The 72,089-nt window shown below is 37.7% G+C and overlaps 1 long non-coding RNA gene across 1 annotated transcript; it reads left to right on the top strand.

Moving 5' to 3' along the window:
* Positions 1-18,977: 18,977 nt before the first annotated feature.
* Positions 18,978-45,437, top strand: LOC128642095 (uncharacterized). The gene is made up of 4 exons (XR_008399621.1): positions 18,978-19,012; positions 25,695-25,746; positions 39,879-39,937; positions 45,414-45,437. It is a non-coding gene; the product is annotated as an uncharacterized LOC128642095 (long non-coding RNA).
* Positions 45,438-72,089: the final 26,652 nt, after the last annotated feature.

The raw sequence follows: 72,089 nt of genomic DNA, 5'->3' as shown, positions 1-72,089 counted from the left end.
GTGCAGGTGAAGCTTGTGGTGCATCTAGCTAGGCACCAGACAGCCATTCTGAAGCTGTAGCTCTTAGTTGACTATTCTGTTCCTGTGGGTCAGCTCCCTGGTCAGGTAGTAAGTTCCAAGCTTGCAATAGTGCGTACCCTTTGGAGGCCTTTAGCACTGTGTGCATTTGATTGTCCTTAAAGATTGACAGTTTGATAGGATAGCCCTATCTATATCTAATGTTGCTTTTCCTCAGCATAGCGGTGATTTCTGAGGTTTTTCTCTGTTACAAAGTCCGCATGGACAAATCAGGGAAAATCTGTCATTTTTTTAATTTGTCAGTCAGAGCAAGTCTCTGGAAATGGGCTCTCTGGAGTCTTTCTTATAGGTAAAGTAATGCAATCGAACTATTACATCACGTGGCTGACCATCTGGCAAGCCCCTAGGTTTGAGCGAGCGATGCGCTCTATCAATGAGGTCCTCTGAGTCAGTGGTTGTTGGGGCAAGACAGTTGAATAATTCCTTCAGGAATGGCTGTAAAGCGGACGAGGAGACAGACTCGGGCACACCCCGGATCCTTAGGTTGTTGCGCCGAGATCTGTCCTCAGTGTTAGCTATCTTGTCTTCTACCACATCAAAGTAGTCTGAGAGTTGTTGCGTGAAGTTCAAAATATTTGTTTGCTCAGTAGCGAGGTCTTCATGTCCCCTCTCCAGAGTGTCGATGCGTTCATTCGTGGAGATTTTCTTTTTCAATTCAGCAGTTAAAGCCGCTAATTTTGCTGTAAAGGAGGCGTGATGCTTATCCAGCAGCGACTTCAGAGAGTCTAGAATAAATGTAGGGGTGACTGCTGTACCTGGAGACTGATGTATGTCTTGCATGGCAGAGTGTAAGCTCAGAAGCTTCTGATCTGGGTGAGTCAGGCGTGTCCATTTCAGTATGCTGCTCAGCAGTAATGGGGTTAAAATGATCCATCACAGTCTTTTTAGGCAAGAACTGCTGTTTAATTTTTTTTCCTAGCAGAGTGTGACATGTTGCTCCTGGAAGAGGAGATGAGTATTACAGGAATGATCAATAATAATAATAAACCCCAGGGAAATGAAAATGAGGCCCCTAACTTAGATATCTCTTATAGAGGTTGAGAGAGACCCAGGGTCACTGGAGGAACACTGAGTGTTAGACAGGCAATTTAGGCCTAAAAATGCTTATTCTATTTTAAAAAGATGTCAGTCCTTCAGGATGATAAAGACAAAGTAAAATATTGCAAGGGCTGAGCAGTATTGCACTTAGACTTGGTCTTCTTAGGGGCTAGCCAGGTCTATTTACCCTGTTTTATGCTGCCTATGAAGGTCCTGATTAAGCAACAAAGGCTACTAAAGGGGTTATTTTGCAAGGCCTAGTGTAGGGAGGATTGATGCAACCTGCTGTTAACCCAGGTAGTAATGGTAGGTTAAAATGTAGCCCTAGATGTCTCCCCATGTCCCCAAGTTTGTAAGGCAGTTTTCACTCCAATGGCACCAAGTTGGATGCTTAGGCCTGCAGATGCCGGTATGAGTGTGGAGCCCTCCCTCAGACTTACTTTTCTTCTCAGCCTGCCGACCCCTTCAGGACTAGGAGTGGTGACTCTTGTGTGGGAGCTTGAGAAGCGCGGCCTGCTGGACCGCCGTTTGCACAGTGCCCCACTTGGAGTTAGCTGCTGCGTAGTCTGCGGCCTGCTCAAAATGATGCCGGTCACCCAGTTACTGGAGCTTCACTGAGCCCAGCGAGTCTCTCTATGTTCCGGGTTGAAGGGCGCTCCGGTGAGGGAGTTCCGTTTAGGGGGACATCGATGGTGCCTCTTAGAATGATGACTCCGCTGGCCAGTCGTTGCTTCTGCCGGGACCTGAAGCACGTGGGTAGCCTGATGCAGTGCTGGCGTCGAGTGCGGACGGATGCCCAGCTCTAGTGGGCTATCAGTATTAGCCAGGTTACTGCTAGGTGGAAGTCGTTTACGGAATGTTCTGAACCAAACTTTGAGGGTCTAAATGCAGATATAAAGGTCACTTGTTAGGGTCTTGGAGGAGGACCTGCTTCCTCCTGTGTAGGCTCCGCCCCCCATTAGGGTTAAGTATAGATCTTCCCCTTTTATTATATTTATCCCTCTCTATTCCATTAATATCAATGCAAGCGAGTCCCAGAAGCCAATAGTTACTACATTTGGGCTGTACATGTTACATAATATATATAAAATGCTATCTATTTCTAGCTTTACAACCTGAACTCAACCTTCTGTAATGCTCGTGGGATATTCCTCTTTCAGACCGAACTCCGCCAGTAGTCTTGTTATCTCGGCATCGAGCCTGAAAGATAGGGAATATCCCAGAGCAGAGAAAGTAAGATGAGGTAGGCGGCACTCACCACAGGCAGGAAAGTCCCCAGTGACAACGGCAGAGCGTTCCAAGGCAAACCAGTAGAATGGTCAGGCAGGCAGGATTCGGCAACAGTAAAGCAGTCCAAGAGCACACCACTAGAATAGTATAGACATAACAAAGATATCTTGGCATAATAACAAAGTATACAATACATGTATCATAATGAGTGCGACACACAGGTCACACATATCTAACAAAAAGTATATAAAGCAAATTTGTAAGTCTGACTTGACTAATAGATTGACTCTTAATAATACCAATAGGTAAGGTCATCAGCGAGTTCTGAAGAGAGGAAAGAGGCAGGGGGGTAGAAAAGGGGAACGGTGGAGGAAGTGGTGATTAGGGATTCTTTTGAAAGTTAGATTTGGTGATACGGTAGGTCTCAAATGATTTGATTTCAAATAGCTTGTTCTATAGGCATCCAGTTGGGGTTAAAATTGGGATACCCAATCAGCCCATATTATTTCAAATTGATCAGATTGGTTTAAGGCATAAAAGGCACTTTTTTCCATGGAGTAGATGTAGGACATAATATCTAAGACAGATGATCAGCTCTGGTTTAATTTACAAGATTTGGCTATGGACAGTTTAACTGAGAAAAAAAACTAACTTTATTGGACAAAAGTTTAAAAGCCATGTAGATAACATGCAAAAACATGTAAAAATACAAATTCCCATTGCAGGCCTGCAACAAGGTTTAGAACAAAACGCCAAACATGTTTTGGGCCAAGTCTCAGCCCTTGTTCACTGGCATAACCTGTGTTCCCACCTACTAGCTCTATTTAAAGGCTAAGCATTATGACAATTACAGGCACCTGTTCTTTATTAACCCTTTGTCTAGAAGGGATTCAAGTTACATATCTCAATTAGAGAAGACAATAAAGTTTTGATCCAAAAGGTCATATAATAAATATATATATATATATATATATATATATATCCAACAAATTTCCAGTTCAGCCCACCAAGAGACAATAGCCTGGGTGCAAATATAGATAGCATATGAAACAGAGGTAAATGCACTCTCAGGACTTTCACAAACTTCTTTATTGGAACGTTTTCGGGGTTCATAACCCCTTCATCAGCATAAATACATAGACAAAACTCAAACAATTTATAGTGTTTCAAAATATCACTCACCAAACAAGTGTTACTCCAAAGTGCGCCAAAACACGAGCGTGGAACGCATCTTGCGTTCCACAGTGCTATTGCCTGCCGGAAGTGATATTATCTCACTTCCGGTTTCGCGGCTTTGTTATCTATTAAGCATACTAGCTATGTTAAGTATTTCGTTAGTAAATAATAACTCATATACAATTGTGTATAAATTGTTATAGGTAAACTATTGTTAACACAAACTTAAGTTTGTGTTAAGTTAGATCGCCGTAATAGTATCCCAGACCGGCCGATCGTGTGCCATTGTATATATGGGTCTCCATGGCAACTGTAGTCATGGTTGTATTAAACAATAATAAATTGTGTCTCAACACTGTGAATAATTACATAGTGTAGCACACAAGTGTATTTGAAAATATGTGATAATCATTCTTAATCACATCTATGCATAATAAAATAATGCAATTGTTTGTATATATACATAAAAAGATGGGTACAAACTTAAATTTATATACAAAAAGTGGGGATTCTTGCTGAGCTTGTTATCCATTATTAATGTTAAACGACTTTATGTATTCAATAGATACTTATTCTGGCTGTACGCCTACAGTATCTATTCCCAATGGTATATTAATAGAATATGAAAATGGGTTATATATTAAGATCAAATAAGATCAAAATGGGGGCAAAATTGTTGCCAATCACAGAAATAATTTAAATATATACCACATTGCGTCTGTCCTATGTTTAAAGCCACACTCATATATAAAGCCAGCATAAAAAATGAATATAGAGATATTCACCTAATCTTATTGTAAAGAACAGTGAAATCTCAAGGACACAGACTGTCATAGAGTATCAGGCTTATTTAGAGAGATATACGTACTAGCATCTGTCAATCAATAATAAGTACTTATACCCAAAGCTGGAGAGATACCTCAATCTATATATATATCAATATATATAAGGAGTATAAATTTTATAAATGCAACCCTATTTGAAATTCGAAAATGCTGTATAAGAAAAACACTGGGATAAAACTTATAATCATATATTAAAGCATATATAAGCTTCTTATTTAATATAAAAGATAATGAATAAACCCAGAATTTTCAATAGAACAAATCTACATCCATGATCGAATTCAAGCCAGAGGGGTGTTTTGTTTGAATGTCTAGGGACTTGATCAATACCCTGTACTGTCAACAGGGAATCATTAGAGTTGTGTTCCTGCCTAAAATGTTTTGCTATAGGGGTGGTGCTATCTGGACTCCCTATATCTTTCAAATGTTGTAGTACCCTGTTTCGTAGGGCACGTTTTGTGCGCCCTACCTATTGTTATATATATATATATATATATATATATATATATATATATGTATATAACTTTTAGGTAGGTTATGTAGACCAACATGGAGGAGGGCTAATTCAGGGTTTTTAGGGAGTTGTAAGTTTGACTAGAGTCGAGAAACATTTGTACCATAGGTTTTTAATTTTAGGACAGTCCCACCATATATGTTTGGAATCACCCACTTGTCTACAGCCACGCCAGCATAAGGGAGAAGCGCTATGAGACATTTCAGCTAGACAGGAGGACACATAATACCAATAGGTTAACAATTTATAGTAGGTTTCGAAAAGAGTAACGCAGTGGATAGCTTTTTTTAGTAAGTGTAAGAGTGTGTTGCCATATCTTGGAAGTTAGGTTAAAGTGCAGGTTTGTTTCCCATTTTAGTATGTGTGACGCTTTATTGTCAGGTATGGCACCTTCCATTAGGGTGTAATGAAAGGATAGGGGATTGTACGGCTTACTCACGGAGTTCCATCTTTATTCACAAGGTGTAAAGGTGCAGGGGGATATCTAAAAACCCCAACTCTTCAAAAAGTTTTTAAGTCTAGGGAATTCAAAGGGCAAGTATAGGGGATTGCTGTGGTCTACTTGGAGTAGGTCAAGGGGGATAAATTGGTTGTGTGGGTAAGGCATCAGTAAGTCTCGGACTTCTTGTATTCCTAGCCATGCCCACGTATTTTGGTGGTTTTCTGCTAGTCCTGCAAGGAGACCCGAGATAAAGTGGATATGAGATGGGTAAGGGGCTACTAAGTGGTTATGTATAAGTCTATTCCAGGCTTGAAGGCATTCTCGCATAATAAAATTTGAGATATTTAAGGTTGAGATATTTAAGGTCCTGCAGCAGTGTGGGGGGTCCAAATTAAATCTTGTAGCTGTATGTGGAAGAGGAGGGAGGCTTGCTCAATGTCCCTTAATCTGCTTGTGTTTTGTTTAGAGCTCCAGTGCGAGATGTGTGTTAACATGGCTGCATCAGGATATCTGGTTATAGAGGTAAAGGCAAGGCCGCCATGGTGTCTGGGGTATTGTAAGATCTTATGAGAGACTCGAGGACTTTAGCTCTGCCAAATATATTTAGTAAATTCACTCTGAAATTGGAGAAGGAGATACCTGGGGAGTCCGATAGGTACGCATCGGAATAAGTATGTGATCTTTGGAAAAAAAAAATCATCTTAAAGGCTGTAATACGGCCTAACCATGAGATGGATTGAAAATTCTATTTGTGCTTGTGGTTCCGCAGCTCGTTTAATAGGGGTAAGTAATTATCTTTAATTTGTGTTAACAATAGTTTGCAATAGCACTACACAAATGATGTGGGGGATGCCAGTATATGATGGCTATATGTAAAGTACCTTCAGGATGGAGTGCTGGTGCATATATAGCATTTATATAATTGTGTCAAAAAGAGAAATTTGACTAAAAAAGAATGCACTTAAATAGCACTTCCGGCTCCCCTTATAGTCGAGACATCAAATGGTCAGGGGTAACGAACTTAGAATTAATTTAAAACATAACTTTTAATGCTTGTTTACATATTAAAGCAGTGTCTAAAATTAAAAACACAGTTAGGATTCAATGATGCAGTATCAATGTACTGTTTTTGCACTCATGTACCATATCATCCACTATCATCTGGTATAGTTGAGCGCATGAATCGCACATTAAAAACAAAATTGTCCAAAATGCTTTCCCAGTATGGTAAATCATGGGTCACACATCTTCCAGCAGTTCTAATGGCTATTAGATCTACACCATCAAATGCTACCAAGTGTTCTCCATATGAGCTCATGACAGGGAGAAAGATGACATTAGGCCACCCAGGTGAACCACAATTGTCTACCCCCTTGAGAGAATCTATGTCTAGAGATCAATATCTCTCCCAAATTCAACAGATTGTAAATTTTCATCTACACCTCTGTTTGAGAAAGGGGGATTGATCATGATTAAAAAATTTTGCAAAAATTCTCCCTGGGATGCAAATTGGGAAGGACCTTATAGAATTTTGGACAAATTGGGTAATAACCCCTGGGAAAACCAGAAGGCAGCCTGGTTACAAATGGGTCCATGTTGACCAATGTAAAGTGTATAGAGGGACAGTTGTCCCAGATGTAGATATTTCTGCTAAGAACTGATATTCTCTTAATCTTTTTGACAGATTTTATTATGTGGAGCCTGAGAGGAATGATCGCCACAAACCTATTTGTATTTGTGTGGGTGTTATTGCAAAAACTTCCAATCTGTGACTGTAATGAACTTTCAATCATCAACCTCACAAGGAGTCGTAGATGGAGCTCAAGCAGCATCATCAGAGGATGGACAGGCTTATGGAGCTCTCAAGACCTTAACAAAGATTTTTTTTGGAAAATTGACTTTTTATGTGGGTGGAAAGATTGAAATATTTGCTGAAAAACATCAAGACAATTTAATTGGTTTTTGGAGGGTCAATCAGGGTAATAAAGTTGAATGGGAATGTAAGTGGGTGGCTTGGGGAAAATGGACTGTAGGTCTGGTGGGAGAAGGTGTTTCTGTGTCTACAACATTTACAAATCCTATTCACACTATAAATGGCGATAACTATAATATAACCAAGGTTATATTTGAACAAAAAATTAGAGAAGGGGTTAATTGGAGAGTTACAGCTTCCAACTTTGGTGAAGGGATTGAAGTATACTTAAAAATAGATAAAAAAAAAAGGAAACAACTACTTTTGCACTTTTGATCTATTCTACTTTAATCACTACACCAAAGATGAAACATTATGACAATACTCCAATGTGTGAGGGGAAAAGGGTTGTTTCTAGCGATCCATTTCAAACTAGTACAATCAAGCTAACTCCAGTATTGAGGGAGGCCACATTCCAATTTATCACGTTGATGATTAAATAATAGATTGGCTAGTTTCCACACATTACCAAAATTGTTCCAGAATTACTGCCACTATGGAAAAAAGCATTAGTTAAGCGGGCAGAAGGTATTAGGAGAAGTACTAGGAGGGATATTGTGGATACAGTTTTGGGAGGTGTGGGAACAGGGTTACGGCTGGTAAATTCCATTGACATATCCAGCTTATCCAGCAACCTTACAGTCTCAGGGGTTGTTAAATGCAAAAGGGATTCATACGCAACAAATGATAAACACCCAGGTAGAGACACTGACACATACAGTCATTCAGATTCAGGGTCCTGCCATTCAACATACAGAGGAAATACTAATAGGAGTAATTAGTAGGTTAAGGGAAGTATCCTGAGATTTTGTGTGTATTTCCATGCAAACAGAATTATCAACTGACTTTAAATTAATAGCACAGGCTATGGAAAATAACCATACACCTTTGGGAGGGGGGGAGCAGTCTGTTGTTAACAGTTTTGCATCAGAACACAAATAATTATGGTTAAACAGTTGGTTAGGCTGCAGGGAAAATATATGCAGGGCTACTTCACTTGTGCCCACTAGTGGTACCTATCAGAATGTTTATAATTTGTTTTCACTAGGAACACCTGTCACAGAATCTCATGTTTTACATCATGAGTTAGAGTTCCCAAATTTTATATGGAATGGTTCCCATATGGAACAGGTAGACATGTATGGCTGCATAAGGTTTTATGTCTACCCAACCAGGGAAGAATCATTTTTGATTCCTGCTGGCATAATCAGTCATATTGCAATGGTTTTGTGGAGAAAGTTAATCTCCAAGATATAATTTTTCCATTAGGACAAGGAAAGGTGTGTTTTGTTGCATTGAAGCCTAAAGATGAAGTGCATGTATGGTTTGACAGGTGTAATTCAAGGGAACAATTCACACCAGGTATTTATTGTATTACTAGGTACCCTGCGAGGATAAATTCACTACAGTTTAACTTCACTGTCAAACAGTTACTCACATATAACGCTACCTTGGGGGCTCCACTCATAACCCCAATATTAGTAGATGATGCACCTTGGCAACAATGGGTAACCTTATTGCAAAAAGACTCTGTGTTACTAGAACATCTTAAAAATTTTGGGGAACGTGTTCATGTAAATTTCTACCATCAGGAACAAGAACTACAAAGGATTGAACATACTTTTAGTAGTGCTACCTGGTGGCAGAAATTAGCAAATTCCTTTTCGAAAAAGTCATCATGGGGTTCTGCATTGGGAAATCTGTTCATATATCCATTTATAATCATATTATTTATTTCTATATTATGTATAATTATTCAAATTTGTATGTGTTGTTATTTAAAATCATTAATTGCACGTGTATATCACTTTTATTATGGTATGCGAATGGAAGCGTCCTTAGTACACTAATATAGCCATCACACATAGGTGGGGTTAGGAATCTTCCATCAGATTCACTCATATAAAACAACCATTGGAATGGAAGGGTATGGTAACCTCCATTGCCAAAAGGGGGGAATGTAATAATGGCATGATCTGAATTCAGATATGGTCTGGAAGGGGTATATATATCATGGCATAATACTGTAAGAACTCAGCTGTGTAATCAAGAAAAGGTTAACTCCTCATTCAGATACTGGGTCACTTTGGAATGTAGGAAGATCACATTACCAGGCCCCATCTGATAAGGATGACCAGCTGGTTTAAGTAAAGAGCTGTATAAAGACCCTATTGTAAGGCCAAATGCTCTTCCCTACCCCCAAACACATGGCATGATTGTAACCAAATACCTGGACATTACAAAAGGGGCCTTGCTTATGAGTGACATCATCATTGTGGGAGGGATGAAAAACTTACAATAAAAAAAACAGGAATACTGGGCCTCACTCTCTTTTCTTTGTCTTTGGGATGGTGACCAGGTAACATCAAGTAAGTACTTCTTGCTGACACATATACTTACAGCACACCATACTTTCACATAGACTGGGCAAATTTATTAATGTAATATTGATGTATAGCTCAAGGCTGTGTATCTATAAGTGATCTGCATATGTGTAATTATATTTAATCTGCATATTGTAATAATGTTTAATTAGCCTCATTGTAATAAAAGTTTTTGTACTGCTGAAGTAAGACTGTGCGAGTGATATTCTTTCAGGTAGTTTAATTAAGCTAGTGATTGTGTGTTAATATTTATTAGCCTTTCACTAACGTGTATAGCAAACAGACACTAAGATTTATAGAGTCTTAGTTACCATTTTAATTCAGTTATTTCAACGTTTGACATAAGAGAGTTTGTGCAGCAGATCTTTTGTATCTTTGATATAAGATGGTAAATTGCATACATATTTCTGAAGATATAAATCAAAGTATTCAGATAATTTATCGGTTATGCTGTTGATTCCCGTGGGGGGGGGGGGGACCTTATTATCTTTGTGTAATTTAGGAAGGTGATAATAATATGGTCAGGAGTAAGATACCTCTTCTCTTTTTTAGTTAAAATACCCTCAGACAAACCATATTCTATTATTTTGACCAATGTTTTTGAAAAATCTAGGGTGGGGTCATGTGGTAATTTTCTATAGTATTCAGTATCCCATAGTATGAGTTGTGTTTCTTTGATGTAATCTGAATAATTTTGAAGCACAATGCCACCACCCTTGTCAGCCTGGCGGATGACCAAATTGTAGTCGTCCATCAGATTTCGCATGGCTTTCGCCTCATTGGGCCAAATTCTCTTTTTGCCTGGAATGTGGCTAGATATTGATTCCCAGTCTTCCAATACGAGTCGTTGAAACTAATCTATGTAAGATACATCTTCCCTTAGGGGATTAAATTTAGATGTTGGAGCAAGGGAAGTGTGTATGAAATCTTCAAAAAGGTCATCTGCCAGTTGGGTAGGTTCACAATACATAACATTGTGGGATTCTCTTTCTTTCTGTGAATCAAGTAGTATAGGTGAACCTTCGATATTTCTATTCCTAAGGGCCTTTAATGCAAAGTATCTTTGAAGTGAAAGTTTACGTGTATATATATTTAAATCCACAAACAAATTGAACATATTTGGCATATTGGGCGGGCAATATGATAAACCCCAACCTAAAATTCTTATTTCATCATTTGAAAGAATGTGCGAGGATAGATTGAAAATACCACTTTTTAATTTTTGTAATTTTTCTTTTTTTGTGGGTTTTCCCTCTACCTCGCCTTCTCCATTTGGGTAGGGTCTCTTTTTTTGATTGGATGTTTGTGGTGTTGGTCTCCTCCATAAAGGGTGCAAAAAAGGAAAAGAAGAAGCGCTTAGAGGATATAAGAACCCTGCTCAACTAGTGAATTCCCCTCCTGGAAAACGTGGTGTGCAAAGAACTTGTGAAAGTCATTGAGCGCTAAAAGCATGGGTTAAATGTTAACTATATTGTATTATAGAATAATTCTAATGAGAGATGTTTCTACAACATCAGAAAATTGTTATGCAAAGAAAACCTGGGATATATATCAAGTAGCACTGGTTTGGTATTCTTGATAAAGCCTAAGGGCAAAACGCGTTGACCTTGACACTGTTGTCACCTACACTGAGTTACTATTTGCATGATATTTGCTTTTATTATGACAAAGAATTTGTAAAGGACTTTGTTTGCTGCATGTTGTTTGGTACAAACAAGAACTCAAAGACCCTGTATATACATCACTAGCTGAGGCTGTGGATTCTTTCCACTGTATATACCACCTTTAACAAAGGACTGGAAGAAGAATACAGTCACATTTGGTGACCGCTAAAGACCGTCTACATCATTCCCCCCCAGGACTTCCTCGCTGTTAAGGAATAGGGGTTCACGAAAAAAGGAAAAGTTAAAGAGGCTCTTTCCCAATACCAGCCTACATCTAACACAAACGATAAAGAAAGAACATAGTCACAACCTGTGACCACCAAGACCATCCGTTTTTTATCCCCAGGACCCCCTTCTTTGATAAGGAGTAGGGATTAATACCAAGGAAACGGAACTATTCATTTGCAATTTTGCATTTAAAATATACCTTTTACTTGTGTTATTCGGCTTGTCTGTTTTAAGACATTGAAATCATACTCGTGACGTCAGAACACTCACGTAAAAGCCGTGACCTATCCACAGTCGGTAATGCCTCACCACCCACAAGAAGTGAGCTTACCCGCTAAACAGCACGCTGAGTTTGTTTGTCCTACAACTCTCTCAAAATTGTTCCAGGCTTTTTCTTTAAAAGAGTGCTAATAACGCATTCATATTTTAATTTCGTCAGCTACCAAAAGGCCTTTTGTCCATCTCAAGCGCAAGTACTTTATTTTAGTTATGTGTAACAAAGTTACTTTACAGTCATTTTTATTGTAAGGGAGACGTCCCTTTTTGTATACATTTGGTAACTGTATTTTATTAAATTGTTATTCTTAATTAGAGTTGTTCCATATTGTTACTATTTTTACACTTTTATATACTGACAATATTATATCAATTTACTTGCTATATATCCCAGGTTAACTTTGCATATTAACTTTCTGATGTTGTAGTAACATCTCTTATTAGAATTATTAGATAATACATTGATAGTTAATTTTAAAATACCAAACTAGTGCTACTTGATATATATCCCAGGTTTTCTTTGCATATCAATTTTCTGATGTTGTAGCAACATCTCTCATTAGAATTATTCTATAATACACTATAGTTAACATTTAACCCGTGCTTTTAGAGCTCAATTACTTTCACCACTCCTCCATAACGGGGCCAGGTGAGGGGTCTCTAAAAAAAACTTCATTAGAGGTTGATGGCGAATCTACTGGAACCGATCCCTCTCTATTCAAACCGTTGTGCTCACCATTGTTACCTGAATTAAATACCTTAAATCTATTCTGAACCGGAATATAATTAGGATTATCATAATTCAGATGCTGTTGGGCTCTCCTAGAATCTCTATCATATGATTGTCTATCATTATATGATTGTCGGTTCCAAGGATTAGTGTTTTGGGCCCCTTCAGGGCTATGTACTCGACACACCGATGCGGTCACCACCAGATGTATAGTTGGGCTCAGGTGTTGTTACTCTCCCAAGGATAGTGTCAGGTTAGGAAATGTCCAGAAGAAGACCCAAATGCTAGGGCAAACTTAAACAATACCCTTGCACTCTGAGTTTAATCCAGGACGTGACCCCACGACAACCTCCAAAAAACAATGTACTCACGATATGGAGCAGGTTAGCCTGTGCAAAAGTAATTCAAGATATCAGCCAGATAGACTTCTGAATAAGGAACTGGTTTCAGGAAATGTCTTCCACAGAATCAGGAGAGCAGGGATAGTCCACTTATACTCAGATAGAAGAAGGGTAAAACAGGAAACAGCTAATAATGCAGGAGTAGGTAATTTGTTATCAGGCAGTTTGAGGGTTAACACTGTGTAGACAGTCTTTGCAGAGTATGCAAAAGGTAATCAGGCAGTTTGAGGGTTAACACTGTGAAGACAGTATTTGCAGAGTATGCAACAGGTAATCAGGCAGTTTGAAGGTTAACACAGATTAATCAGCACTTGTTGAGATTGGCAACAGGATATCAAGCAGTTTGAAGGTTTACACTGAATAATTGTATTTGCAGAGTTTGGAAAAAGGTAAACATGCAGATTGAAGGTTTCACGGAAATAACAGTATTTGAATAGTTTGGCAGTCCACAGAGTAGTCAGAATTTGCAGCAGGTAAACAGGCAGTTTGAAAGTTTCACAAAACAAACAGTACTTGCATTGTTTGGAGACAGGTAATCAGGAGGTTGAAGGTTAATCCAGCATAGTAAGTCCTTGAAGAGATTGGCAACAGAAAAGCAGCAGTTAGAGAGATTCCAAAGTGAATTCCTAACAGAAGCCACAAAGTTAAACAAACAAACGGGCACTGGAGAAACAGGAAGACCGGAATAAAAAGCCTGGTAGTGACATCATCAGGAAGGGGTGGCTCAGACACCTGTCAATCAAGCACACAGAGAGGACTGCAGAGCTTCCCAGCAGCCGAGCGTGACAGATAGCATCCAAAGAGATACAGGGGAGGCTATACCAAAACCTCCCAAGGTAGTGTAGTTGAATATGCACACAGCAATAAGAGCTATTGTATAAAACTTTTCAAATTTGTTTAATAAAACCATATAAAATCACAATTAAAAACAGCTCATGCTAAGATTGTGCACAAGCAAAAATATACAACACATGTCACGGTATCCACCATTTCATCAGGCATAAGTACATGGTATTAGTTAGACCCTTATATAGGGCTAAGCTACCTCAACAAAATATGCATCTACCCTCCCCCTACAATTAGTCTGAACACTAATCAGAGCACCCTTAGTATAAAGAAGTCACACCTGTGTGTTTTTTGGATCTACTAGTTACTTATAGCAGCATTATATTATTGCATTCCCAAATTTGAATAGAGATAAACTAGTTGTTCTAAAAACATGTTATTCAGAGAACATAATGGCAAACACACCAGCCCTCCATTGTAACCACCGATACTGTTATTATTAGTTATAAAAACAATGTAATCTAAATGATTTGCGTACCAGCATTAGTGTGTTTGACCAAACGTTTAATATAGTTGATCACAATTTGAAACCTTAAAATTGGCGTGTTTGTATGAGTCCCCATAAAGCACGTTGTATCAAAACAAATGGTTAATAGGTCACTGGTCTATAGACCTGGTTGGACCGCTAATGTGGAAGCCGCTACCAATCTCCATGGGAGCTCAGGACGCCACCCTCCTACGTCACCTGTTTGTATCAAATGGTTATTAGGTTCAGGATTATTGTATATTCTAATAGAAGGGAAGCGCTGGACCCAGCTTGTGACGTGTAGACAGGGAAACCAATCAAAAACAAGGACAGAGACAACTTCCATATGTATCGCCAAGTATGCGGATATAATAAGCTACTAATGTGAACACGAACAATGTAACCATGGTAATAGCTTAGCATGGAATGGCTAAATGTAATAAAATCAAACTTTTATAAATAAAATGAATGCCTCCATAAAGAAATTTACTATAGACTACAACTATGTATAGTAAAAAATATATATGAATAAGAGTGATACGTGTTAATGATGACTAAAGATAAAACCACACTAACTACGATTTTAGGGTCTGCAAATATAAATATGACTATATAGGTAAACTAATGGGATGTGATAAAAAATGGTGAATATATGTCGATGAATATGGTCAAGTGTGGGTGTTACCTCATAAAAAACATTATAGTGATGTAGATAATAAACTAATTAGCAAATGTATTAACATACTTAATGGTTACCCTCTAAGATTACAGCTGCACCAAATGTGCAGAGGACCCAAAAATAGTGCTGTAACTAGATCATAAATTTGATCTAAAGTAGGATTTATGTGATGTATAATAAAAATATATAAAAATCCATATAATTATAAACATGTGTGGGTGTCCCTTATGGGGTAACATCCTATATAAAAGGACATTAATATTAACTATACAATAATAATATTGTATGACATTTATATAATAAAGGTGCAAAGGTCTTGTGACTAAAGGAGTGAAATTATGTAAATAAGACTTAAGTATAAGAGAATTATTATATAATATACATTGCCTGAAGAGAATGAACTATTGTGAATAACAGACGTGATATATTCAATAACAAAAATGCTAATGGAACCTAAGATGTTATATATGTATTAAGGTACAAATAACCTATGGTTGTTCAAATATATATGTGCTCCTGTAACAAGTCTATACAAAGTGCCTAACTGTTAATGACACAGGCTGATGTGTTCGCCAATATGATCTCCAAAATATAAATAAAAAAGATAATAATATGGTGATCTCATGGATGCACCCTAAAACAAAGGGTATTTAATTACTTAAATAAAAAATGTAGAGATAATGTAAGTAACCTAGTCTACCAAATAAAGAAATGGTGACTACAATACCAAATGACTCTGGTTTACAAATCTGTCAGCTGTTCTAAAATAGTTGACAACAGAAAACCCACATAATAAAACAAAAACTCAATGCAAACCTATTATAATAAACTAATGCTCAAAAACCTAATTAAACAAATCCTGCTGAATCTATAACTTCATTGAGACCTGACGGGAACAATGTATTGAACTTATTAATTCAAAAAGTCTCTCTGTCTAAGTCTGGTAAACCTATTTGACAATCGACTAAAGGGGATATTTTCTAGAGGAGTGATAGATTACAAACTCCAGGTGTATGTTCTTGACATATGTGTCTAGGTACACTGTGTTTTAGAGATTTTAACTTAACATTTCTAAGATGCTCACTCCATCTTACCCTGACCTTCCTACAGGTCCTTCCAATGTATTGGAGTCCACATTCACACGTGAGAACTTAGACCACATATGAAGTTTTGCAGGATAGTCTACTCATTATAGGATACTGTACCGCAGTGGTGTTTGATGTTATACTAGTTTTGCCATGCGTAATGTACCTACACATGAAGCAACATTTTTTACCACATTTGAAGGTCCCTTTGTGCAGCAGATCTTTTGTATCTTTGATATAAGATGGTAAATTGCATACGTATTTCTGAAGATATAAATCAACATATTCAGATAATTTATCGGTTATGCTGTTGATTCCTGCAATGATAGGTCTCCCGGGGGCAAAGTATCTTTGAAGTGAAAGTTTACGTGTATATCTATTTAAACCCACAAACAAATTGAACATATTGTGTGTATTGGGCGGGCAATATGATAAACCCCCGACCTAAAATTCTTATTTCATCATTTGAAAGAATGAGCGAGGATAGATTGAAAATATCACTTTTTAATTTTTGTAATTTTTCTTTTTTTGTGGGTTTCCCCTCTACCTTGCCTTCCCCATTTGGGGAGGGTCTCTTTTTTTGATTGGTTGTTTGTGGGGTTGGTCTCCTCCATAAAGGGGCCAGGTGAGGGGTCTCTAAAAAAACCTGATTAGAGGTTGATGGCGAATCTACTGGAACCAATCTCTCTCTATTCAAACCGTTGTGCTCACCATTATTACCTGAGTTAAATACCTGAAATCTATTCTGAACCGGAATATAATTAGGATTATCATAATTCTGATGCTGTTGGGGTCTCCTAGAATCTCTATCATTATATGATTGTCTATCATTATATGATTCTCGGTTCCAAGGGTTAGTGTTTTGGGCCCCTTCAGGCCTATAGGGTGTTGTGTTTGTGGTGTATCCACTGTGAGGCCCACTATTCTAATGATTCTTGTTGCCCTGATAACTTTGTTTGTGAGTAGGATTCTACACATTGTAATGGTTATTACTATAGTTTTATTCTTATTTGTATTATTATTATTATTGTGGTTGTGAATGGCAGTCCACTCATTACCTGTTTGCTGTTTAAACCTATTAAAGGTATAAACTTCCCCTTTACTGTAATCTTCCTCGTCTTGTTTAATTTTTTTATTTTTATGAGCTATGATCTCAGACTGGAATTCATCCACTACTTAAATAGTTTGTGTGTTAAGTTTAACAAACTCAGGGTGTTCTTTAAATACTTCCAGCTCCTTTTGGATTGTATCAATTTCCAATCCAATCTCATCCACCAATTTGTGTCTGTGAGATATTAGGAGATCAATTAGATTAAAAGAACACTCACCCAAAACGGAGTACCATTTTTCAAGTAGTTCTAAATTGTTTTTAAAAGAACAGCTTTTAAATATACGTAGGCCAGGGGGATGTTTTGTATCTTTATATTTCTTTAGACAATCAAGATCCCACCAGTGTCTATTCTCAGTTTTTAGCAGATCTTCAAATTTAGAGAAAAGGCTACCTATACTTGCATTGGAAGCTGGATCAACAATGATACTACCATTATTGTCATTCTGATTATGGCTAAGACTTCTCAATGCTCTTTCAGAGAAGGAAAGCATAGTAACCAGGCACAAATAAGAACACGTGCAATAATAAATGAAGCTGCTCTCCTATAAATCACAGATGGTGTATAAAGACAAAACAAAAAGGGGTCTACAATCCCTATAGGAGGTGCTATAAATAGTAACAAAGTATCCTATATGGATACACAGACTCTCATAAGTAAAAAAAAATATATATATATATATATATATATACCAAAGGAAGATGTATAAACTAAAGTCAGTAAGACTATATGTCTCTCATATATATGAAAGAATATCTCATACAAAACCAATAAGCTGATGTATCGTAATAATAAGCCAGTGCCAAAGAGTCCTTTTGGTGTAATATGGTTCTTTAGTAATGATGGAAACTTCTATCCGTTCAAATGGGGCAGCACTCTGACTTCACCAATCACCATAAATAATAGGCAGTTCTGGATATAACAAAGACAAGGAAAGAGGCGCCGTATGTGTGAATCAATCACCAATTGGGTATATAAACATCAAAAGACACAGGGTACTCACATGGTGTAGAGGCACTAACTTGTGCCAATATAGGCAGACCAGCTAGCTGAACCAGGGCTATGTACTGGACACGCAGATGCGGTCACCACCAGATGGATAGCTGGGCTCAGGTGTTGTTACTCTCCCAAGGATAGTGTCCAAAAAGATACAGGGGAGGCTATACCAAAACCTCCCAAGGTAGGGTAGTTGAATATGCACACAGCGATAAGAGCTATTGTATAAAACTTTTCAAATTTGTTTAATAAAACTATATAAAATCACAATTAAAAACAGCTCATGCTAAGATTGTGCACAAGCAAAAATATAACGCGTTTTACGGTATCCACCATTTCATCAAGCATAAGTACATGGTATTAGTTAGACCCTTATATAGGGCTACGCTACCTCAACAAAATATGCATCTACCCTCCCCCTACAATTAGTGTGAACACCAATCAGAGCACCCTTTGTCACATTAGTATAAAGTAGTCACACCTGTGTGTTTTTTGGATCTAACTAGTTACTTATAACGGTGTAAGATTTTAATGAATATACAAATGGTGTTCTTATTGTTACAGAGAAGGTTAGTGTGTCCTTATGACTATTTTAACATCAGGCATGATGTAATGCTTAGGTGGTCAGTTACGCATACTAAGGGTTGAGATCATATATGGGTAGAAAGGATTGCTGTGAGTTGCAAAAGCTTACTATAGTTTAGACTACCTTATTTGGAACATGGCAAAAAGTGTATTATCAGCAGTTTTAAAGAGTATAAGAATCAGGGAGAAATAATGGTAGACAGAGTGCCTATCTGAAGGGAAACATCAAGTTACTCCATGACCAGGTCTCTCATAGGAAACAAACGGGGTAATATTATTTTATGTAGTATTTCTCTGTTAAATTGTTTTTCTGTGTTTAACCTTGTAAACAATAACATGTAATTTTGTTATTTATCTGTTCTTTAATAAATGTATGATTGTTTCTGTTGAAGGGGGTATTGTTGTCTGTGCCTGGAGGGTTTAAAAGATATACAGGAAAGTGCATATGAAATTTGTTTGCCCAGGGGCGATTATTAATATATGTATATATTAATTTTTTTGTCGTGAACAGTTTTTAACACAAGATTACTGCAGTTTATTATCTCATGCTTATATTTTTTATTCTTATGATCCACTTCAATATTTTCAGGCAAAGTTAATTTATACATTTCAAATAGTCTATTAGCAAATCCTTGCACTGATTTATTCTTTTCCTGCATGCAATTTCCATATGATGAATGAACATCCATTTCATCAATACCCAATGTTTTTAGTAACTCATGCACTAATTGTTTAATTCTTGTGCTAAGAATTACATCTGAAGCCATGCTTACAACAGTATGAATAAAGCGAAAACAATTCTAGAGTGCTGGTAAATAAACAGATTTGGATTGCTTTTTTATAAAGATTTGATTATATGACGTTAAATATGGGGAAAATGAGAAATCTTTACAATCAGATGGGTTTACCAGTGGAGCCTAGGGTGTATAATCCTGGATGGAGACACACCATGAATGCCAGTTAATCAACATAGAAGCTACGTAGAGTTGTAGGGGAAAACAAAAGGTACAAGGAATATAGGATGCTGTTCCTAAGGAATTAGGTAGTAGATAGGGAAGCATGGAGGGCATACACTCATATGTAGCGTTCTATGCACAATCAGAACTAATGTTGCAGCTAATGAGGAGATAAGATGGGAGAATGACTGACGGAGATAAAGATGGGAGATAATATACCTTATGAGTTATCCTATTTGTGAGCCAATGGTGAGGGTTCTTAAAAGGTGTTATTATTAGATCCATTAGTACCTATAAAGGGGACATGAGACAACTGCGCACCTCCAGACATACACAGGGCCCCGCCATCCCGGCCGCAGACAGCGCGACCCAGTGCATGCCAATGGGAAATAAAGATTAGAAATACTGATATGTGTCTCAGAGGATCAGAGTACAAGATAACATTGGTCAATTTGTTGCTACTAGGTGAGGAAAATTGAGAATATTCGTCCTGCAAATATACATTAGGAGAGAATTAAACAGCGATAGTTAGTTGTGTTAGCAAGGTAATCTAAATTCGCGGCTGCAACACTGGTACAACATTTAACCCACAATAAACATGGTAGACAAACATTGACCTCAAAACATGGAAAATGTGGCTAGTAGTCATATAACACAAACAGTATAAGCATGTATTCATATGCAATCCCCGCAACTAGTGATATGTAGGCCCCCAAGCATTTACCTAAATAAAAACTGTCTATAGGAAGCTGGACTGACAATGTTAGATAAATTATAATTAGTTAGGGCAGTAACAAGAACAGTAAGATAAAGATCATGGCCAAAAAAAAATATGTCTGGTAAGAACAGTGAAATTTAGCAAAACCCTGCAGTCCTGAGTGCTAAAAATTTGAACAATGTTCCTCAGAGGAGTCCATGCTGGCTTACAAGAGTCAATTTAACAGATGATGAGGGTATAAGAGGTATGTTCAACACCGTTATCCGTGTAATTATTAATAACTAGCCTACCCCTATTTTAATACATACAAACCTAGGACATTGCCCATAACTCTTGGATAGACTATCTGCTAAGCTGTGCAAGGCGATATCGAAGGTGTGAGCTATCTCTAGCAGATGCCATACTCTTTGCAGCGCCTGCTGCGTGCTTTGTGAGCCTTGAGTAGCTGCCGTTGGGATACTGTATAAAGGCCCTAGCTTCGTCCAGGCCAAACTGTTCAGCAGCATCATGCGCACCCCTCGAGGGGTACTAGGAGATTGGATAGGAGCAAAGAGATTAGTCTCAACCGGCTTGTCAAGGTTCCTCAAATCAAGCGGCACCAACTCTCTCCTCTGTATAGCCGCGACCATGGGAGGTAAGTCGCTCTGCGGCATTAGTGAAAGGCTGCAGTCCATAGTAGGCTCCAAATTAGACACCACCGCCCTCGCAGCTTCAGTGTTGCTCATCTGGATTAAGTCACTGTCGCTCCTCCAAGCCGCATCCACTGCTCTCTCAAGTCTGACAAAGTGATCATCCAGGATCTCGGTAATTAGCGTAAGCAAGTATGCTCCCCCAGACTCCATCTGGTACTGTAACAGGTAAATCTCTGTTGGGTGAATTATAACAGTGCTTGGCAAGAGAACACTGTCGCTTAACGACAAGCCCACAAAGGGTACTTGCCGGGGGGTCAAAAAAAATGTAGACAGTCTTCAGTATAGAATGGAAGCCCGACTAGATGGTAAAAGTTTTGCAGCCACGAGGATGTGAAAAATGGCCTCCGCTTCTGTGTGCTCAAGGTAGAGCTCCAGCCCTGGGTCCAGGGAATAACACCAAAGGTTATGCTTGTTTTTAAACTATCATCCATGTGTACTACAATTATGTCAAATAATTTACTTAACATAGCAATTTCCATGCTAGACAAAAGCTTTTTAAATTTAGTATGAAATCACCACTCCTCCTTTATCAAATGCTTCTTCTAAAACCAAATGCAATCTTTACAATTTCCACATTCATGTCAAATATATTTTCAATACACTGATATTTTACATGTGGCGATTCATGCATTAACCTCTCCCAGTGTTATTTGCAATTCATTAATATCTTGACACAAAATTATTCTCAGAGACACACTTGTCCTGACGTTAACACTCTGATTGCACGACCTGCAGTCAGTTACTATTTGTAAAGACACATTCACCACATTTTTTTTCAACAATAAAATCTCTGGTTTCATTGACTTGACAAAAGCATATGTTACACTTGCTAGGACTAAAACTAAATTCCACAGCTAATTGCCTATCGGCTAGATTTAGAGTTTTGTCGGTAACGACCCGCGTAGCTAACGCTGGCTTTTTTTCTCCCGCACCTTTTAAATACCGCTGGTATTTAGAGTTCACAGAAGGGCTGCGTTAGGCTCCAAAAAGGGAGCGTATAGCATATTTACCGCCACTGCAACTCTCAATACCAGCAATCAGCCAATCAAATTGAGCTCACATTCTATTGGCTGTTCCGATCAGCCAATAGAATGCGAGCTCAATCTGATTGGCTGATCGGATCAGCCAATCGGATTGAACTTGAATCTGATTGGCTGATTCCATCAGCCAATCAGAATTTTCCTACCTTAATTCCGATTGGTTGATAGAATCCTATAAGCCAATCGGAATTCGAGGGACGCTATCTTGGATGACGTCCCTTAAAGGAACCGTCATTCGTCGGGAAGTCGTCGGTGAAGATGGATGTTCCGCGTCGGCGGGATGAACTACATGGATCCGGAAGAAAGAAGATTGAAGATGCCGCTTGATAGAAGACTTCATTCGGATCATGGACCTCTTCAGCTCCCGCTTGGATGAAGACTTCAGCCGGATCATGGACATCTTCAGCCCCCTGCTTGGGCTTGGATCAAGACATTGGAGGCTCTTCTGGATCGATCGGTGAACCCGGCGTGGTGAAGACAAGGTAGGGAGATCTTCAGGGGCTTAGTGTTAAGTTTATTTAAGGGGGGTTTGGGTTAGATTAGGGGTATGTGGGTGGTGGGTTGTAATGTTGGGGGGGTTATTGTATGTTTTTTTTTACAGGCAAAAGAGCTGAATTCTTTGGGGCATGCCCCGCAAAGGGCCCTTTTCAGGGCTGGTAAGGTAAAAGAGCTTTTCTATTTTAATTTTAGAATAGGGTAGGGCATTTTTTTATTTTGCGGGTCTTTGTTATTTTATTAGGGGGCTTAGAGTAGGTGTAATTAGTTTAAAATTGATGTAATATTTTTCTAATGTTTGTAAATATTTTATTTTTTGTAACTTAGTTCTTTTTTATTTTTTGTACTTGAGTTAGTTTATTTCATTGTGTTTATTTGTAGGTATTTCATGTAATTAATTTATTGATAGTGTAGTGTTAGATTTAATTGTAGGTATTTTATTTAATTAATTTATTGATAGTGTAGTGTTAGGTTTAATTGTAACTTAGGTTAGGATTTATTTTACAGGTAATTTTGTAATTATTTTAACTAGGTAACTATTAGTTATTAACTATTTAATAGCTATTGTACCTGGTTAAAATAATTACAAAGTTGCCTGTAAAATAAATATTAATCCTAAAATAGCTACAATATAATTATAATTTATATTGTAGCTATATTAGGATTTATTTTACAGGTAAGTATTTAGCTTTAAATAGGAATAATTTATTTAATAAGAGTTAATTTATTTTGTTAGATTTAAATTATATTTAACTTAGGGGGGTGTTAGTGTTAGCTTTAGGGGTTAATACATTTATTAGAGTAGCTGTGAGGTCCGGTCGGCAGATTAGGGGTTAATTATTGTAGGTAGGTGGAGGCGACGTTGGGGGCGGCAGATTAGGGGTTAATAAATATAATACAGGGGTCGGCGGTGTTAGGGGCAGCAGATTAGGGGTACATAGGTATAATGTAGGTTGCGGCGGTGTACGGAGCGGCAGATTAGGGGTTAAAAAAAAATATGCAGGTGATAGCGTGGGCAGCAGATTAGGGGTTAATAAATATAATATAGGGGTCGGCGGTATTAGGGGCAGCAGATTAGGGGTACATAGGGATAACGTAGGTGGCGGCGGTGTGCGGTCGGCAGATTAGGGGTTAAAAAATGTAATAGAGTGGCGGCGATGTGGGGGGACCTCGGTTTAGGGGTACATAGGTAGTTTATGGGTGTTAGTGTACTTTAGAGTACAGTAGTTAAGAGCTTTATGAACCGGCGTTAGCCCCAAAAGCTCTTAACTCCTGGTTTTTTTCTGCGGCTGGAGTTTTGTCGTTAGATTTCTAACGCTCACTTCAGCCACGACTCTAAATACCGGCGTTAGAAAGATCCCATTGAAAAGATAGGATACGCAATTGGCGTAGGGAGATCTGCGGTATGGAAAAGTCGCGGCTGCAAAGTGAGCGTTAGACCCTTTAATGACTGACTCCAAATACCAGCGGCCGGTAAAAACCAGGGGGTCCTAACGTTGGTTTTGACGGCTACCGCCAAACTCTAAATCTAGCCGTTAGTGTTTTATTTTGGTATGGTTGTGGTGGCTGATAATATACTAATAACATGATTACTGGTTAAAATTTACTCTAAAGTTAAATATTAGCTATTCTTCTCTACTCGCTCAGTGGTGCACACAGTACCGAGTACACAGTATCAAGTCCGCACACAGAAAAAAATAATTGCACACAAAGAAAAAAAATTAGAGGGAACATTGGTTACGACGTATAATTCATTTGGCTTATGAGACTGCTGGACAGCAGCCTCCTGAGAGAATACGGCTCATTCCACAAGAGCTGTTTCCTCTTCTTGGGCTTTCAAAAATGAAGCTTCTGTGGAACAAATTTGCAAGGCTGCAACTTGGTCTTCTCTACATACTTTTTTCAAAATTTTACAAATTTGATACTTTTGCCTCGGCTGAGGCTTCTTTTGGAAGAAAGGTTCTTCAAGCGGTGGTGCCTTTTGTTTAGGACTGCCTGTCTTGTCCCTCCCTATTTATCCGGGTCCTCTAGCTTGGGTATTGGTTTCCAACAGTAATTACTCAAACTGTGGACTCATCATATCTTAGGAAAGAAAAACAAAATTTATGCTTACCTGATAAATGTATTTATTTCCGGATATGGTGAGTCCAAGGTCCCACCCTTTATTTTAAGACAGTTGTTCTTTTGACTATAACCTCAGGCACCTCTACATCTTGTGTTACTCTTTTTTTCTCCATTTCCCTTCGGTCAAATGACTGGGGGTTGTGGGTAAGGGAGTGATACTTAACAATTTAACTGTGGTGCTCTTTGCCTCCTCTTGCTGGCCAGGAGTAATATTCCCAACATTAATTACTCAAGCCGTGGACTCACCAAATTCAGAAATAAATAAATAAGGTAAGCATAAATTTTGTTTTTTTTAAATTGAGTGTTCCTAATTAAGCCCTATTTTATATTTAGGAAGTAGCCACAGCCACTTTAAAGGGACATGAAACCCAAAAGGTTTCTTTCATGCTTTAGACAGAACATACAATTTTAAACAGTTTTTCCATTTACTTTTGTTATCCAAATGGCTTCATTCTTTTGGAATCCTTTGTTAAAAAGCATACATAAGCAGGCTCAGGAGCAGGGGGGTAGCTGCTAGTTGGAGGCTGCAAATACCTTTTTGTCATTGGTATGCCTGTGTTCAGCTAGCTCCTAGTAGTGCATTCCTGCTCCTTCAATAAAGGACACCAAGAGAATAAAGCAAAATTGATAATGAAAGTAAATTGGAAAGTTGTTTAAAAGTGTATCCTCTACCTGAATCACAAAATAAAATTATTGTTTAATGTCCTTTATAGATAAAGTGAATTTATCACTGAGGTGTCCGTCTTTCATTAAGATTTATCTACTTAGGAGGAGTGATCTGAATTATTCCAGTGTTTAAATGTAGTATCTTGGATATAATTTACTAAATAAACTTATCTTTATTCTAAAAAGTCATGATAATTTGTTCCTGCTATACCATAGCTTCTCTAATACATAACTGATTACTATTTTTATTCCCATACAGAAAACCTACTGTTAGATCTTGGTTTCACAGATCTACTGTTCTAGCTGGAAAGGTAAGTAAGGCTGTTGTCTATTACACAAGGAAGGAATTTTTATTAAATGTATATAAAAAAGTAATAAAATAGATGATGTATTAAAGTCAGATTAAAACTACTATTCACTAATAGGGGCCAATTTATCAAATAGTGGGCAGACATAATTCGTTGTAGCGTATCATGTCCGCCCGTCCTCGCTAAATGCCGACAGCATATGCTGTTGGCATTTAACATTGCATAAGCATTTCTTGTGAAATGCTCCTGTCTGCACTTTCACGGCCAATCGGCCGCTAGCAGGGGGTGTCAATAATCCCGATCGAATCTGATTTTATGACTGCTGCTTCTTAACTTATGTTTCCGGCGAGCCGGAAACATCACGGGTAGAAAGCAGCATCCGCTGCTTAATAAATCTACCCCATAGAGTTATCTACAATACAATATTCACTGCCACATGTTTTTAAGGTCAGAGCACTTTATTGAACAACATTCTAAAGGGTAGAAGCCTTTAAGTGATCTGCTATAGAACATGTAGGCAGCCCCTAGAGGTGGTGATAAGTTTAGGTTATTATGCAGTCAAGAAACTTTTTGGATTTTCTGGTTAGAATTTCAGGTCCCAGTGGGATTTAACGGAGTTTGACATCATCAATTTTCGGGAATGAAGTATCTATAAAAGAATTAGATTTACTACATATTGTCTATCAACTTATTGCTTAAAGTATTACTGTTTCTAACGTTTCACTAAAGAGCACATTGTAGTGCTGAGACTTCAAATATCTAGAGAGATTAACAAAGTATTATTACATGAATTATATAAATTATCAGAATGATACAAAATACAAACTTGATAAATCTCTTTTTTCTATTCATCATAAATTATTATCATAATATCTTGTAAGGCAAACTGTAAATTGAAAAAGCAAAGTTGTTATGTACCCAATAGAACACAATGGTCATTTTACCCCTACATAATTATTTATTTACAGGGAGTGCAGAATTATTAGGCAAGTTGTATTTTTGAGGATTAATTTTATTATTGAACAACAACCATGTTCTCAATGAACCCAAAAAACTCATTAATATCAAAGCTGAATAGTTTTGGAAGTAGTTTTTAGTTTGTTTTTAGTTATAGCTATTTTAGGGGGATATCTGTGTGTGCAGGTGACTATTACTGTGCATAATTATTAGGCAACTTAACAAAAAACAAATATATACCCATTTCAATTATTTATTTTTACCAGTGAAACCAATATAACATCTCAACATTTACAAATATACATTTCTGACATTCAAAAACAAAACAAAAACAAATCAGTAACCAATATAGCCACCTTTCTTTGCAAGGACACTCAAAAGCCTGCCATCCATGGATTCTGTCAGTGTTTTGATCTGTTCACCATCAACATTGCGTGCAGCAGCAACCACAGCCTCCCAGACACTGTTCAGAGAGGTGTACTGTTTTCCCTCCTTGTAAATCTCACATTTGATGATGGACCACAGGTTCTCAATGGGGTTCAGATCAGGTGAACAAGGAGGCCATGTCATTAGATTTTCTTCTTTTATACCCTTTCTTGCCAGCCACGCTGTGGAGTACTTGGACGCGTGTGATGGAGCATTGTCCTGCATGAAAATCATGTTTTTCTTGAAGGATGCAGACTTCTTCCTGTACCACTGCTTGAAGAAGGTGTCTTCCAGAAACTGGCAGTAGGACTGATAGTTGAGCTTGACTCCATCCTCAACCCGAAAAGGCCCCACAAGCTCATCTTTGATGATACCAGCCCAAGCCAGTACTCCACCTCCACCTTGCTGGCGTCTGAGTCGGACTGGAGCTCTCTGCCCTTTACCAATCCAGCCACGGGCCCATCCATCTGGCCCATCAAGACTCACTCTCATTTCATCAGTCCATAAAACCTTAGAAAAATCAGTCTTGAGATATTTCTTGGCCCAGTCTTGACGTTTCAGCTTGTGTGTCTTGTTCAGTGGTGGTCGTCTTTCAGCCTTTCTTACCTTGGCCATGTCTCTGAGTATTGCACACCTTGTGCTTTTGGGCACTCCAGTGATGTTGCAGCTCTGAAATATGGCCAAACTGGTGGCAAGTGGCATCTTGGCAGCTGCACGCTTGACTTTTCTCAGTTCATGGGCAGTTATTTTGCGCCTTGGTTTTTCCACACGCTTCTTGCAACCCTGTTGACTATTTTGAATGAAACGCTTGATTGTTCGATGATCACGCTTCAGAAGCTTTGCAATTTTAAGAGTGCTGCAACCCTCTGCAAGATATCTCACTATTTTTGGCTTTTCTGAGCCTGTCAAGTCCTTCTTTTGACCCATTTTGCCAAAGGAAAGGAAGTTGCCTAATAATTATGCACACCTGATATAGGGTGTTGATGTCATTAGACCACACCCCTTCTCATTACAGAGATGCACATCACCTAATATGCTTAATTGGTAGTAGGCTTTCGAGCCTATACAGCTTGGAGTAAGACAACATGCATAAAGAGGATGATGTGGTCAAAATACTCATTTGCCTAATAATTCTGCACACAGTGTATAAAATATTTTACCAGGAAAGATACATTGAGATTTATCTCGTTTTCAAGTATGTCCTGGGTACACAAAACATTGCATTGATACAATAGGTACAATAAAATACAAAACAATAATAATACATGATATATGCACAAAAATTTAACATAGAACAGGTAGGAAATATATAATCAACAATGACAGGTGCATTCTGTTTTGAGATATGTAGAGAGGGATCTCTTAAAGGATATTAGGCATGGGGAAGGTTTGAAAGTGTGTGGGAGGTTGTTCCATAATTGTGGTGCTCTGTAGGAAAAGGAAGATCGAGCTGCTTTCTTTTTGTATTGAGGCATGCTAAATAATGTGCTGGTACTGGATCGGAGGTTATAGGAGGTGGGAATAACCGGTGAGAGCATACTACTCAGGTAGGGTGGGAGCTTCCCAGAAAAGCTTTTAAACACTAGGCAGGAAAGATGGAGGGTGCGTCTGGATTCCAGCGACAGCCAGTTTAGTTCTTTTAGCATGTCACAATGGTGGGTCCTGTAGTTACATTGTAGCACAAAGTGGCAGAACGAGTTATACAATGTATTAAGTTTATTAAGGTGAGTTTGCAGTGCTGGTGCATATACTACATCCCCATAATCCACGATTGGCATCAGCATTTGCTGTACAATCTTTTCCTTTACAGTTGGGCTGAGTCAGGATTTGTTTCTGTACAGGGCACCTATTTTTGGATAAAGTTTAGATGCCAGTTTTTCTATATGGAGGCCAAAAGATAGATTGGGGGTCTAACAACATACCCAAGTATTTAAAAGAGTGGACTGCGGTCAGTGTGCAATTTGATTTTGTTTTGATGCATAGATGGGAATTTTGTAGTTTGTGTAGTTTAGGTCTTGTTTCAAAGATCATTGTGACAGTTTTGTCAGTGTTTAGGAAGAGTTTGTTTTTTGAGATCCACTTTTCTGCCTCTGTGAACTGGTCTTGGAGTACTGCTTCAAGCTGCGGTAGATCGGAATTGTTGGCATAGATTACCGTGTCATCTACATACATGTGTACAGTTGAGGATTTGCAGATATTAGGCAGATCATTTATAAACAATGTGAATAGCAGGGGGCCGAGAATGGAACCTTGGGGAACACCACACGTGACTGGGAGAGGGAGGGAGTCGCTGTCAGAAATGGAGACATATTGTGATCGATCCGATACATATGATTGAAACCAGGTTAGCGGACGATCACCAATACCTGAGTTTTTTTGTTTGAGCAGTAGTATGTCGTGGTCTACTGTGTTAAAGGCCTTTGCAAAATCAAGGAAAATAGCTCCAGTTAGGTCTCCTTGTTCCATTCCAGTTTGGATATCTTTGCAAACTTTTAGGAGGGCAGTTGTAGTGGAGTGATTTTTACGAAAACCTGATTGATCAGGGGTCAGATAGTTAGATTGTTGGTAGTATTCACATAATTGCGTATGGACGCATTTTTCTAAGATTTTTGACAATACTGGGAGCAATGAATTGGGCGATAGTTAGAAACCAAGGTTATCTCCCCACTTTTATGGATAGGCACTACTCTTGCAGTCTTCCAGAGTTTGGGTATGTATCCAGACACCAAGGATTCATTAATTAGGGTTGTGACAGGTTTAGCAATTGCTGGCGCACTAAGCTTCAACAGCATTGCTGGGATTTGATCAGGTCCAGACTGGTTTTTCATTTTTAGGTTATTAAGGTGTTTCTTAATGACATTGATGGGTACAGGTCTAAAATTGAACTTCTCTATATTGGGTCTTTGCTGATTTAGTGGGGCCTGATCCACATTTGTAGCTTCAGGATGCGTGCCATTTATTAGTTTGTCAATCAGGGTGGTGGAGCATCCGACAAAATATTTGTTAAAGGCATTTGCTACATCTAAGGGGAGTTGCAGGGTTTGGTTGTCCACATTGACAGTGGAGGGTTGGGAGTGGATTGGTGGAGTTTGTAAATTATTTATGACTTTCCAAAACTTTCTAGGGTTTGATATGTTATTGTTCAGATTTTCACAGAAATATTGGGCCTTGGACAATTTTGTTTGTTTAGTGCATATATTTTGCGATTGTCTATATACACAGTGATCGTTCATAGAGCCAGTATGCTTGAACTTTGACCACAATGAATCTCGAAACTGGTACATTTGAATGAGGTCAGCTGTGATCCAATTCAAGTGTGCTCCTTTTACTCTCACCTTACGCAGCGGGCATGTAAATTCCAAACTTGTAGGAGTTCGGACTGAAAGAATTCAACTGCAGAGTCAAGGTCTGGGATTAGGTTTAATCTGTGCCAGGGGAGGTTCTTGATGTCATTTAGAAATGATTGAAGATTAAAAAGACATTTTTGAAGGATCTGGTGATTTTAACCTTGGGAGAGGTTTTAGTTGCCTTTATTTTGCGCACACAGTACACTAAGCAGCGGTCACTGAAATTGTTAGGGAGAACACCTGCCTCCTGGATTCGGTCGGGAGAGGTGGAGAGAATCCAATCGAGCAGGGTGTGATTATGGCTTTTGTTGTTTATGCGAGTTGGGGAGGAGATTAATTGCGTTAGCTGCAAAGACTTAAACACAGAGCAACAACCATTATTTTTTGGATTCAGCCAATCAATATTAAAATCTCCAAAAACCAAAACTTCACTTTTTGGGTTTTGAGCTATGGTTTCACTAAGGAGATGGGCTATGTCTGAAAGGGAATGAACAGGAGAGCTAGGTGGGCAGTAGATTCCAACAACAATGATTGATTTACTGCACAGGATCTCAATTGTGCCAGAAAGGAAATCAAAGTTGGCAGGAGAGCTAGATTTTTGTAAGGGGGTGTACTTTGTGGAGTTGTCAACATAGATTACAATGCCGCCTCCTTTCTTTGCTCTGTCATTTCTATGGCTTGAATACCCATGTATTGCAATGGCAGAGTCGGGTATTTTTGAGGTTAGCCACGATTCAGAGATCACAATGATTTTGGGCTTGTATTGTATACACCAAGCTTGTAGTGCATTGATTTTTGGTAGTAAGCTGCGGATATTACAGTGCACAAAGGAGAGGCCTTTTTTAGCTGGAAGGCTAGGAATGGAATTTGTTGGGGGACCAGGGTTAGATTCTACATCATTTGCAAGGGCAAGTAACAGAAGGAATAGGAATTTGGGCATATTTTTTGTTTTGCCAATTAGTGAATGGGATATTTTATAGTTTTGAGAGGTGGGGGTAGGAGGGTTATTTTTTATAACTCTCCACCAGCACTCAGCAGATAAGTTGCAGCAACAGAGCAGGCCATGGTGTATGATAATTTGTTTTTCAGTTTGAGGTGTGTGCTTATGTTAAACGTGTGTGTATGTGCATTTGTTTTATTCGTTCTGTAACGAATGAGGAAGTAGCTGCCGTAAGCCACATTCGTCTCTTTTTAGAGCCGTAAATATTCTTGTGAAAGTGTCTACTTCTGTATTTGTTACGGAAAAAAAAAAAAAAAATTTACATACCTAGCGAACATAAGGAAAATTATAACTAATTTATGGGTCAAATATAATCCTTTAGAGAAACATATCTAATGAATTTCTACAGAAAATGATCATTAGTCTATGGAGTGTTTTAGAAAAATAATTTGATATGTTGTTGTTTTTTATAAGGGATTGTGATCAATCCCATAATCCTTGTGAACATCAATTATTCTTATTTGCTAGAAGTAATTGCCTACAGACTAGTTTGCATACTATGTCATTGTGTCCCATCCTAGCTGCAGAATCTGTTGGCGCTTTACAAATAACCGATACAAATAATAATCCTAGTGATGGCTAAGCGTGGCATGCCAACTGTTTTGGAACTACATTTCCCATGATGCTTAGGCACTCTGCAGTCTAGTTGAGCATCACGGGAAATGTATTTTCGAAACATCAGGGGTGCCAAGGTTAGCCATGACTGTCCTATCCTAATATAAAAGATAATAATATTAAAGGCACATAAAACAAGTTGGGATAGAGACAAAATATAATAATACATACTTTAATGACTTTTCCTGCAAATGTATACTGCAGTGCCTCACCATTACCCTTTCTTTTTAGTTTCTGAATGGTGAAAAGCACACACACATTTCCTTCTATGGCTGTATCTATTGTTGTTTTGGTAGAATGCAAAAATGCCTAGGGATTATCTCCTGGAGCATGCCTAGAAGCTATGAACTCAGTTGATATACAATGTCTAAAAACTGATAAGAGGGGTGAAGTTGGCTGAATGGTGAAAAGCTCTAACTCCCCCCCCCCCCCCCAACACACACACACACACATTTCCTTCTATGGCTGTATCTATATCTATTGTTGTTTTGGTAGAATGCAAAAATGCCTAGGGATTATCTGCTGGAGCATGCCTAAAAGCTGTAAACTCAGTTGATATACAACACTTGTGTCTAAACACTGATAAGAGGGGTGGCGTTGGCTGCTCCAGACAGCTTAGCTATGTAATTCATTTTGCTTATTTTTGAAAATTATTTTAAAATACTTGCCAGCAAATTTTAAACAATTTTTTATGCAAACTATTTTTAATTAATTAGCCCTTTCAGGATATGCACAGATCTCAACATGTTTTATGCCCCTTTAACTGCTGATTTTTCAAGTAAATGGGTAGCAAAGGGTAAAACTGGGTGAAGAATTTTATAGAGTTCTTTGGAGTAATAAAGATTGTAGTAGCCGTATTACTCCAGAAGTTAAACATCAAAATAACAAGAGTACTGCAGTATGCTGTGATAGCTCATAGAGTACAAATATAAAGAGACACAACATCTTTATTATGGCTGCACCAATTAACAGGTAACTAATGAGGAGAGATACACACACATATACTGTATATATATATAGTTACAGTAAAATTCTTACATATATCTCACATTTTACTGTAAAAGGTTATGTTAGACTCTTGCTTTGTTCACACTTACACAATAAATCTCTATTTACTACTGCACTCTATAGAACATCTGTACTAGCTATGCAATTCCCTCATCCCACTTATTATCAGGTTCTCGGTCAGACACATCAGTGGCTCTAAATGTCTCATAGGAAATCAGATCTTCTAATTCAGGGTTTGCAGCCCTATGGCCCTAGTACCGTCTGTAGCACTTGTAGTGATTTCTATCAGATCTTCTAATTCAGTGTTAGCAGCCTTATGGCCCTAGTACCGTCTGTAGCACTTGTAGTGATTTCTATCAGATCTTCTAATTCAGTGTTAGCAGCATTATGGCCCTAGTACCATCTGTAGCACTTGTAGTGATTTCTATCAGATCTTCTAATTCAGTGTTAGCAGCCTTATGGCCCTAGTACCGTATGTAGCACTTGTAGTGATTTCTATCAGATCTTCTAATTCAGGGTTAGTAGCCTTATAGACCTAGTACCGTATGTAGCACTTGTAGTGATTTCTATCAGATCTTCTAATTCAGGGTTAGTAGCCTTATGGCCCTAGTACCGTATGTAGCACTTGTAGTGATTTCTATCAGATCTTCTAATTCAGGGTTAGTAGCCTTATAGACCTAGTACCATCTGTAGCACTTGTAGTGATTTCTATCAGATCTTCTAATTCAGGGTTAGCAGCCTTATAGCCCTAGTACCGTCTGTAGCACTTGTAGTGATTTCTATCAGATCTTCTAATTCAGTGTTAGCAGCCTTATAGACCTAGTACCGTATGTAGCACTTGTAGTGATTTCTATCAGATCTTCTAATTCAGTGTTAGCAGCATTATTGACCTAGTACCGTCTGTAGCACTTGTAGTGATTTCTATCAGATCTTCTAATTCAGGGTTAGTAGCCATATAGACCTAGTACCGTATGTAGCACTTGTAGTGATTTCTATCAGATCTTCTAATTCAGTGTTAGCAGCATTATTGACCTAGTACCGTCTGTAGCACTTGTAGTGATTTCTATCAGATCTTCTTATTTAGGGTTAGCAGCCTTATAGTCCTAGTACCGTATGTAGCACTTGTAGTGATTTCTATCAGATTTTCTTATTCAGGGTTAGCAGCCTTATGGCCCTAGTGCCATCTGTAGCACTTGTAGTGATTTCTATCAGATCTTCTAATTCAGAGTTAGCAGCATTATGGCACTTGAAGTGATTTCTATCAGATCTTCTAATTCAGTGTTAGCAGCATTATTGCCCTAGTACCGTCTGTAGCACTTGTAGTGATTTCTATCAGATCTTATTCAGCGTTAGCAGCCATATGGCCCTTGTACCGTCTGTAGCATTTGTAGTGATTTCTATCAGATCTTCTAATTCAGGGTTAGCAGCCTTATGGCCCTAGTACCGTCTTTAGCATTTGTAGTGATTTCTATCAGGTCTCATTCAGGGTTAGCAGCCTTATGGCCCTAGTACCGTATGTACAACTTGTAGTGATTTCTATCAGATCTTCTTATTCAGGGTTAGCAGCCTTATGGCCCTAGTACCGTCTGTAGCATTTATAGTGATTTCTATCAGATCTTCTAATTCAGGGTAAGCAGCATTATGGCCCTAGTACCGTCTGTAGCACTTGTAGTTATTTATATCAGATCTTCTAATTCAGGGTTAGCAGCCTTATGGCCCTAGTACCGTCTGTAGCGCTTGTAGTGATTTCTATCAGATCTCCTTATTCAGGGTTTGCAGCCTTATGGCCCGAGTGCCTTCTGTAGCGCTTGTAGTGATTTCTGTCAGATCCTCTATTTCATGATTAGCAGCCGTATGGCCCTAGTACAGTCTGTAGCACTTGTAGTTATTTCTATCAGATCTTCTAATTCAGGGTTAGCAGCCTTATGGCCCTAGTACCATCTGTAGCACTTGTAGTGATTTCTATCAGATCTTCTAATTCAGGGTTAGCAGCCTTATGGCCCTAGTGCCATCTGTAGCACTTGTAGTGATTTCTATCAGATCTTCTAATTCAGGGTTAGCAGCCTTATAGCCCTAGTACCGCCTGTAGCACTTGAAGTTATTTCTATCAGATCTTCTAATTCAGGGTTAGCAGCCTTATGGCCCTAGTACCATCTGTAGCACTTGTAGTGATTTCTATCAGATCTTCTAATTCAGGGTTTGCAGCCTTATGGCCCTAGTACCATCTGTAGCACTTGTAGTGATTTCTATCAGATCTTCTTATTCAGGGTTAGCAGCCTTATAGCCCTAGCACCATCTGTAGCACTTGTAGTTATTTCTATCAGATCTTCTAATTCAGGGTTAGCAGCCTTATGGCCCTAGTACCGTCTGTAGCACTTGTAGTGATTTCTATCAGATCTTATTCAGGGTTAGCAGCCTTATGGCCCTAGTACCGTCTGTAGCACTTGTAGTGATTTCTATCAGATCCTCTATTTTAGGATTAGCAGCCTTATGGCACTAGTACCGTCTGTAGCACTTGTAGTGATTTCTATCAGATCTTCTAATTCAGGGTTAGCAGCATTATGGCACTTGTAGTGATTTCTATCAGATCTTCTAATTCAGGGTTAGCAGCATTATGGCACTTGTAGTGATTTCTATCAGATCTCCTTATTCAGGGTTAGCAGCATTATGGCACTAGTACCGTCTGTAGCACTTGTAGTGATTTCTATCAGATCTTCTAATTCAGGGTTAGCAGCATTATGGCACTTGAAGTGATTTCTATCAGATCTTCTAATTCAGTGTTAGCAGCATTATTGCCCTAGTACCGTCTGTAGCATTTATAGTGATTTCTATCAGATCTTGTAATTCAGGGTAAGCAGCATTATGGCCCTAGTACCGTCTGTAGCACGTGTAGTGATTTCTATCAGATCTTCTAATTCAGGGTTAGCAGCCTTATGGCCCTAGCACCATCTGTAGCACTTGTAGTGATTTCTATCAGATCTTCTAATTCAGGGTTAGCAGCCTATTGGCACTAGTACCGTCTGTAGCACTTGTAGTGCTGCACTGAGGGATGACAGTGTTTGGTACTGTACAGTAGAAATAAAAAAAATCAGACTGTATCCTTAATATCCTAGGTGATTCTTATGTTGGTAGCTGACAGGGGGCTGAGACATGAGGTCTGATGTCTGTATGTAGTTGACAGAGGGTCTTATCTGAGGTCTGATGTGGGTATTTGGCTGACAGAGGGGCTTCAGGACCAGATCTGAGGTCTGATGTGGGTAGTTGGCTGACAGAGGGGCTTCAGGACCAGATCTGAGGTCTCATGTGGGTATTTGGCTGACAGAGGGGCTTCAGGACCAGATCTGAGGTCTGATGTGGGTAATTGGCTGACGGAGGGGCTTCAGGACCAGATCTGAAGTCCCATGTGAGTATTTAGGTGACAGAGGGGCTTCAGGACCAGATCTGAAGTCTCATGTGAGTATTTGGCTGACAGAGGGGCTTCAGGAGCAGTGTGGGATTTGAGGCCTCATGCGGGTATTTGTCTGTGAAATGGGCTTCTAGACCAAGTCTCCTATAAATTGATGTGAATTATTGCCTGAAAGTGGATATTTAGTGCCAGGAGTCTGATCTGATTTTACTTCTTTAAACACAGCTTTTGGTGCATCCTGGGATAATAATAACAACAATATGTAACAACTTTATAAGCCCTGGTGACATTAAAAAGGTAAGTAGGTGACAGATGAACTCAGGGATATGAGATGTGAGATCAGGTATTTGCCTGGAAGAGGGGCTTTCGGGTCAGGGGTCTTACAATATAAAGTGATGTGGATCATTATCTAAAATATAAAACTGTCACTGCTGGTTATTTATAGTGTTACTTCAGCACAGTAATTATAAGATAATTCCAACAGCTGCCCTTTTACACAAAACTTGCAAATGAAAATGACTTTTGCAAAGTTGTAGAAGAAAGTACCATCCCGATATAGGGGTAGATTTATTATATGCCGGGCGGACATAATTCGCTGTAGCCAATCATGATCCGCCCGACATCGCTAAATGCCGACAGCATATGCTGTTGTCATTTAACAATGCACAAGGATTTCTTGTGAAATGCTTATGCAATACCCGCCATCTGCACATTTGCGGCGCCGCTAGCAGGGGGTGTCAATCATCCCGATTGTATCGGATTGGGATGATTGCAGTCTGCCACCTAAAAGGTGGCGGATAAGTTAAGGCACAGCCGCCTTACAACCACTGCTTCTGAACTTAATTTTCCGGCAAGCCGGAAACTTCGGGTGGAGACAGCAGCATCCGCTGCTTATTAAACCTGGCCCATAATCTTTTGTAAATTATCTTTCAGGGCAGTGACTGCAGAAACCAGAAATTATATGAAAATTGACAATTCTTTCAATTACAATGTGTTACCTACGAGGAAGAAGCAGTATAGTAACAAAAAGACTAATTTAGTATTCGCTTTTTTTCCCCAGCCAACATACCATCAATCTAAAAATCAACCAATCAGCTTCCTGAGAGTCACATAAGGGCATTAACCCCCCAACACCAATGAGATTGCAGAGGGTATCAGCAGCTATAGAAAATGGTTCCTTTCACAATTAATATAGGTTCTTTGCTAGACAATACACGCAGCAAATAAATACCTGTGTAACTATATAATTACACACACAGCTTATGTGATATGTGACTGGAATTATAATATAAAATCAGTATAATCTATGTGATTAATGAGGCGCACACATTAATAATAGCCAAACCCACAAAGGATTCAGGTAGACACCTAGGGGCCCATTTAACAAGCTCCGTAGTGAGCTTGAGGGCCCCTGTTTCTGGCGAGTCTTCAGACTCGCCAGAAACAGCAGTTATGAAGCAGCGGTCACAAAGACCGCTGCTCCATAACGCTGTCCATCTGCTCTGAGCAGGCGGACAGACATCGCCGGAAATCAACCCGATCGAGTACGATCGGGTTGATTGACACCCCCTGCTGGCGGCCGCGAGTCTGCAGGGGGCGGCGTTGCACCAGCAGCTCTTGTGAGCTGCTGGTGCAATGCTGAATATGGAGAGCGTATTGCTCTCCGCATTCAGTGAGGTCTTGCGGACCTGATCCGCAGTGTCGGATCAGGTCCGCAAGACCTTTGTTAAATATGGGCCCTAGTTTTATGTTGTGAAACATTCTGTTTTTGTATTCAGCCTGAGCTCAGCACTGTCCGTATAATCCAATAAACTAACTATACAGAAGTAGTGCAGTTTTGTACAACGTAGCCTTTAATAGCAAGTTAAAGGGACAGTCTAGTCCAAAAAATGTTTTGTTTAAAAAGATAGCTAATCCCTTTATTACCATTTCCCAGTTTTGCATAACCAACACGGTTATATTAATATACTTATTACCTCTGTGATTACCTTGTATCTAAGAATCTGCAGACTTCCCCTTACTTCAGTTATTTTGACAGACTTGGATGTTAGCCAATCAGTGCCCTCTCATAAGTAACTCCACGGGTGTGAGCACAATGTTATCTATATGGCACACATGAACTAACGACTAGCTATGAAAAAAACTGCCAAATGCATTCAGATAAGAGGCGCCTTCATGGGCTTAGAAATTAGCATATGAGAAAACCTAGGTTTAGCTTTCACCTAAGAATACCAAAAGAACAAAGTAAATTTGATGATAAAAATAAATTGGAAAGTTGTTTAAAATTGCATGCCCTATCTGAATTGTGACTAGACTGTCCCTTTAAAAATATTTAAACTTTAGACTGTTTCCTTAATATCCAAGGTGACTCTAAGGTAAGTAGCTGACAGGGGGCTGAGACATGAGGTCTGATGTCTGTATGTAGTTGACAGATGGTCTTATCTGAGGGCTGATGTGGGTGTTTGTCTGACAGAGGGGCTTCAGGACAAGATCTGAGGTCTGATGTGGGTATTTGTCTCACAGGTGGGCTTCAGGACCAAAGGTGAGGTCTGATGTGGGCATTTGGCTGACAGAGGGGCTTCAGGACCAGATCTGAGGTCTGATGTGGGTATTTGTCTGACAGAGGGGCTTCAGGACCAGATCTGAGGTCTGATGTGGGTATTTGGCTGACAGAGGGGCTTCAGGACCAGAGGTGAGGTCTGATGTGGGTATTTGTCTGACAGAGGGGCTTCACGACCAGATCTGAGGTCTGATGTGGGTATTTGTCTGACAGAGGGGCTTCAAGACCAGATCTGAGGTCTGATGTGGGTATCTGGCTGACCGATGGGCTTCAGGACCAGATCTGAGGTCTGATGTGGGTATTTGTCTGACAGAGGGGCTTCAGGACCAGATCTGAGGTCTGATGTGGGTATTTGTCTGACAGAGGAGCTTCAGGACCAGATCTGAGGTCTGATGTCGGTATTTGTCTGACAGAGGAGCTTCAGGACCAGACCTGAGGTCTGATGTGAGTATTTGTCTGACAGAGGAGCTTCAGGACCAGATCAGAGGTCTGATGTGGGTATTTGTCTGACAGATGGGCTTCAGGACCAGATCTGAGGTCTGATGTGGGTATTTGTCTGACAGAGGGGCTTCAGGACAAGATCTGAGCTCTGATGTGGGTATTTGTCTGACAGAGGGGCTTCAGGACCAGATCTGAGGTCTGATGTGGGTAGTTGGCTGACAGAGGGGCTTCAGGACCAGTGTGGGATTTGAGGTCTAATGTGGGTATTTGTCTGTGAAAGGGACTTCTAGACCAAGTTTCCTATAAATTGATGTGAATTATTTAGTTTATATTTAGTGCCAGGAGTCTGATCTGATTTTCCTTCTACATCCACAGCTTTTGGTGCATCCCGGGATAATTATAACAACTTTATAAGCCACGGTGACATTAAAAAGGTAAGTAGGTGACAGAGGAACTCAGAGATATGAGATCAGGTATTTGCCTGGAAGAGGGGCTTTCGGGTCAGGGGTCTTACAATATAATCTGATGCGGATCATTATCTAAAATGGAGCTTCAGAGCCTGGAGTCTAATTTGATGTTTATTCCTATTTTTTTTTTATTAAACTAATTTTTTATTGAGATATTTGTCAGTAACAATTACAGGAAGGTATCCAATGACAAACAAGGGAAGTGAAAGCAATGCACAAAATGCATACAGCGAGTCTGCAAATATAAATAAACATTAATAAAACTATCCAGATTAGGATATAATATTGTACAAGAATGCACAAGAATAGCAAATGTGAGCATAAAGTTAACATATGGCACAGTGAAATTAATCAATTACAGCTTTATAGGACTGTTCATATTGACAGACTGAAGTACATCCAAATTAGGTTCACTGCTTAAGTGGTAATTTCTCTAAACAGCAATTCAATAGTAACAAAGCTGGACCTATTATGATATCTCTTTTTTTTTTGTGTGTGATAGGCGTATGTGGTAACTACTGCACTGGCCACTTTTGGGCCAACTGATTCACGAAAACCATAACTACTGGTACTTACATAGGACCACTCTTGGTCCACACGTTGTAAGTGTTAAGATAAACATACACTAAGATATATATTGTGGCTGCTTAAGTAGAAACAACAGATAGGAAATAACAGTAATAAAAAAAAATAGCAACCGAGCAGATAAAAATAGCTAGTATTGAATACCCCTGCGGTATGTAAAATTTATAAGCTGGCATATAATGTAGTGAGAAGTTTAATGCTGGATATATACTCAAGCCAGTAATTAAGATCCTTCCCTCCCTTTGCCAGCTGAGGAAAGGGAAATTGGACTTGTTAGACACTTATAATGTGTACAACGTATGAGCACATAAATGAACAGAATTGCCTTCTGCGACAATGATGGCGGTAAGTTGTAAATAATATAAAGAGAACAACATTAACAAGGTTGGTAGGGGTATATTAGAAGCTCAAGGGTGTTTTATCTTTGATCATGAGTGGCTGTTCGGCAACTTTCAAAAAATGAAATGGTGGGCTGGCCAACGTTACTGTAAGAGGGCAGTGACATAATTAATGAGTAAATATAATAAGCAAGAAGCATATCAATAATAGAAGTAAATTATCTGCCTTCCGATCTAGCTTCTAATATATGGCTTTACATATAGTAAGATGAATTGAGGTCATTGTATGAGGAGTCTGAGGATTTATATAAATACAGAGAATGGGGAGCCTTCCTTTGTGTAAGTGCCTATGTTGGAAGTGAAAGTAGAATCACCTTGAAGGTAACATACATGCGTGTTGCATACGCCCTTCTTTGCAATACAGTAATGTATAAGATCAAGCCTTGTAGTTGGAGGCCCTATTATAGAGACCGTAGTAACTGTGTTACTGCCTCAGTAGAGACCAATATCACCAATTATAGAGGGAGTAGGCAAGATAATTCCCATATGGGTAAAGGTAGTCACAGGACAAGTGAAACATAACAAACATATTGGGGGATTGGGTTGTAGGTAACGTTTAAATATGACTGGAAAGCAGCCTGTAGGATGTCATACTATAGAGAAATGAGACATGGTCTAGGGTCTCTACATCAACATAGCAAGGCGTGCAATATAAGTTCAAATGGAGCACATAACAAAGTCTCAGCAAAAAGAAATCTCCTGTAAAAGCAATACAACTCACAATAACACGCACGATGAAAGGCACATGTGATGGACACATAAGCTACAAGGGATCTAACAAGGGAGGCACAAAACAAGCTGGTCTCTGTTATAGTATACTCCAACAACACAATTAAAAAGCTCCATATTATATGCAGTATAACAAACATTCTAGGTCAAATGTATAGCTGCAGCACTTAAAAGTTAATAGTTTCAAGAGACTCAAACAGTTTTCAAAGGTGATATCCCACGTTAGAATGCACAGCTTAAGATTATCAGCCTTGTAACTTATGTCCGGAGCTGAGTGTGTATGCCGTCCTTTTAACATGTCCCTTCAGAGTATCACATAATGAGTCGCCCAGCTGCCGGCCAGCCATAGCTGACTTAACCCACTCCAGTTCTCAGTGGGGATTCCATCTTACCCAACAGGAGCTGTCTGATGTTCCGGATAGCTGTGAGGGAGTGTAAGGTGGCGACGGCTCTGTTGTCATCAGGCTGGGAGCAGGCAGTGAAAAGGGCAACCGTACATAGCAGTAGGTTGTCCAATATCCCAGTGGGTATAATCACCATTGAAGCTATCTCCCGAGCTGAGGCACAACCCGCAGAATTCCCCCGCAGCTCGTCAGACAATGAAGCCTCCCCTTGTTACTGTGGAGCGCAATCTCCCTGCTTTGAGGGATCGGCCGCATCCCTCTTGGCTGGGGCACAGGTCGAGGGTGAGTGCTTCTCCTTTTCTCCAGGGACCTCAAAGTTGCTGGTGTAGATTACCTCGGCGTGGTTGAATCCCACATTCGAATGAGAGAGAGTGTCATAAGAGTGATAAATCTTTTCCTCTACAGCCGAAGGTTCGTAGGCAATATCCTCTTTATACAGATCTCTTAGCACCATGTGAAGGGAAACATAGCAATTAAGCATTTTCCTCTCAAGCTCTTGGAGTAAGACTTGCAGCTGTTGATGGAATTCCTCCATACTCTAAGGGGAAGGCAGAAAGCTATGCGCGTAGATAAATGCGTTGAGCTATATGATTAGGACTGCATTACCCGGCAGACCAGGGGGTGGTGAAAACTGGAAGGAAGGCCGCAAGTTGTAACTTTGTCTTTCCGATTTAGGACTCTGGTGTGAGCATTTTACCAGAAAAGTGTTGCCATCTAGTTGGGTGAAGACCGCTTAACATTTCTCCAAATTTAGGGATATGGATGCCAAGTAGATATAGTAGATTATTAATGGCTTATTATTCTTGAGCCAGGAGCTTCTAAAATGTGCGACTTGCCATGGCAGCTGCTCGGACACGCCCCCTATTCCTATTTTTTAACCTTCATTATCAAATATGATTCAAAATATAAAACTGTTACTGTTACCTCAGCACATTAATTATAAGATAATTCCAACAGCTGCCCTTTTACACAAAACTTGCAAATGAAAATGACTTTTGCAAAGTTGTAGAAGAAAGTACCATCCCGATATAGGGGTAGATTTATTATATGCCAGGTGGACATAATTCGCTGTAGCCAATCATGATCCGCCCGACATCGCTAAATGCCGACAGCATATGCTGTTGTCATTTAACAATGCACAAGGATTTCTTGTGAAATGCTTATGCAATAACCGCCATCTGCACATTTGCGGCGCCGCTAGCAGGGGGTGTCAATCATCCTGATTGTATCGGATTGGGATGATTGCAGTCTGCCACCTAAAAGGTGGGGGACAAGATAAGGCGCAGCTGTCTTACAACCGCTGCTTCTTAACTTAATTTTCCGGCGAGCCAGAAACTTCGGGTGGAGACAGCAGCATCCACTGCTTATTAAACCATAGTCTTTTGTGAATTCTCTTTCAGGGCAGTGACTGTAGAAACCAGAAATTATATGAAAATTGACAACTCTTTAAATTACGCAAAAGAATCTGTATAGTAACAAAACACTAATTTAGTAATCACCTTTTTTTCCAGCCAACATACCATCAATCTAAAAATCAACCAATCAGCTTCCTGAGAGTCACATAAGGGCATTAACTATCCAACACCAATGAGATTACAGAGGATATCAGCAGCTTTAGAAAATGGTTCCTTTCACCATTAGATAAGAAGAAAACAGTTTAATTTCAGTTTCAAAAAGATTAAATAAAGTTTTATAAATAGTTCTGTAGTTTATAGTCATTGTTTTCTTCCTACTCCCTTCCATGTTTTGAGTAGAATAGGAAGTGCCTTGTTTTTGGTTTCCCTAATAATAATAGAGCAGGCGGACAGGTTATGGAGCAGCGGTCTTTGTGACCGCTGCTTCGTAACTGCTGTTTCTGTCGAGTCTTCAGACTCGCCAGAAACAGGGGCCATCAAGCTTCATACGGAGCTTGATAAATAGAGCCCCATGTTTCTTATAAACTGATGTGAATTTGTGATATACCTTTAAGGCATATCCCTCCCACCTACTTCCTCTCTCTATATAACCAACCTCTTGACACCTTATCACTGCCTGATTATTGGTGTTGATTCCTTAGAGCACGGGTGTCAAACACAAGGCCCGCGGGCCGAATCCGGCCCACCAGACCTCGTCATGTGGCCTGTGTAGCGGCCGCCGGCCGCCAGCCTTCACATACATATTTAACTTATGGAAAACTTCTGGCTGGTAGTAAGTGACTGAGTGAGAACAAGACACTGACCTCCTGCTCCCTCATCACTTCCTCCCAGCTTCCCTATGTATCTGCACGCGCGGGAAAAGGGCTAGCAGCAGAGACCAGAGAGGCAGCAGCAGGCACACAGCGAGGCTGGTAAGGAAAACATGTTTTTTTTAAATAATATGTCAGCAGGACAATTCTAAGTAAACAGCCGTTCTGAGGCTCTGTCTCTGCAGATTGTCTTATTCTGCTCTCAGCCTTCCCCAGGTAATAAATCTTTATCTGGGGAATCTGCTCCTACACTTGTACTGTCTGTGACTGATTTGTAGTCTGCACAGATTTTATTAACCATATCCCTGCCTGTTATGCTTGCATGCATGGGAAAACATATTCACACTGCATTATCATTAGTTTATTGCCCACTTAAATCAGAGCAGTAATAAAGTTTTTGTGGGTGTGTAAATGTGTGAATGTATGTTTGTGTAAATATGTGTATGTGTGTTTTTGTGTAAATGTGTAAATGTGTGTTTGTGTGTAAATGTGTAAATGTGTGTTTGTGTGTAAATGTGTGAATGTATGTTTGTGTGTAAATGTGTGAATGTATGTTTGTGTGTAAATCTGTGAATGTATGTTTGTGTGTGTGTGTGTGTGTGTAAATGTGTGAACGTATGTTTGTGTGTGTATCTGTGAATTTATATGTCTGTGTGTGTAAATATGTGTGTTTGTGTGTGAAAATATGTGTATGTGTGTGTAAATGTGTGTGTGTGTGTTAATGTGACAGTGTGAATGTATGTTTTTTGTGTGTGTGTGTAAAAGTGTGAATGTATGTTTCTGTGTGTGTGCGTACATATGTGTGTGAATGTGAAAAAGTTGTGAACTTTAACAACATTAGAAATAATTGTTCCTTCCTTGTGTCCTAATCTTAAAAAAGTCACATTATACCATGACCAAAAATTATTGTGGCTGAAAAACAGCCTAAAAACAAAGTGGTGGGGGGTTGGGGGGGCAGCAGGCCCTTTGAGGGTGACCAAACTGCTGATGCGGCCCCCGATGAATTTGAGTTTGACACCCGTGCCTTAGAGTATTCTCATCATTGAAGCTCTATACTTTTCTCCAAAATCTTCAGGTCATTACTCTATTATATTCCTTCTCAGGTTTTACCTTCGTTTGGAATTCTCTCTACAACTCTGCATCTGCACTCCTGAAGGATCAGCTGCCGTGTCTCCCTATTCTCCAGTTCAGCCTGCTACAGCTGTTCGCTCTTACGCTACACCCGGAAGTTAGTCACACTCCCACAGCGTACCGCTCCACACGCTGCAGACGCTGTGCTTGAGCGCACGGAAGTCTCTCTCTATCTCCAGCTGGAAGCTCCAGTAAGCGATACAAACTCCATACTCCTGTTTACCGGAACGCTTCAGTTTCTCAGCCTAGACTTTGCTTATTCAAGTAACCGGATTCTATTTGTAAATACTTGTATATAACATCAAATTGACTGTGTGAGTGTGTGAAGAGGGATGTATGCGGGACTGTTTGTTATCCAAGCTTGAATCACCTTATTCATTGTTTTGTTTATGCATTTATACTGGAAACTATCCTCAATCACTGTATTACCAGCCTGAGATATTTCTAAGATTACTCTATACTTTGGGCTTTTATCAATTTCAAAATAAATACGCTCACAGCTTATATTTCCCTAAAACTGAGTCTCCACATTTAGGGGAGAGTTTGCAAAAGAGCAACAAACCTTTTTTGGTTGTAACAGTATAATCAGGCCTAATTTTTATAGTTACTGCAGTACATCTTTTCCAAAAGAAAATGGACCCCACAGAGATCCAGACTGTGTTTAATAATATCCATCAAAAACTGGATTATCTGGCTAGTGGGTTAACAGAAGTACAAGCAGAGACTGCCACTTTAAGAACTTTAATGAAAGAATGTTTAACTCCTAAACCCTCAGAGATACCAGAACCACAGGTTCAGCCTCCTATCCCTTTCTCACATTTAGGGATTTTAAAAATGCCTGTAATTTGTTATTTTCTCTCAAGCCCCGCACTTATCATTCTGAAAGATTAAAAGTGTGTACAACAATTTCGTACCTTATAGGAGAACCCTATAATAGACTGGTCACTCCATAAAATTTCATTAAATTCTGATTATTGTCAGAACACTTGCTATCCTCATGCAATCATTGCAAGTATTCAACCAATACCAGAGGTTTATCAGGACTTGGAGGATGTGTTCAATTTGAAGGAGGCTGAAAACCTCCCTCCTCATAGAATATTTGATTGCCCAATAGATTTAATCCCTGGCTCTCAAATACCTCATGGAAGAGTTTATTCTATGTCTCAAAAAGAACTATCTGACTTACGTATATATTTAGATGAAAACCTCAAAAAAGGATTCATCTCACATTCCACATCACCTGCTGCAGCAGGTATGTTTTTTGTAACAAACAAAGATGGTACACTAATACCAATTATCGATTATAGAGCTCTAAACAAGATCACAATAAAAAATCGTTACCCCTTACCGTTGATTCCAGAATTATTAGAAAGACTGTCTGAAGCCACAATTTTTATAAAACTTGACCTAAAAGGTGCCTATAATTTGATTCGTATAAAAGAGGGCGATGAGTGGAAGACTGCCTTTCGAACCAGGCACGGGCTCTATCAATACAATGTAATGCCTTTCGGCCTTTGCAATGCCCCGGCAATTTTTCAATATTTCATTAACGAAATATTCTATGACCTAATTGACATATGCGTTATCATCTATTTAGATGATATTTTAATATACTCCAAAACACTGGCCGATCATGAGAAACACGTACGATGGGTTCTAACAAGGCTCAGAGAACATAAGTTATATGCAAAACAGGAAAAATGTATATTTCACACTAATCACATAAAATTTTTGGGGTTTATTATTACACCAAATAAAGTCCAAATGGATCCTGATAAAATCACCACTATCCTAGATTGGCCAATTCCTACAAATATAAGGGCTTTACAAAGGTTTCTAGGATTTGCAAATTTTTACAGAAAGTTTATTGGAAATTTCTCTTCCATAGTAAAACCCCTGACATTATTAACAAGTTGTAAAAGCAAATACCTATGGACAGATGAGGCTCAAAATGCTTTCAACACTTTAAAGAAAAGTTTTACCACAGCACCAGTCTTAAATTTACCAGATTATCGACTACCTTTCGTCGTAGTAGATGCATCAAACTCTGGCATAGGAGCAGTATTGTCATAACAAAATACACATACTAATGATCTCCACCCCATAGCCTTCTATTCTAAAACTTATTTACCTGCTGAAAAGAATTATAGCATAGGTGATAAAGAGCTATTAGCTATAAAAAAACTCGTTGGAACATTGGAGACATTTCTTAGAAGGCACAGTAGAACCTTTTAAGATCTATACTGATCACAAAAACTTAGAGTTCCTTAAAAAAAATAAGACCCTCTCTGCCCGCCAAGTCCGTTGGTCCTTATTTCTGGATCGATTTAATTTTCAATTAACATATAAGCCTGGAACTCTAAACATTAAAGCAGATGCCCTATCCAGACAACATGATAATCAACCACATCTCATTGCTACAACTCCAATAATACCTGAGAATAAGATTATCGGGACCCTTACTACTTTCGAAACGGAAGTTCTAACCGCTCTCTCCAAAGATACTGATATTCCACCCCAACTTACCTAAATCACAAAAATATAATACGATATTTGTTGTGATAGATCATTTAACTAAACTCGCTCATTTCACCCCTTTACAAGGTCTGCCCACAGCTAAGATCACAGCCAAAGCCTTTATAGAGTCAATAGTACGTCTTCATGGGTTACCCGAAGTTATAATCTTGACCGCGGAACCCAGTTCACCTCTGCTTTTTGGAGATCCCTTAGTAGGCTTTTGAAAATTGACGTTAGGTATTCAACAGCCTTTCACCCTCAGACTAATGGGTTAACGGAGAGGCTAAATCAAACCTTGGAACAATATCTCCGATGTTACATCACCCATTTACAGGATGATTGGATCAACTATTTACCATTGGCTGAGTTTTCCTACAACAACTCCATCTCTTCATCCACAAAAATGACACTGTTTTTCGCAACTTATGGTTATCATCCGACGTCCATAACTCTTGCTAAGTCAACTGTAAATTCTCCAAGTGCCTTGGATTATGCCTCTTCTCTACAAACGAGACTGGATTTATTAAAAGTCCATCTCACTGAAGCAAAGGAAAGACAGAAGCTTTATTATGATCAACGACACAGACAAACACCCGTTTATAAGACCGGTGATCTGGTTCTCCTATCCACAAAACATCTCAGACTACAACTACCGAGTAAAAAACTGGCTAATCAGTTTTTAGGTCCATTTCCCATAGAAACGATTCTCAATGAAAATGCAGTTAAACTAACTCTACCGAAAGATTTCAAGATACACAATTCGTTTCATGTGTCCCTTCTAAAGCCCTATAAATCGGATCCTCTGGGGCAATCCAGAGTTCCTCCGACTCCTGTTGTTCTTGATGGTCAGGAAGAATTTGAGGTGGAGAAAATTCTTGACTCTAGGTTACGTCGCAGATGTTTGGAATATCTTGTGAAATGGAAGGGATATGGACCTGAGGAGAATTCCTGGCAACTTCATTCTGATATCCATGCTCCGGCTCTTCTGAGACGTTTCCACCTCAGGAACCCTTTCAAGCCTTGTCTGGCTTCTTTGAGGGGGGTCCCTTGAGAGGGGGGAACTGTGATATACCTTTAAGGCATATCCCTCCCACCTACTTCCTCTCTCTATATAACCAACCTCTTGACACCTTATCACTGCCTGATTATTGGTGTTGATTCCTTAGATTATTCTCATCATTGAAGCTCTATACTTTTCTCCAAAATCTTCAGGTCATTACTCTATTATATTCCTTCTCAGGTTTTACCTTCGTTTGGAATTCTCTCTACAACTCTGCATCTGCACTCCTGAAGGATCAGCTGCCGTGTCTCCCTATTCTCCAGTTCAGCCTGCTACAGCTGTTCGCTCTTACGCTACACCCGGAAGTTAGTCACACTCCCACAGCGTACCGCTCCACACGCTGCAGACGCTGTGCTTGAGCGCACGGAAGTCTCTCTCTATCTCCAGCTGGAAGCTCCGGTAAGCGATACAAACTCCATACTCCTGTTTACCGGAACGCTTCAGTTTCTCAGCCTAGACTTTGCTTATTCAAGTAACCGGATTCTATTTGTAAATACTTGTATATAACATCAATTGTCCTGTAAGATAGGGGGCGCCCTAGATTGTTAAAGTTTAACTATGAGATGAATTAATTATATTGAATACAATTTGCAAGCGATCAGATCATAACAATCAGACAATAAGTTGTAAAAATTGGGTGATATGAAATAATATGAAATGGTAAAAATAAAAAAAAAATAAAAAATAGAAAACAATTGGTGCAACAAATTTAAAACAATTGGTGCAACAAATTTAAAGCAATTGATACAAGTGGTAAGAGCAATTCAAATAATTCATAAAAAGTCACTGAGATGTAGATAGATAGTATCAAGGCAGCAATCTGTAGAGAATCCGGCCAGGATCCTGCAACAGAAGCAGTCTGGGATCAATCACAGTCACCCAGCAGACCGTCCTCTTGGGCAGAGTGGTGTGTTTCTGTGATAGAGATACAAGCAGACACAGAGGTGCCTATATGGCCTAGTACAGTTTTGAACCAGAAGGTGATGTTGTATATATTTGAAAATATACTCACATTTGGTAAAGCATCTTCATTGATGCTAATCAGGCAGGAAGGGATCAATACAGTCACCCAACAGACTATGGCAAGTTCTCACAGCAGGCAATCAGCAAAAAATCCAGGGGACCAGAATAGGTCCAAATGATACACAATAGCAAGTGTTTATATAAAAGGTTAATACTTTACTTGGTAAAACAGTAAAAACAAGCGACGCGTTTCTCAGCACACAGGCTGTTTCATCAGGCTTATAAAATGTAACTAAAACACTTGCTATTTATAACCCACATTTGTATCAACCTAATTGGACACACATGTAAGGGGAGTGACAGAAAGCTAATCCCTATGGTAACATCCTATCAGCATTCACTGTGTTGAATGACATATACAATACAACAAAACAACTAAGCATAACATTCTAATACATAATTATTGTCAGTGATCATACATATTTTTATCTCCTATGGCTACATCATGCATACATAGATAGAAAGATCCTGTTGGACACCGCCAAACACAGTAAATTTTGTGATTATCTGTGTAATATCTATAATATTGCTTATATAAATTCTTATTGCTAAGCAGTGTAAACTGAACGGATTTGTATTTATAAATAAAACATGTTGCTTTGAACTTAAACGGTGTACATATTTTGTATGGAGTCGTGGGTCTGCCTGTATTTTGATCTCCTTCGGCGTTCTCTAATAGTGACTGCGCATGCGTGTGCGCTCATCTGTCAATCATTACATGACAGAAGTGCATGCGTGTAAAATAATCCATAACAATGCGTGTAACCAGTTAAACAGAGTCCAACCGCGAGCCAATCAAACGATAGATAACCCATCATGTGAAATGCCAGATTTTAACTATTCAGTCATCTGGAATTTGTAATGTAGTGCGGATTAACAGATTCGCTTATATATGATAAAAGTGAAACTCCTATAACTGCCTGTCATAATATATTATGTACTGCAGTCCGTGTGGTATTCAAGGTCCAAATGTTTAAGCTCAATGTAGCAATTAGCTCGTGACAGTCAGTTACTCCTATACTTCTAAAAATAACGGAACACATGACTAACTCATGATACCAGCCAGTCAGCAAGGGTTATTGTAACCTATCATATTAGTGCAATGACAGAGGTGTGTCAGTGGGGGATCGTAATCTGAGAGAGTCAATCAAGTGTCATATTTATGAATATTTTAGAGCATTAAAGAGCGAGAATAAAAACTTTGGGCGGACCCAAGTAGCTCAACTGGATATAGTAAGAGACTATAATGTTTAATGATAACCCTCAAACCAACAACAACACTGATTAAGATAGCGATTCTTGATGCCAGAATGTATTGTCCACTTTAGTGCAGTTAGATATATCTGATTGATCTGTGAGGTGAACATTGATGTAGATATGGAAGTAATGTGAAAATAAAAGTGGTATTTGAAAATATCTGGTGTTATATGATGGATGTTAGTGAAGTGTGAAAGGTAATAATTATATTGCAACTAACAATTTCTAAGTGAGTGCAGCTAGTATGAGAACTAGCTAATAGGCTGCTATTGTAAAGAAAAAAATAAATTTGATGGGCAGCATCTTTATAGATTGTATAATACATAGTACAAGGATGTTATTTTCATAACAAGTGTTAAAAAATATTATTATAATCAAGATTGTTCCTAATAAGTAATAGGGAAACATATATATAACTGATGATGGTGACTAGTAAAGATAATATAAGTGTTCTAGGTGCCATAAACAAGTATTGTTCCTAATAAAGATAATTTAAGTGTTCTAAGTGCCATATCAATGTTAATATTATTATGTAGCCATGGGCCTAATGTGTATTCAGTGTTCATATTTTTCACATCCCTGAAGATTCTGTGATGCACAAATATAAATGCATTAACATATAAATCAAAATTGTTCATAATAAATCATGAGGACATAATAGAGTGTGAAAACCTATGTGAATTGAGTGACATAAATAGACTATAACAGTATTCAATACCTAATATGACCCAGTGTATGCAAATACCATGTATGAATGTATATATATGGTATTAAAGTATCTATAAAAATATCAAATCAAAGTGATATGTCATAGGTTCTAATTGCTATTAGATAGTGTGTAAAGATCTGATGGCCAGAGGTAATAGACTGATAAAAAGAAATGAGATCAGTCCTATTTGGACAATTCCAGAAGTAATATATATAAATCTAATGGCCAGAATTGATAGGCACATGAAACAGAGAGGAAGACATTCCTATTAGGATAGTTCAAGAAGTATCTTGAGCCTGAATAAATTATTGGGTTCGCCTGGTCAGATATTAAATGCAGCTAGGTCCACACATTCGTTAAAACCATCTGGTGCCAGCGTGTGTAGTTTGTGTATCCAGTAGGTCTCTCTGCGACGCAAACTAAGAAATGGATTATGACTATTTCGAGAGATTTGCTCAATAGGTATTATTGATAGTGTTTTTGCACTTCCTTTGTGTGAAAAAGCACAATGTCTCGAGAGGCTGTGTTTAAGGTATTTTCTCTTAATGTTATAAGTGTGTTCACTCCAACGTTTCTTGATGGCGCGACTCGTGCGCCCTACATATTGAGCCCCACATAGGCAACTCACCAAATAAATAACATAAGTCGATTCGCAAGATAGCCTCTTGTTGATTTTGAATTGTTCTCCTGTTTGATGAGAGGAGAATAGATTAGTACCACTTTTGACGACTTTACACATGTTGCATTTACGCTTCATGCATTTATATATTCCATTTTGAGGAATAAAGTTGCCCAAAAAAGTCTTTTTTTGGCCTAGTCGATGATTAGAGAAGACAGCCTTGTCTCTTACAATCTTGCTAGGGGCTAGTTTGTTTTTGAGGGTAGGTGCCCTTCTATAAACTATCCTAGGTTTAGAAGGAATGAGTTTTTTAAGATGTGGATCATCGCAGATGATAGGCCAATGTCTTGTTATAATTTGCTGGATCTCGCGATAATTACTGTTGAAACCAGTAATAAATAGCGGTGTCTTATTATACTTCTCAATTGTTCTTTCTTTTATTGTCCTTGTTTGGTTTTTGTCTGATGTAAAATAGATGTTCCTGTCATCTTGTAGTGCTCTAAGGTATCCTTTTTGGATCAAGTCCAAAGGATAACCTTTTTCTAGAAATCTATCCTTCAGGATTAAGGATTGTTTTTTGTAACTTTCAACGGTGCTACAGTTGCGTCTTATTTGTCTAAATTGCCCATAAGGCACGTTTTTCTTCCAACTCATATAGTGGTTACTAGTGAAATTTAGAAAACTGTTACAGTCAACTTTTTTTTAAAAAGTTTCAGACATAATTGTACCGTCGATAGAAAAAGATAAAAATAAATCCAAAAATTCAATCTTGTTAGACTGAATGTTAGAAGTAAATTCTAGATCAAACTCATTAGCATTGAGTGATGAAGTAAAGATTTCAGCTTCCTCGTAATTCCCCCTAAACAAGATAAGAAGGTCGTCTATGTAGCGGCCATAGAACACCAGACCCGCACCCATAGGAGACCCATAAATGTGGGTCTCCTCAAATTTGCCCATATACAAATTGCAAAACTGGGTGCGAATCTGGTGCCCATGGCCGCACCTTTGACCTGAAGATAGTGTTGTCCCTGATAGAGAAAGTAATTGTGATGGAGTATGAAGTGTATTATTTCGCTAATAAATTGTTGTTGTCTTGGCGGCATATATATATCAGTGGCCAAATATGATTGAATGACCGACAACCCCTTATCATGTGGGATGTTGGAGTAGAGCGAGCTCACATCGCTGGTAATCCACCATAGCTCACTATCAGTTTTTTTGATACCTAAATTACTTAATTTATTTAAAAGATCTGTAGAATCCCTGATAAATGAGGGTAAATTAATAACATGTTTTTGTAAGAAGGAATCTATATAAGCAGAAAGGTGGTCAGTCAGACTCTCAATACCTGCCACAATTGGGCGGCCAGGGGGGTGGGATGTATTTTTGTGAATCTTAGGCAAGTGGTAGTAAAATGCTACACAAGGATTTTTAGGATAAAGATATTCTTTCTCCTTCTTGGATATAATGCCCTCATCGAATCCTTCCTTAAGAAGTGAGTAAAGTTGTTTTTGGTATACAGGGGTAGGATCTTTCGCTAAAAGTTTGTAATAACTCTCGTCTTTCAAGATCTTATCAGCTTCTAAGATATAATCTGATCTATTTTGGAGGACAATGCCCCCTCCCTTATCCGCCTGGTGTATTATGATGTTTGTATTCAGAGAAAGTGATTTAAGAGCTTGACGTTCACCAGGACTTAAATTAAGTTCAAAGCAACATGTTTTATTTATAAATACAAATCCGTTCAGTTTACACTGCTTAGCAATAAGAATTTATATAAGCAATATTATAGATATTACACAGATAATCACAAAATTTACTGTGTTTGGCGGTGTCCAACAGGATCTTTCTATCTATGTATGCATGATGTATCCATAGGAGATAAAAATATGTATGATCACTGACAATAATTATGTATTAGAATGTTATGCTTAGTTGTTTTGTTGTATTGTATATGTCATTCAACACAGTGAATGCTGATAGGATGTTACCATAGGGATTAGCTTTCTGTCACTCCCCTTACATGTGTGTTCAATTAGGATGATACAAATGTGGGTTATAAATAGCAAGTGTTTTAGTTACATTTTATAAGCCTGATGAAACAGCCTGTGTGCTGAGAAACGCGTCGCTTGTTTTTACTGTTTTACCAAGTAAAGTATTAACCTTTTATATAAACACTTGCTATTGTGTATCATTTGGACCTATTCTGGTCCCCTGGATTTTTTGCTGATTGCCTGCTGTGAGAACTTGCCATAGTCTGTTGGGTGACTGTATTGATCCCTTCCTGTCTGATTAGCATCAATGAAGATGCTTTACCAAATGTGAGTATATTTTCAAATATATACAACATCACCTTCTGGTTCAAAACTGTACTAGGCCATATAGTCACCTCTGTGTCTGCTTGTATCTCTATCACAGAAACACACCACTCTGCCCAAGAGGACGGTCTGCTGGGTGACTGTGATTGATCCCAGACTGCTTCTGTTGCACTAATTGGAGTGCTTCCTAAATTGTGAGTTTATATTGGCACCATTAGATCACATTTACTCTGTTGAACAAACAATATTGGGCCATGTGGCGCATCTATCTTATGTCTTGCATATAACATCAAATTGACTGTGTGAGTGTCTAAAGAGGGATGTATGCGGGACTGTTTGTTATCCAAGCTTGAATCACCTTATTCAATGTTTTGTTTATGCATTTATACTGGAAACTATCCTCAATCACTGTATTACCAGCCTGAGATATTTCTAAGATTACTCTATACTTTGGGCTTTTATCAATTTCAAAATAAATACGCTCACAGCTTATCTTTCCCTAAAACTGAGTCTCCACATTTAGGGGAGATTTTGCAAAAGAGCAACAAACCATTTTGGTTGTAACAGAATTATTGCCTGAAAGTGGAGATTTAGTGCAGAAGTCTGATCTGATTTTCCTTCTTCATCCACAGCTTTTGGTGCATCCCGGGATAATTATAACAACTTTATAAGCCCTGGTGACATTAAAAAGGTAAGTAGGTGACAGAGGAACTCAGGCATCTGAGATGTGAGACTGGGTATTTGCCTGGAAGAGAGGCTTTCAGGGCAGGGGTCTTACAATATAATCTGATGTGGATCATTATCTAAAATGGAGCTTCAGAGCCGGGAGTCTAATTGGATCATTCCTTTTTTTTAACCTTCATTATCAAATATGATTCAAAATATAAAACTGTAACTCCTGGTTGTTTATAGTTTTACGTCAGCGCAGTAATTATAAATGAATTTCAAAAGCTGCTCTTTTACACAGAACTTGCAAATGAAAACGACTTTTTCAAACTTGAAGAAGAAAGTATCATCCTGATATGGGGTAGATTTATTATATGCCGGGCGGACATGATTCGCTGTAGCGAAACATGTCCGCCCGACATCGCTAAATATGCTGTCGGCATTTAACATTGCACAAGCATTTCCCGTGAATGCCGTCCCCTGCAGATTTGTGCCCAATCAGCCGCTAGCAGGGGTTTTCAATCATCCCGATCGTATTGGATCGGGATGTTTGCAGTCCGTCACCTAAAAGGTGGTGGACGAGTTAAGGAGCAGCGGTCTAATGACCGCTGCTTCTTAACTATAGTTTCCGGTGAGCCGGTAAGTTTGGATGGAGACAGAGTATCCGCTGCTTGTTAAATCTGGCCCTAGTCTTATGTGAATTCTCTTTCAGGGCAGTAACTGCAGAAACCAGAAATTATATGAAAATTGACAATTCTTTAAATTACAATGTGTTACCTACGAGGAAGAAGCAGTATAGTAACAAAAAGACTAATTTAGTATTCACTTTTTTCCCCAGCCAACATACCATCAATCTAAAAATCAACCAATCAGCTTCCTGAGTGTCACATAAGGGCATTAACTCCCCAACACCAATGAGATTACAGAGGATATCTGCAGCTATAGAAAATGGTTCCTTTCACCATTAGATACAAAGAAAACAGTTTAATTTCAGTTTCAAAAAGCGAAGACTAATTTAGTATTCGCTTTTTTCCCCAGCCAACATACCATCAATCTAAAAATCAACCAATCAGCTTCCTGAGAGTCACATAAGGGCATTAACTCCCCAACACCAATGAGATTACAGAGGATATCTGCAGCTATAGAAAATGGTTCCTTTCACCATTAGATACAAAGAAAACAGTTTAATTTCAGTTTCAAAAATATTAAATAAAGTTTTATAAATAGTTCTGTACGTGTACGTTATATTCATTTTTTTTCTTCCTACTCCCTTCCATGTTTTGAGTAGAATAGGAAGTGCCTTGTTTTTGTTTCCCTAATATAGGTACTTTACTAGGCAATACGCACAGCAAATAAATACCAGTGTAACTATATAATTACACACAGAGCTTGTGATATGTGACTGGAATTATAATATAAAATCTGTATAATCTATATGAATAATGAGGTGCACAAATTAATAATAGCCAAATCCACAAAGTATTCAGGTAGACACCTAGTTTTATGTAGTGAAACATTCTGTTTTTGTATTCAACCTGAGCTCAGCACTGTCAGTATAATCCAATAAACTAACTACAGGTAGCCCAGTTTATAATGTAAGTCAATGGGAAGTAAGGGAGTTAGGTTCCAGGCCCCTCTCAAAATTGTCATAAGTAACACCTAATACATTATTTTTAAAGCTTTGAAATGAAGACTTTAAATGCTAAACAGCATTATAAACCTAATAAAATAATCACACAACACAGACTTCACTTGAATTTTTCTGCAAACAGTTCTTTCTATGCATTCCAATCTGGACTGGTTTATAGACATGAAGATCTTGTTCCTTTGAAAGCTGCTCGATAGCTCAGCTCTGGATAAACTGATTAATTTCAGCTTGCTTGGCTTGCATATCTTTGCTGCAACACAAGCGGACAGCTCCACCTACTGGCTATTTTAATCAATGCACTGCTTCTCCATGCTTTTCAATAGCAGTCACATGACTGAAAAAAAGGTTGTTATTCTGAAACGGTGCAAATTGAATAGTGGTAAACCCAGGGCCACCTGTATACAGGAGTAGTGCAGTTTTGTACAACGTAGCCTTTAATAACAAGTTAAAGGGACAGTCTAGTGCAAAAAATGTTTAGTTTAAAAAGATAGCTAATCCCTTTATTACCATTCCCCAGTTTTGCATAACCAACATGGTTATATTAATATACTGATTACCTTGTATATAAGCCTCTGCAGACTGCCCCCTTACTTCAGTTCTTTTGACACACTTGGATTTTAGCCAATCAGTGCCCTCTCATAAGTAACTCCACGGGCGTGAGCACAATGGTATCTATATGGCACACATTAACTAATGCCTAGCTATGAAAAAATCTAGCTATGAAAAAAACTGCCAAATTCATTCAGATAAGAGGCGGCTTTAAAGGGCTTAGAAATTAGAATATGAGCCTACCTAGGTATAGCTTTCAACTAAGAATACCAAAAGAACAAAGCAAATTTGATGATAAAAATAAATTGGAAAGTTGTTTAAAATTACATGCCCTATCTGAATTATGAAAGTTTAATTGTGACTAGACTGTCCCTTTAAAAATATTTAAACTTTAGACTGTTTCCTTAATATCCTAGGTGACTCTAAGGTAAGTAGATGACAGGGGGCCGAGACATGAGGTCTGATGCCTGTATGTAGTTGATTGAGGGTCTTATCTGAAGTCTGATGTGGGTATTTGTCTGACAGAGGGGCTTCAGGACCAGAGGTGAGGTCTGATGTGGGTATTTGGCTGACAAAGGGGCTTAAGGATCAGTCTGAGGTCTGATGTGGGTATTTGGCTGACAAAGGGGCTTCAGGTTTAGATCTGAGGTCTGATGTGGGTATTTGTCTGACAGAGGGGCTTCAGGACCAGATCTGAGGTCTGGTGTGGGTATTTGTCCGAAAGAGGGGCTTCAGGATTAGATCTGAGGTCTGGTGTGGGTATTTGGCTGACAAAGGGGCTTCAGGATCAGTCTGAGGTCTGGTGTGGGTATTTGGCTGAAAAAGGGGCTTCAGGATCAGATCTGAGGTCTAGTGTGGGTATTTGGCTGACAGAGGGGCTTCAGGACCAGATCTGAGGTCTGGTGTGGGTATTTGTCTGACAGATGGGCTTCAGGACCAGATCTGTCTGAGGTCTAAACGTTCCACAAATGTAGAGGAATAGAGCAAAAAATGTGTTTAGTACAAGCAACAGGGGATCACAAATGTGTAAATTTCAAACATAGTAGATAGAAACATTACCTATCATTCAGGGTGGTTATTATATATACCATCACCAACCTACTTGATAAGTGACCCCCAAAAAATATATAATGTAGTGCAGCCTCGGAACACAAAGCCCCACAGGGTTCCTCTATCCCTGGAGACAAATGGAAAATACAGGAAAAACGGATCTTGATGTTACAGGCCAAAGAATATTTCGAATGCGTAAAACATCAATACACACGTCGACATGGCAAAGTAACTAGACTCCCCTTATGAAACAGTAGGCAAATACCTTATGTATTATAGTTGCTCCAGCGGTATTCCAAGTATCACACCGGACTACAACAATGGATTCCACACTGTGGAGAGAAGGCTTTCATCGATCCCTGGTCCTGCAGGCTGCTTTCCAAATCCGCCAGATCCACAGCTCACAGCCGTATATTCAGTGCTCACTTCGGCCCAGACATGAAGCAAAACAAACAAAAGAATAGAAGCACCTGACGACAGCCGTTAGTAGTGAACTTAGATTTAATGAACAGAGTATACCATCGCAACATGTAGTATACAAAATACAGAGTATACACAGGGACGGTGTCACTATTAAAAGTCAGTTGATACAGAGGAGCTGGAAATAGTGAGTGTATACAGAGCTAGTAACAAGAAAGGGGCTATTAATAGGGACACCGTCCCTGTGTATACTCTGTATTTTGTATACTACATGTTGCGATGGTATACTCTGTCTGAGGTCTGGTGTGGGTATTTGTCTGACAGAGAGGCTTCAGGATCAGATCTGAGGTCTGGTGTGGTCTTTGTCTGACAGAGGGGCTTTAGGATCAGATCTGAAGTCAGATGTGGGTATTTGGCTAACAGAGGGGCTTCAGCATCAGATCTGAGGTCTGATGTGGATATTTGGCTGACAGATGGGCTTCAGGACCAGATCTGAGTTTTCATGTGGGTATTTGGCTGACAGATAGGCTTCAGGACCAGATCTGAAGTCTGGTATGGTCTTTGTCTGACAGAGGGGCTTTAGGATCAGATCTGAAGTCAGATGTGGGCATTTGGCTGACAGAGGGGATTCAGGATCAGATCTGAGATCTGGTGTGGGTATTTGGCTGACAGAGTGGCTACAGGACCAGATCTGAGGTCTGATGTGGGTATTTGACTGAAAGAGGGGCTTCAGGACCAGAACTGAAGTCTGATGTGGGTATTTGGCTGACAGAGGGGCTTCAGGATCAGATCTGAGGTCTGATGTGGGTATTTGACTGAAAGAGGGGCTTCAGGACCAGAACTGAAGTCTGATGTGGGTATTTGGCTGACAGAGGGGCTTCAGGACCAGATCTGAGTTTTCATGTGGGTATTTGGCTGACAGAGGGGCTTCAGGACCAGATCTGAGTTTTCATGTGGGTATTTGGCTGACAGATGGGCTTCAGGACCAGATCTGAGGTCTGATGTGGGTATTTGTGTGACAGATAGGCTTCAGGACCAGATCCGAGGTCTGGTGTGGGTTTTTGTCTGACAGAGGGGTTTTAGGATCAGATCTGAAGTCAGATATGGGTATTTGGCTAACAAAGGGGCTTCAGGATCAGATCTGAGGTCTGATGTGGATATTTGGCTGACAGATGGGCTTCAGGACCAGATCTGAGTTTTCATGTGGGTATTTGGCTGACAGATAGGCTTCAGGACCAGATCTGAAGTCTGATAGGAACTCAGGGATCTGAGATGTGAGATCGGGTATTTGCCTGGAAGAAAGGTTTTCAGGTCAGGGGTCTTACAATATAATCTGATGTGGATCATTATCTAAAGTGGAGCTTCAGAGCCGGGAGTCTAATTTGATGTTCATTCCTTTTTTTTAACCTTCATTATCAAATATGATTCAAAATATAAAACTGTAACGCCTGGTTGTTTATAGTGTTACTGCAGCACAGTAATTATAAAAGAATTCCAAGAGCTGCTCTTTTACACACAACACAATGAAAACGACTTTTTCAAACTTGTAGAAGAAAGTACCATCCTGATATAGGGGTAGATTTAATATATGCCGGGCGGACATGATTCGCTGTACGTTTAAATTACAAGATCATCTCCAGGATGAATGGTATATCACTCTTAGAGATGCGTCTTTAAATCTAATTCAAATTATAATTAAATCTAGAAATGCTTCACTAAGAGAGTTTGGGGAACAAAATTATTATTATACTAATGAGCTAGCTCCATTTAATAAAGATGAGCAATTTATATCCTTACAAAAGGAAATGCTAAAAAACTTGAAGGAAATCAAAAAATATGTAATAGATATAAAAAACAAAAAAATGGCTAGGGATTCAGATGACTATAACACAAAAATAGGGAATAGTGAAGAGCCAATTGCAATTTCATCAGAAAACACAAATTATGTAGTTGGAGACAAATCAAAAGACAACCCCATTAAACAACACGTTAACTGGCAAATCTTCTCTAAAAAATCAATAAAACAAAAAGCAAGAACAAATGATCCATACCAAAGGATAAATTATAATCTTCCACCAGAGGAGAAACATATATACAGAGTGGAAAATTATAAAAAACATTTCAAACCCAATGATAGACCTATGAACCAATATTATAAAAATGGAAACTATTACTCTAACAATAGAAATACCTCGAGCAAAAATAATTACGATAAATTTAAACCATCTACTCCCAATCAAAGAGAGTCACAATGGACAAAAAATTATAATGCTTAGGATAATATGAACCAACATAACAATAAAAATAAATATAGCAATATATTTTTTCAACAAAGGAGAAATACTAACTGGGATTCTCATGAAACACCATATAAAGCACCTTATAATCAAGGTAGGGAAAATTGGCGAGTACCCATTCAGAATAGATATTCAATATTACAAGATCATAGGGAGACCTGGAGACCTACAATCCATGAAATTCTGAGCACTTCTGAGTCTTTTTTAGAATAGGACTGAGGAAAAAGAGAGAGATTAAAAATGAAAAGAGGAAGAGAGGATTTAGAGGAAGGGGAACATCTGGAAAACCAGAAGAAAATGAGATAAAAGGAGAAGGAATTTTTCATTTAAGCAGTAAAAAACTGAACAATGAAGAGTTGAGTATTTTACAAAAAAGTTTTATACTTTGCTCCAAATATTGGACTAAATAAATTTAACACTTTTATAAATGTTAATAGATTTGTACGTAATTTAACCCTAAAAAGGTACTTTAAAAAAAAATCTCTAAGAAAAACAGATATCTGATGGTAATAAGGGCTTTATTTATTCAGATTTTAAATCTAAGTCTAATTTCTACCCAACTAATGAAAAAGGCAAAAATATAGAAATGTTTTAAAAACTGGTACAAAAAAAGATAGAGAATTTAAACATGAAAAAATTCAATTTATCAAAAGAACAGAACATTACAAAAAACTAAAAAATACTAAAGAAATAACCATTAAACAAGCCGACAAAGGAGGGGGTATTGTTTTTCTAAACACAGCTGACTATATAAAAGAGGCAAATAGACTACTCAGCGACAACAATACCTATAAGAAAATTGTACATAATTCAATAAACAAAAACGAGATCTGGAAAATCTAATAGGAAGGGCTTATAAAATGGGCATACTTAATGGTAAAGAATCAGACTTTCTAATTGAGAAGTACCCCAGAACACCAGTATTCTACCTCCTCCCCAAAATACATAAATCCCTGATTGACCCTCCAGGATGAACCATAATTTCGGGAATTAATTCAATAACATCTAATCTATCTGAATATTTAGATTTCTTTCTCCAGGATTATGTATCTAGCCTGCCATCCTATCTAAAAGATTCTACAGATCTTCTAAGAATTTTAGAAAAAACACAATGGAAGGAAAATTACCTTATAACGTGTGACATATGTTCACTATATACTAGTATTAAACACTCTGTTGGTCTAGAAGCAATAGAATATCACCTGACTAAAAATTACTACATGAGGATTGAACAGGTTGATTTTATTCTAAAATTTATTGAGTTTGTTCTAACTAACAATTATTTTGTTTTTAATGACTAATTTTGATCTACAAATTCAGGGAACGGCGATGGGCACCAAGTTCGCCCCCAGTTAAGCGAACCTTACGATGGGATACCTAGAAGATAAATTGGTCCATGGTTCCATATGGGAGGAGAACTTGGTGCTCTATCACCGTTTCATCGATGATATCTTTATTATTTAGAAGGGGGACAGAGATTATTTTTTAGAGGATCTAAAATATACTAAATTTAGTTTAGATTTTACATACGAGATTAGTAAGACCAATATGATTTTTTGGGATTTGGCCATAGAAGTCAAAGGATCCACTCTAATAAACAAAGCCCATTTTAAAAAAGTAGACTCTTAACAATTTCATTCATAACACAAGCTGTCATTATAAAAAGTAGGTAGACAACATTCCCCATAACCAATTTCAGAGAATTAGAAAAAACTGTTCAAATATAGTGGATTTTGATGAACAAACTCTGGGCCTCCAAATTAAATTTGAACAGCAAGGATATGATAAAGACACAATTATGAAAGCCAAATCTTCAGCAAGAAGTTTAGATAGAAATACACTCCTTGAAGCTAAACAAAATTATCCTATAATTAAAAATGACACACAAATAGAAGTACCATTCATAACAGATTATAATATTCACCATGGAAAAGTTAGATCTATTATGAACAAACACTGGCATATACTGCAGAGAGACCCTATAATAGGAGAATATCTTGGAGAAAAAAACGAAAATAATTTTTAGAAAAGCACAAAATGTTTTAAATATTTTAGCGCCTAGCGTTTTAAATAAAAATGCTAACAAAAGCTGGAATGTAGATCTAACAGGTTATAAAATCCAAGTTTTTTTCCCCTGCATCAGTTGTAAGGCTTGTAAGCATAGTAATAAGACAAAAAGTGTGATTTCCACAACCACAAAAAAAGAATTTTTCATCAGGGACACCATAAAATGTAATTATAAAAATGTAATCTATCCTAATCTAAGTCCTTGCAAATTGCAATATTTAGGCGAGACCTCACGCCTACTTAGAGATAGGATACATGAACACCTACTAAATATTGAACATAGTTTTGATGGACACCTCTTATCCAGACATTTCAAGGAAAAGCATAACCAAAATACTGAAGGTATGAAATACTGGAGTATAAAAAAAAGTTGTGAATAACTGGCGGGGTCGAAATATTAATAAAAGACTATTAAGAACTGAGGCAGAATTGATTTTAATTTTAAAACCCTAGAACCTATGGGCCCTACATGTTAACCTTGATCTTAATTCAATAATTTAGCACTTTATTTAATACATGGCACTTTATTAAAAATCTGACACTTTATATACATATAGATGCACTTAATCTAGCACTTTATTCGATGTAGTAAGATATTATATCCTTATGAAATTATTATATTAAAATGAATTCCTTTTAAATGGAATCTAAAATTCTAAAAATACATATGTTTTCACTGTAAAGTTAGTCACAGTATTTCACTAGAAGTAATTTTATTGGACTAAATATTAACTTTAGAATAGGTATAGATTTATACACCTGATAATAGGATCTATATATTGATCTGGCCCTTTAACAACTTAATAATCTTGGAGGGTTCTATGTCACTTTTCTGCCCGTTTTTTCTGTAATCTTTGACACTTATCACCTATGCACAAATATTTTTTTTTGTGTGGTACTTTATTTATATAACAAGTTATATTCTTTTATATCTACATATCTTTTAAATTATTTTCAAGTACATTAAAGGGTTTAGTAAAACTGAGGCTGTGGGTATTTTACATAAAATGGAAAATTCAAGAACAAGGGGTCATGAGCTCAAGCTAAAGGGTAGTAGATTCAGAAGTAATTTGAGGAAGCACTTCTTTACAGAAAGAGTGATTGATTTATGGAATAAACTTCCTCAAGAGGTAGTAGCAACAAACACTGTGGGGGACTTTAAAAATGCATGGGACAAGCATAGGGCTATCCTACGAACTAGATAAGTTTATACTGTTAGGTAAGGTCGGGCAGACTTGCTGGGCCTATGGCTCTTATCTGCCGTCAATATCTATGTTTCTATGTTTCTATGTTTCTATATACGATCCTGTATCGGACTATTTAATGTATGTGAATAGAGGGATGGTACTACCTACTGTATATATAACTTAGAACTGAATTATGAAACATAAGTTAACAGAGGGATGTTACTATTTAATATATATTTTTTAATCAAGTCATTGTAAATGAGTTTTGAGACTTTTCGCACCATATAGTAACCAAATTATCCACGCAACTGATAAACCAATCAAAACCAGATTTACTAATATATGTAAACTTAGCTTCTGTGTGGTGTATCCTATATGCTCCGGATGTGTTGACTCCTAGCCGTCAACTAGAGTTCTGAAGTAATAGTTAATATAACCAGAGTGCCTCACCTATTGGGGGCTATGATACAGTAATCTATGTGATCAGTGTGAAAGGTGTAGCATATTTATTGCATATCACTTAGAAACATGTAGAAACATATACATATATAGCACTAAAAAGTAGTATAAAACTTGCATATAGTATAAAAACAATATAAAAACATTTTAAAAGCAATGTCAAGCTGCTTAAATTACTTAAGCAGTTAAAAAGCAGAATAACAGTAAAACATGGATCAATGCATAAATTACCAGTGGTATGTTACATGCATATATAGCCAATGGTATTGTGGCAAATCATAAGAAATGGCAAATATTATAAACAATTTACCCATTCAGAATAGATATTCAATATTACAAGATCATAGGGAGACCTGGAGACCTACAACCCATGAAATTCTGAGCACTTCTGAGTCTTTTTTAGAATAGGACTGAGGAAAAAGAGAGAGATTAAAAATGAAAAGAGGAAGAGAGGATTTAGAGGAAGGGGAACATCTGGAAAACCAGAAGAAAATGAGATAAAAGGAGAAGGAATTTTTCATCTAAGCAGTAAAAAACTGAACAATGAAGAGTTGAGTATTTTACAAAAAGGTTTATACTTTGCTCCAAATGTTGGACTAAATAAATTTAACACTTTTATAAATGTTAATAGATTTGTACGTAATTTAACCCTAAAAAGGTACTTTAAAAAAAATCTCTTAGAAAAACAGATATCTGATGGTAATAAGGGCTTTATTCATTCAGATTTTAAATCTAAGTCTGATTTCTACCCAACTAATGAAAAAGGCAAAAATATAGAAATGTTTTAAAAACTGATACAAAAAAAGATAGAGAATTTAAACATGAAAAAATTAAATTTATCAAAAGAACAGAACATTACAAAAAACTAAAAAATACTAAAGAAATAACCATTAAACAAGCCGACAAAGGAGGGGGTATTGTTTTTCTAAACACAGCTGACTCTATAAAAGAGGCAAATAGACTACTCAGCGACAACAATACCTATAAGAAAATTGTACATAATTCAATAAACAAAAACGAGATCTGGAAAATCTAATAGGAAGGGCTTATAAAATGGGCATACTTAATGGTAAAGAATCAGACTTTCTAATTGAGAAGTACCCCAGAACACAAGTATTCTACCACCTCCCCAAAATACATAAATCCCTGATTGACCCTCCAGGAAGACCCATAATTTCGGGAATTAATTCAATAACATCTAATCTATCTGAATATTTAGATTTCTTTCTCCAGGATTATGTATCTAGCCTGCCATCCTATCTAAAAGATTCTACAGATCTTCTAAGAATTTTAGAGAAAACACAATGGAAGGAAAATTACCTTATAACGTGTGACATATGTTCACTATATACTAGTATTAAACACTCTGTTGGTCTAGAAGCAATAGAATATCACCTGACTAAAAATTACTACATGAGGATTGAACAGGTTGATTTTATTCTAAAATTTATTGAGTTTGTTCTAACTAACAATTATTTTGTTTTTAATGACTAATTTTGATCTACAAATTCAGGGAACGGCGATGGGCACCAAGTTCGCCCCCAGTTAAGCGAACCTTACGATGGGATACCTAGAAGATAAATTGGTCCATGGTTCCATATGGGAGGAGAACTTGGTGCTCTATCACCGTTTCATCGATGATATCTTTATTATTTAGAAGGGGGACAGAGATTATTTTATAGAGGATCTAAAATATACTAAATTTAGTTTAGATTTTACATACAAGATTAGTAAGACCAATATGATTTTTTGGGATTTGGCCATAGAAGTCAAAGGATCCACTCTAATAACCAAAGCCCATTTTAAAAAAGTAGACCTTAACAATTTCATTCATAACACAAGCTGTCATTATAAAAAATAGGTAGACAACATTCCCCATAACCAATTTCAGAGAATTAGAAAAAACTGTTCAAATATAGTGGATTTTGATGAACAAACTCTGGGCCTCCAAATTAAATTTGAACAGCAAGGATATGATAAAGACACAATTATGAAAGCCAAATCTTCAGCAAGAAGTTTAGATAGAAATACACTCCTTAAAGCTAAACAAAATTATCCTATAATTAAAAATGACACACAAATAGAAGTACCATTCATAACAGATTATAATATTCACCATGGAAAAGTTAGATCTATTATGAACAAACACTGGCATATACTGCAGAGAGACCCTATAATAGGAGAATATCTTGGAGAAAAAAACGAAAATAATTTTTAGAAAAGCACAAAATGTTTTAAATATTTTAGCGCCTAGCGTTTTAAATAAAAATGCTAACAAAAGCTGGAATGTAGATCTAACAGGTAATAAAATTCAAGTTTTTTTCCCCTGCATCAGTTGTAAGGCTTGTAAGCATACTAATAAGACAAAAAGTGTGATTTCCACAACCACAAAAAAAGAATTTTTCATCAGGGACACCATAAAATGTAATTATAAAAATGTAATCTATCCTAATCTAAGTCCTTGCAAATTGCAATATTTAGGCGAGACCTCACGCCTACTTAGAGATAGGATACATGAACACCTACTAAATATTGAACATGGTTTTGATGGACACCTCTTATCCAGACATTTCAAGGAAAAGCATAACCAAAATACTGAAGGTATGAAATACTGGAGTATAAAAAAAAGTTGTGAATAACTGGCGGGGTCGAAATATTAATAAAAGACTATTAAGAACTGAGGCAGAATTGATTTTAATTTTAAAACCCTAGAACCTATGGGCCCTACATGTTAACCTTGATCTTAATTCAATAATTTAGCACTTTATTTAATACATGGCACTTTATTAAAAATCTGACACTTTATATACATATAGATGCACTTAATCTAGCACTTTATTCGATGTAGTAAGATATTATATCCTTATGAAATTATTATATTAAAATGAATTCCTTTTAAATGGAATCTAAAATTCTAAAAATACATATGTTTTCACTGTAAAGTTAGTCACAGTATTTCACTAGAAGTAATTTTATTGGACTAAATATTAACTTTAGAATAGGTATAGATTTATACACCTGATAATAGGATCTATATATTGATCTGGCCCTTTAACGACTTAATAATCTTGGAGGGTTCTATGTCACTTTTCTGTCCGTTTTTTCTGTAATCTTTGACACTTATCACCTATGCACAAATATTTTTTTTTGTGTGGTACTTTATTTATATAACAAGTTTATATTCTTTTATATCTACATATCTTTTAAATTATTTTCTGTATAATATACGATCCTGTATCGGACTATTTAATGTATGTGAATAGAGGGATGGTACTACCTACTGTATATATAACTTAGAACTGAATTATGAAACTTAAGTTAACAGAGGGATGTTACTATTTAATATATATTTTTTAATTCAGCCATTGTAACTGAGTTTTAAGACTTTTTGCACCATATAGTAACCAAATTATCCACGCAACTGATAAACCAATCAAAACCAGAATTACTAATATATGTAAACCTAGCTTCTGTGTGGTGTATCCTATATGCTCCGGATGTGTTGACTCCTAGCCGTCAACTAGAGTTCTGAAGTAATAGTTAATATAACCAGAGTGCCTCACCTATTGGGGGCTATGATACAGTAATCTATGTGATCAGTGTTAAAGGTGTAGCATATTTATTGCATATCACTTAGAAACATGTAGAAACATATACATAAATATTAAAAGCAATGTCAAGCTGCTTAAATTACTTAAGCAGTTAAAAAGCAGAATAACAGTAAAACATGGATCCATGCATAAATTACCAGTGGTATGTTACATGCATATATAGCCAATGGTATTGTGGCAAATCATAAGAAATGGCAAATATTATAAACAATTTACACAAATTAAATGAGAAGCTTCCTAATGGTCCTTGTCCTGAATTTTAATGGATTTTCTATCTTATCAACATTTGATTGTCCAAAAGCAATGTCCACAGGTCTATTCATTCTACCAAACGAATTACACTTTCACACACACATTGCCCATCCCTACCCAATAGCCATTATCGATTAGTTTTTAGCAAGCTGAGAAAGCCTATCTTCAGCTAAACTTCACCAGCTACCAGCAGATCCTATCATATTCCTGCATTTCATTCCCAGTCTTGCTTTGACAATATTCAGGTCCACTCAACTACTGTGGCCCTGTAACCAGCTTCCCAAAAGTTTGGAATGTCTTCAATTCAGATGGCTATTAAAATATTAACTTTACATCACCTTTTTTTATTATTGTTATTACAATGCATTTTGAACTTTCATTCAAAGAAATGCAAGAAAAATAGAATTTATAACAAAACTTAAAAGTTTATTTTACTTTAGGCAAAAGTATACAAGACTGATGTAATAAATAAAACCAAACAATAATCTAACACTTCTGGGTACTCCGTATAAACTGGTTCTAAATATATAAATTAGACATAAGTTAGTACAAATAAATTATAAAAAAATAATAATATTCTAAAACAATATCAATATTGTTTGAACCATATACATTACACATTATAGTAACCTATAAATGTGTATCTACATATTATATAGAAAATAAATAAGTAAAAAAGTCATAATAAATAATGTCAATGTCAGTTCATAATGTCAAAATGGTACTATGAACGCTTATCACTTGTTTGAAATATCTAAATTACGCATTATAGCTTAAACAATTAATAATTATATATATGTCATATAATATAAGAAAAAAAAGTTATAAAAATAATAGAACAGTCCTAGTTTGTATTGTTGAATTGCTAATATGATTGCTAAGTGACATTCTTGAAAAGACTAACTTATCATTAACATACTGTAAAGAGATTGTGTTCATTATCTGAGGGGAGTTTGGGTGGGAGGGGCTTAATCTTTATAATTAAAACCATTGTCTTATCAGACTAGTGGTAAACTAAGGGGAGGTCATAAGTTCTTTTGCTTTGCTTTTTTTATTCTTTCTCTTTCTCCTCCTCTTGTGTTTCTTGGGTGCAGTGTCAGTGAGATGGTTTTGTAAGCTTTCTTTCTTCGTTTCATACGCTTGGTCTATTCCATGAACAAGAAATCTCAGGTCCTCAGCCAGCAGCCAGACTAGATTTAGAAGAATGTCTTGGTGTAAGCACTGTGTAGATACCTAATGAGAAGAAGCATTTATTAGCTCATATCACATAGAATGAAAACCATCCTTTAATATCGAGGAACCAGCAAGTTCTAGAGCCATGAATTGCATACAACATAATGTATATTTTTATCTATGGGTTAAATGTGTTATAATCTACAGCTTTCATTATAATATGTCAACCAAAAATGAATATCCATCAGTATGAATTTGTAAAACCACAATTCTAAATATACTGCTGTATACAAAATAGAAAGTGCAAAGTTTAAATGTAATAAAACTAAATATGATCTAAAGTAATATAAAATACAAAGCACAAGGTGTAAATTCAGCCGAACTTTCATTTCATGCAGTGTTATATATCACTGGGCTTTTCAAATTTTGCCTTTTAAGAATTTCACTAGGGATCTCGCAGTGCTGAAGGATAATTTTAGATCATCTCACCTGAGCTTTAGATCATCAATCACAAAGTGATAAAAAAAATGTAAGAGGCTAACACTTGCAGTTCTAATATACTGTATATGTATTGCTATTCACAAATGTTACTTTTCACTGCATTCGCACACTGTTGCACATTATTATATTTTTTTATGTTAATGAGCCACCTTCAGGTTTCCCATTGATTAACTGAATATTCATTTTAAAAATACATTTTATAGTTTTTTTTGTGTTCTGTGCACAAAACGATGTGGGTATCTCTAACCTGATAAATTAGACTTACATTTTCTGAGTATGTGGACAAATGTTAATGACAGGAATGCAGTAGAAGGGAACGTGATCCATTGTTTTTGAAGGACGATAACTGGAAGAAAGCATAATCAATAGTTAGATTAGCAACCCTATAATAACCACAAAAATATAAACCTTTTCCAAAAGCATAAAAAAACACTAGCAAATTACTATGTCTCTGAATGTTTAGATATAATTGGAAAATTTCAACCCAATATATTGGATAAACATGTGTCCAAACTAAAAATTAGATCCAGACAAATAGTTTGTAAAGAAAAAAAAATCCATTTGTTTTGTCCATTATTTATTAAGGGATCATTCTGAATTAGTTTGTTAACAAAAATCCATTTGTTCTCTATTTCCTAAGAGGAAAGTCTTCAGGGTGGAAGAAGAGTAGCTGGACAAAAGCTTAAACTTAAATAAATGTAATATTATGAACTAGTGCTACTGGTACAAGGCAGCAGCTTTGTATTTAATGGTGTCATGAGTTGTCATGGATAAAAATGAACTGTACATACTTATTGTCTGACATTGGAATCAATCAACTGAAATTTTTTACTAAAAGTCTTTTCCTCCTAAATAGTGTAATTTTTTAATAGTTCCTGTTTTAAATTAATGATTATAACCACATTAATGAATCAATTACATTTTTTGGTCACATTTATTTGTTCGTTAATTTTTTCATTAAAGGGACGCTGATTTATCATTTTAGGACAAATGTCCAAATCTGAATGCACATGCCTAATTAATATTAGATGCAAAAAAAAATAGTAAATTTAACTTACGCAAGAGCTCAGATCTTCCTTAAAAATATAAAATGTATTCAGATTTTCGTATACTAGATCCGATGGGTAAGACTTGCTTATATTTTCTAATACTTCAACAGCCAATGAAACTCTTTGTAGGGTGAGATTGAGCCTCTTGTTTCCCTGAAATAGAAGAGAAGGCAAATGACTTTAGAGATACGGTGAAGAGATAGAAGGTAAAACATA

The sequence above is a fragment of the Bombina bombina genome, chromosome 11, assembly GCF_027579735.1.
Source record: "Bombina bombina isolate aBomBom1 chromosome 11, aBomBom1.pri, whole genome shotgun sequence".
Classification (NCBI taxonomy): domain Eukaryota; kingdom Metazoa; phylum Chordata; class Amphibia; order Anura; family Bombinatoridae; genus Bombina; species Bombina bombina.
Note: the sequence above shows the minus strand (reverse complement) of the source record. Positions and strands in the feature narration are given on the sequence as shown.